At 34.8% G+C, this 71,320-nt stretch overlaps 5 protein-coding genes and 1 non-coding gene across 12 annotated transcripts in view; 4 read left to right on the forward strand and 2 right to left on the reverse strand.

Annotated features, from left to right (window-relative positions):
- Positions 1 to 9,474: 9,474 nt before the first annotated feature.
- Positions 9,475 to 11,600, forward strand: LOC121217892 (transcription initiation factor IIA subunit 2). Its single transcript, XM_041094469.1, has 4 exons — positions 9,475 to 9,633; positions 9,751 to 9,891; positions 9,966 to 10,016; positions 11,193 to 11,600. Exons 2-4 carry the CDS (start codon positions 9,763 to 9,765, stop codon positions 11,331 to 11,333), a joined length of 321 nt encoding a protein of 106 aa, XP_040950403.1. The 5' UTR covers positions 9,475 to 9,633; positions 9,751 to 9,762; the 3' UTR covers positions 11,334 to 11,600.
- A 7,661-nt stretch (positions 11,601 to 19,261) lies between these two features.
- Positions 19,262 to 23,814, forward strand: LOC121217893 (uncharacterized). The gene is made up of 2 exons (XM_041094470.1): positions 19,262 to 20,353; positions 23,655 to 23,814. The coding sequence occupies exons 1-2, from the start codon at positions 19,293 to 19,295 to the stop codon at positions 23,758 to 23,760; spliced, it is 1,167 nt and encodes a 388-aa protein (XP_040950404.1). The 5' UTR covers positions 19,262 to 19,292; the 3' UTR covers positions 23,761 to 23,814.
- A 571-nt stretch (positions 23,815 to 24,385) lies between these two features.
- Positions 24,386 to 26,934, reverse strand: LOC107959742 (cullin-4). Of its 4 annotated transcripts, XM_041094472.1 has the most exons (6): positions 26,769 to 26,926; positions 26,396 to 26,679; positions 26,125 to 26,250; positions 25,890 to 25,991; positions 25,752 to 25,805; positions 24,386 to 25,036 (listed from the first exon to the last, which is right to left on the reverse strand). In XM_041094472.1, exons 2-5 carry the CDS (start codon positions 26,543 to 26,545, stop codon positions 25,782 to 25,784), a joined length of 402 nt encoding a protein of 133 aa, XP_040950406.1. In that variant the 5' UTR covers positions 26,546 to 26,679; positions 26,769 to 26,926; the 3' UTR covers positions 24,386 to 25,036; positions 25,752 to 25,781. The 4 variants fall into 4 exon arrangements, 3 of the variants coding, with proteins under 3 accessions (XP_040950406.1, XP_040950407.1, XP_040950405.1); XM_041094473.1 differs by lacking the exon at positions 24,386 to 25,036 and having other exon boundaries at positions 25,321 to 25,805; positions 26,125 to 26,208; positions 26,769 to 26,934; XR_005914103.1 differs by lacking the exon at positions 24,386 to 25,036 and having other exon boundaries at positions 25,323 to 25,805; positions 25,890 to 26,033; positions 26,769 to 26,927.
- On the reverse strand, positions 24,927 to 25,032 carry LOC121218058 (small nucleolar RNA snoR103). Its single transcript, XR_005914324.1, has one exon. It is a non-coding gene; the product is annotated as a small nucleolar RNA snoR103 (small nucleolar RNA).
- An 8,196-nt stretch (positions 26,935 to 35,130) lies between the features above and the next one.
- LOC107900609 (E3 ubiquitin-protein ligase UPL2) lies at positions 35,131 to 50,843 on the forward strand. Its single transcript, XM_016826273.2, has 17 exons — positions 35,131 to 35,499; positions 35,672 to 35,795; positions 37,555 to 37,650; positions 37,728 to 37,934; positions 38,066 to 44,651; positions 44,788 to 45,881; positions 45,970 to 46,275; positions 46,355 to 46,559; positions 46,797 to 47,050; positions 47,137 to 47,432; positions 47,661 to 48,786; positions 48,871 to 49,017; positions 49,178 to 49,258; positions 49,349 to 49,574; positions 49,668 to 49,807; positions 50,304 to 50,410; positions 50,543 to 50,843. The coding sequence occupies exons 2-17, from the start codon at positions 35,700 to 35,702 to the stop codon at positions 50,643 to 50,645; spliced, it is 11,070 nt and encodes a 3,689-aa protein (XP_016681762.2). The 5' UTR covers positions 35,131 to 35,499; positions 35,672 to 35,699; the 3' UTR covers positions 50,646 to 50,843.
- Positions 50,844 to 56,534: 5,691 nt separating this feature from the next.
- Positions 56,535 to 71,320, forward strand: part of LOC107900617 (protein SABRE) — a 19,987-nt gene continuing 5,201 nt past the window's right edge. For 2 of the 4 annotated variants that reach the window (XM_041094474.1, XM_041094475.1), the window contains exons 1-14: positions 56,535 to 56,997; positions 57,447 to 57,558; positions 58,780 to 59,058; positions 59,652 to 59,854; positions 60,075 to 60,297; positions 60,852 to 61,019; positions 61,119 to 61,196; positions 63,034 to 63,297; positions 64,009 to 66,126; positions 66,295 to 68,140; positions 68,373 to 68,479; positions 68,742 to 69,098; positions 69,312 to 69,430; positions 70,124 to 70,370. In XM_041094474.1, coding sequence (XP_040950408.1) covers positions 56,933 to 56,997; positions 57,447 to 57,558; positions 58,780 to 59,058; positions 59,652 to 59,854; positions 60,075 to 60,297; positions 60,852 to 61,019; positions 61,119 to 61,196; positions 63,034 to 63,297; positions 64,009 to 66,126; positions 66,295 to 68,140; positions 68,373 to 68,479; positions 68,742 to 69,098; positions 69,312 to 69,430; positions 70,124 to 70,370 — 6,186 coding nt within the window. In that variant the 5' untranslated portion in view covers positions 56,535 to 56,932. Of the gene's footprint in view, positions 56,998 to 57,446; positions 57,559 to 58,157; positions 58,378 to 58,779; positions 59,059 to 59,651; positions 59,855 to 60,074; positions 60,298 to 60,851; positions 61,020 to 61,118; positions 61,197 to 63,033; positions 63,298 to 64,008; positions 66,127 to 66,294; positions 68,141 to 68,372; positions 68,480 to 68,741; positions 69,099 to 69,311; positions 69,431 to 70,123; positions 70,371 to 71,320 lie in introns of those variants that run through there. The other 2 variants (XM_041094476.1, XM_041094477.1) reach the window with 2 other exon arrangements.

Here is a 71,320-nt window from a genome sequence, read left to right on the forward strand (position 1 = left end):
GATTTTTGGAGTTATGCTTCATATTTTTCGGTTTTTCTTCTCTTAGTTAAAATATATTTTCAGTTTCCTACTTAAACTCAGTTTTTAGTTTCACATTTAAACTCTGATTAGTGTAGGTTATTTTAATATTATTTGACCTACGAATTTAGCCTATAAATTGGACATTTTCCACCCTAGAAAGATGACACATTACACATTTAGGTACTAGCTTTTACAAGCTTTCAAAGAATTTTGTGTTTACATTTTGAGAGTTCTTAATTCGGGTTTTGGGGTTTAGTTTATCTTCACCTTTTGTACTTTTCGCTTTTGCCATTTTAGTGAAATTATATTTGCTCGTGGTTTTTTATCCTCTTCGAAGGGGTTTTTCCACGTGTGTTAGAGCTTTTCAATTTCCTTGTTATTTTACTTATTCATTGCTTAACCGAGTTTATCCCCAACAGTGCTAGTCATATTTCCTAATCATCAGTAATGTCGAGACTTAACAAAATCATGAAACCATCCACATATCAAGCATTAATAATCACCATTTCATTTCCAGTCCTCAATTAACTTTCCATTTTCAATTAATTGCATATCGTCCAATGGAACTATAGTAAAACATGTTCGAATATACGAGAATGTAATGCTCACACAACCTAACATTTTAACAGAGTTGCTTACACAAGTTAACATTATATTGAGGTTACTCATCCGAGTTAAACCTACGATACGTTTAACTTGAGAATCTACAACAAATGGTCATGTAAGATCATGTAAATCCCTGATCAAATATGTGTATAACCCTAATGGCATGCCATATGTATCCTAACATTTTACTAGGTTCACTCAGGCATCACTTTCGTATGAATATTATTACTAATCCTTATACATAATTTCATTTATCAATACAGGTCATGTATTCAATCAATATTTGTATTTGCACTCTGTACTGTTTCAATATAACCAATACTAACATCAATTTACAATTCAGTCCATTTTAAGACATATGTTCCAAATTTATTAATTCTACTAAATTCTAATATATAATTAAATTCAGCCATCAAACCTACATAAAATAAAATAAAGTGGTAAGTTCTATATGAACTTAACTGTTCAAAATAAGTAAAGCGAGTTCTTCAAGGGCTAATCCATAATTTTAATTTTTTCCCCGATCAACTCCACTCCGATTTGATTCTTAATCTAAACAATCGTTTATATCATCAATCAATACTATATATCTCCCTATTATGCTATGATATGAATGAACCATTATAAAATCAATTTTTTAATAACCTTAACATTTTACATGTTATTTAATTTAGTCTCTCAACTCAAGATAGTTATAACTTTAAATTCTTAGCCTCAGATTAAAATCTGATTCCAAATATTATCACTAGGGACCTTAAACTTTATATTTCTAACATAATTTCATAAAAATTTACACTCTTTCAATTTGGTCCCTAAGATAACAAAGTTAACAATAAGCTAGATTAACATTGCAATCTAGTATTTTTCATATTCTAAGCTTAAAATCTATTAATTTCAAGCTTACTTCTTCAAGAAATCAACACTAGCAACTCTCTGTAACTTTAACAGTTTTATAAATTGGTATATGGGTTAGCTAAATTAAGCTCCTATGACCTCAAATCTTTAAAAATTACAAGAAGAAGACTTGAAATTACTTATTAATTAATTGTTGGCCTAAAGTTTCAAATGTTTAGAAGGGTTTTTCTTCTTGCTTAGACGTCCACATGAAGAAGATGACAAGGTTTATCATATTTTTCCACTTATTTATTATTTATACTTTACTTAAAATCTAATTAAACTTACTTAATTATTTTAACAAGGTTTAATTAATCTAATTTACTAATTAATTATATTTTATGAAAGTTAGCATCATCATCCATTAACTTTAATTTAATAATGGTTTATTAACCATTTGTCCCTTTGGTTAATTTTAATTTAAGTCCCTAAGTCTTTGGCCAATTAAAAACCTATAATGATTAAATTTTTACAATTTAGTCCTTAAGCCTTAATTAACTATTAATTCGAAAAAATTACTAGACCAATCTTTAATATATTTGTATAATAGCCTCACAAATGTTCATATTTAATATTTACAAACTCGATTTATAGAAATAGGATTCTAAAACCATATTTTTGAAATCATTAAAAATCGAGTTGTTACAATCATCAACATGGACAATTCCCAAAAATCTTTCCAAAATGTCTCTTTTTATTGGCATTTTGTAGCGTAATTCCCATCTTTTTCTTTATTCGATACATCACGCGAATCATCTACTAGTAAAGCAAATAACTCATCTCGAAGATATTCAATTATGATATTTGTGGTCTTTATTGCAGCAACTCATGCAATGGCTTTTTGAATATCAAGAGAAGTTAAACGATTGTTTTCTAGATCATTTTACAAAAAAACTTTTTCTACCACATCATTATGATCACTAATTAACTTATAAAGTTCAAGAAAGTTACCTTGGTTGAGTGAATCAATGGACTCATTATGTTCTTAAAATGTTACACCTTCTTTCAGAAGAAACCAAGCACAATGTGTTGTCTTTGATTCATCAAGTCATCACACTTTCTTACGGCTTTATTTTGAAAACTATTTGGCCTCTAACATGCATGTCTAATCTATCTTTTTAATTCCAATTGTTGAATCCACAACTCTCAAATGCACTATCGCCTTTCTTGTTCTAATCAAAATTAAAAAGATAGCAACATAAACAAAGTAAGACATCTTCTTTAATATTTTACTCTAGCTAATTTCCATAGTCTATATACCAAGAAATTGGAATTTTCACTCTACTCCATCAATTTTTCTTTGGGGAAAGTTGTGGTTGTGAGGTTGAAAAGGTCATTTTTACAAATATGTTATCTTATATTATATCTATCATTTGGATGTTAATCTGTAATCATATTTCTCAATCCTGGATCTGCCAAAATGTTTTCAAGGCTAAATTAAACTTGAATTTTTTTTTATCATTTTTCGATTTGGTTTGTATCTCACTTTGGCTATTCACTCTTTTTCCTTATTTTTCTTCTTCTACTTCCTTAGTAAACCTTCTTCTAATATATATTTTTTAGAACAAAAAAATCTAAGCCTTAAACACAAATATTTTCATGAAACCGACATACAACTAGTAATTTTCTTTTACAAAAATAAAATTCACTCAAACTTTAAGTTATTTTTTGGTGTCATGAGAATGCAACATGTCAATTTTCAAATATAAGATTCACATTAATCACACTAGCAATAATAATTTCTAAATAAGAATGCTACATTTCTAATCAATATTTAAGAAATTTAAGATTATATAAATACAATCATTCTTAATTTCTTGAAGGATTTGTATTAATTAACCTCTAAAAATAATTACTCAATCAAGATGTTAGTAGTCTCATACAAAATCAATATCCCAATATCATTTAATAAATAAAAATAAATAACTCTTGCATAAAGCTCCTAAACTATTACAAAAAAAGAAGCTACAATCCTAAATATCTATAAGTTATCAATAAACCTTGAAAAAAAAAGTTGTTACCAAATTAGGAAAAACCCACCTGAAATTAGTAAAAGATTGATCGCCCTTCTTGAAGAAATTCTAGAGAATAAGATAAATTTAAGAGAAAAGTGATGAGTATTAAAAGAAAAAAAAGGATTAGATATTTTGGGGTTTTAGTAGGTGAAGAGAAATTTATTTATTTTTATATAAAATAATTATTTTTAAAAGAATTTGGTATGATCAAATTTTTGGGGCTAATTTACCAATAAAAGCTTATTTTTTTTATAAATTTACCGAAATGGGCCCGGTATTTTATTATTTACCGAAATGGGCCATTTTCCAGAAAATCGTGTCCACGTCGGAGCGATGTCAGGGGACATGCCAAAAAATCGCGTCCACGTCAGCGCGCTTTGCTGACGTAGCGCGTTACAGGGGACGCGATTTGCTTGTTTTTCCCACGTTAGGTTTTTGGATTTTAGGGTTTTTAAGGTTTTGTAGAAAAAAGTAAACAAATAAGTCGTGCCCACGTTTACGCACTTTTGCTACTGTAGGTCCTGAAAAAATAATTTCTAGTTGACGTTTTTGAGCAAATAGTATAAAATCGCTTCTAGCAGGATGCTGTTTGATAAGAATTTGTGAAATCGCGGCCTCGTGGACGCGCTTTTGCTACAGTAGGTCCTGGAAGAAATAATTTCGAGTTGACGTTTCTGAGCAAATAGTATAAAATCGCTTCTAATAGGATGCTATTTGAGAAGAATTTGTGAAATCGCGCCCTCGTGGACACGCTTTTGCTACAGTAGGTCCTGGAAATTGAGAGGAAATTTGAGAGAGGATTAGTTTGTGAAAAAAAAGGGGTGGGGTATTTATATATTTTTTTTTACCATGGGGGGGCAACGGTCAAATTTTTGACCGTTGGCAAGTCGCGGCCACATAAGCGCGCTTTGCTGACGTGGCAACAAATCACCTCCTCGTAGACGCGATTTGTTGCCACTTCAGCAAAGCGTGCTGACGTGGCCGCGATTTCCTAGCACGTCCCCTGACATCACGCTGACGTGGACTCGATTTGCCGAAAAAGGCCCATTTCGGTAAATAATAAAATATCTGGCTCATTTATGTAATTTTAAAAAAAATAAAGTTTTTTTGGTAAATTGCCATTTTTTGGTGGGTCTATTTTTTGTGGGGTCAATTGTATAAAATTAAAAATATATATAACTATTTCTTTTAAGGTGACCCCACAATCATTCAAGTGATTCGGTCGTTAAGAATTGGTACAATCTAAATTAAAGTCAATAAACAGGACTAAAACCCACATAGGAAAGCCACACATGATAGGACTATAACACCCTCTACCCGTATCCGTTGTCGGAATAAGGCATGAGCCATTACCGGAGTTTACTGAAGATTTTCAATAATTCTGAATCATTTATTATTCATATTCTGAAAATAATCATAACGTCCCTCTATTGGGCCTTCGAAGCCCAAAACATTCATTAGGAACCTACTGGGATTAAATCGGAATCATAGGGAATTTTTCGCAAAATCCTAAATAAATATATATAGATTTTACAATTTTTTTTATTTCCAAATTAGGTGCAGGATTCATACGGGCGTATCACATAACAAATCTTTTCATAAGAAATTGCATAACTGAAACCTTTCCATTCTTTCATAAGCTCAATTATATTTTCATCTAAGCACTTACCATTCCAATGCACCTTATAATTAAACATATTACCATTCAACAGTAATTTGGCTCTTGCAAAAACTTCAAGCAACAACATTGGTCAGCGTACTTTAATATTGACAAACTTATTTTCTCGCCATGTCTCACTTAAATTTATTACTCGTCTTAATACACATAATTTTCCTTGTATCAACGTATCAAAGATAATCTCATATTTACATGTCATGATACATATCATTTTCTTATTGTTTCTTCTTAAATATAAATCATTCAATTCATTATGACAATATTTCATGTACCATAATTTTTATAAGTTCAATGTATATTTATTCCAGTAGCAGTTCATAATCTTGAATATGCATAATTATCAGGCAAGTTTCACATACATGTATTTTCCATGTCATATTTCAGTATATCAAATAATTATCATTTCTATGTATTTCAAGTTTAATTTCATGATTTTAAGTACTTATCATTTTCTATTTTTATCCCATTGAATTTCTCAGAATTTCGATGGATTTTCAGGTGTACACTTTAGTGTACAAATTCGAGTCCGTCAATTCATATTCATGTGCGCACATTTTCCAATTCAGAGAGCACACTCCCGCGAACCTCATTTCTTACAGTGGGATTACCAGTCCAGGCTAAATCCCCTGCAAGAGAGCACACTCCCGCGAACCTCATTTCTTACAGTGGGATTACTAGTCCAAGCTAAATCCCCTGCAATGACAATTACTCTAATGAGCTTGGATCTGAATTACCAGTCCAGGCTAAATTCAGACCCTAATTCGGATTACCCGTCCGAGCTAAATCCATTTTCCACATATTCTTCGGGAGGGCTATATCAAGATCACCCGTCTAGGATAGATCTTTTTCACACATATTCTTCGGGAGGGCTATATCAGGATAGGATCACCCGTCCGGGCTAGATCCTTTTTACCGTCAATTCTTTTTTAAAGATCCATCGAATTTTCCTTTCATTCAACCGGGATTTCTTCCCCTTTTTATCAATTATATCAATGTTTCAATGAACATTTAAATTATATTCACATCAATAACATACATTTCAAGCATTTAAGAATATAATTCAGGTTACACGAACTTACCTCGTTACTTGTTCGTGTTTACAATTTCACTAATCCGATGTTTTTTTCTTTTCCATATTCAAGTCTCGTATTTGAGTCATTCGAATCTTTATAAATAAATTTAATCATCATTTTCATTCATTTCATATTCTGATACATTCAATTAATGCTCTAGGCAAGATTACCATTTTGCCCCTAAGCTTTTAATTAATGACGATTTTAATCCTTAGGCTCAGAAAAATAAATTCTTGTAATTTTAATCCTTGTTTTAAGCCTAATTATTCCCATACATATTGATAACAGCCAATGAATTCTATAAAATATCAGAATTTTTCATAATTTTAACACTTTTCAATTTAATCCCTAAAACATGTTTTCACCCGATCTTGTTCTAATTTCATTCAATTTTGTAATTTAAATAAATAAACAATCCATTTCATGCAATTTGGTCATTTTTTACATTTTTACAAAATTACCCATAAAGTTTTACTTTTATTCAATTTGGTCATGCTAGCTGAATATTCATTCATATTTTCTTTCCTCCTCCTCCTCTCCATTCCACATCCTTAATTTATATAACATGCTTATAAGTAACATTATCTATGATTTCACTATTTACTTGTAAATTTATTCAAAGCTATCCATTTGAGTCATAGTCACTAAATTATTTTTATCTTGAGCTACAGAACTCCAAATTAGGATCCTATAATTTTCCCTGAAACTAGACTCACATATATTATTACCATAAAATTTTCAGAATTTTTGGTTTAGCAAATAAGTACAGTTTATTCTTTAAAGTCACATCTGTTCTGCTGTCTGACAGTTCCGACCCTTCTTCACTAAAACTTAATTATCTCTTTGTACAGAATTCGGATGATGTTATCGTTTGTTTATATTGAAAATAGACTCATTAATTATTTTAAACATATAAATTTAAGTCTCTAATTATTTTTATTCAATTTTTTATGATTTTCCAAAGTCAAAATAGGGGAACCCGAATTCATTCTGACCTTATCTCACAAAATTTATTATATCTCATGATTTACAATTCCATTACTTACACTGTTTCTTCTATGAGAAACTAGACTTAGTAAGATTTAATTACATATTTTTTTCATCCTTTAATTCGATTCTCATAACTTATGGTGATTTTTTAAAGTTAACCTACTGTTACTGTCCAAAACTGTTTTAGTGCAAGATGTTTATTACCATGCTTATAACACCCTTATTTTCTTTCTCTACACTATTTCTCATCACGATCTCTTATTTTCTCTTCACTAACATATCAAGAACATAGGACCATATATACGAAAAATTTACATTAACATCATTTCCATAGTTTTTCAATAATATCAAACTTAAAAATATATTAAAATCTTGATGTTCTTACCTTGTCATATTGATTTCAATCTTTAACTTGATTTTCTCTCTCCTCCAGCTTCTATTTCTTGAATCTAACTTGATACTCTAGCTCTCCATAGTCTCCTTGTTATCTTTCTCTCTTGATGGATATGGAAATTCTTTTGATTTCTAGATGAAAATAGTAATTTTTTGGTGAAAGGACCAAATTGTAAAGAAAAGAAAGTTTCTTTCTTTCTTTTCTCTTCATACGTTGGAATGCATGGGAGAAGATGATGATTCTTCATCTTTCCTTCCACATATATATACTAAATAAAATAATAATAAAATAATAAAATATTATTTAAAAATTAAATTAAAATATTAATAAACTAATATTTATTTATTTATTTAATCTAAAATATCTCCAACATCATCATTATCTTCTAGATTTCTCTCTCTTCTAATTGACCATTTTTCCCTTTAGGATCTTTTAAAATTCCATCATTGAGTCATCACTTAATTTGGTAAAATTACGATTTAATCCTCAAAATTCTTCACCTTTTTCAATTTGGTCCTAATCCATCCATTTTCCTTAGTTTCTAGATCATTTCACCCTTAAAATATTCACACCATTGGTCCTTCAACTTTTTCATATTTACACTTTAACCCCTCAAATTTTGAGTATTTACTCTTAGGCAACAAAATTTTTCTCACTTTTGAGATTTAATCCTTTCTTGAACTAATTTGTCTTAATATACTTCTCAATGTTGACATAACTCCAAAATTTTCCCTTTTTATAGCTTTATTTCCTTATTTTATTATATCAAAGATAATATCTCACTGTAAAAAATTTTGGGGTATTACAAGGACTTGAAAAGTCGCACATATAATTGCGTACGGTGAGTCTCAAACTTGAATATTCAAAATTCGAGGCCTCCAACTTTGCCAACTAAACCGATACTTCATTGGCTATAATAAATAATTAACTACAATTCGTATACATAATAAATATATAATTATAAATTTGAGATATTTTGCCCAAGGCCTAAAACAAATAAAAAAAATACTTTAAAATATTGCTCGAGTTTGTTTTTCCTAATCTAGTATTTTTGTTCAAATCTTCTCATATTTTGGGCAGGTCTTTAGGATTGGCCTAATAGTCGAGCACTATAAACAATTCTCATTACAATTTTTTTTTGCCCAAATTATTATACATCGGTTGGGCCAGACTTATACATAATATTAACACCACTTTATGCTTGTTCAAACCTACATATTTTAAGCTTGCCCATATTATTATTTTAAGCTTGCCCATATTATTTTTAATTTTTTTATAAAATATTTATATTATTTAAAATTTAAAATTTGATGTTTAATAATTTTATACATTCTTTTCAATTTTCAAATTTTCATATATACACAATTAAATATCTTTTTAATGTTTACATTATAGTAGTATAAATTATTGCAAATTTATTTTTTTATATATATGCATAATATATTTTAAACATAAAAAACAAGTCAAATTGAGTAATGTTTAAGCCATGACCTTAAATGTTTAAGCCCGAATTTGACTCATATTTTAAACTGTTATAAATTTTTTTGACGAAACTTATTCTTTAACCTAAGTTTTTTTATCCAAAACTTGCCAAAGTTTAGTCTAATATTTGAACTTAAACGGATAAGTCGTTCCAGTCTAATTAGTAATTACAACATAGTTTAGTTTTAAAATGCAACTAAAATAAAGACATGGGCCATAATTGGGTTAGATCCATCAGAGCAAGAGGCCCGGTCTCATAAAGAGAAGAAGGGGGCAAAAGAGTCATATCACATATCCCAGACCGTCGCTTCTATATATACCTTCATCTACAAAATCTAGGGTATAAAAAGCCCCAAATCGTCTCCGCCCAAAAGGAAAAATTATTTTCCCCTTTCACCATAAATTGAACGTTGAACTCCTCAAAAATCTTCAAAGCTTCAACTTTTCCAAACATCAGCGATCCCTTTCACTCCAAATTTCGTAATTTCTTCTTCCAATTTCATCTCCTAAATTGTTTTTTTCCCTTTATTCTTTCTTTTAACCTTTTCGATTTCGAAATTCGAGATTTACAAATCTTTTTTTTTTAATTTTGCGCAGATCGGGTGAATAATGGCGACGTTTGAGCTTTACCGGAGGTCAACGATCGGGATGTGTTTGACGGAGACTTTAGACGAGATGGTTTCCAGCAGTACTTTAAGCCCTGAGCTCGCTATTCAGGTTCTCGTCCAGTTCGATAAGGTACTGTTAGAACCTTGTCCCGATTTTTCTTCTTTTCTTTCTGATTTATTGATTAATTTAGCTTCTTCTTTTAGTCTATGATTGAAGCCCTGGAAAGTCAAGTGAAGAGCAAGGTTTCCATTAAGGTACATTCATTTTAATTAAGTGGAAAAGACGAAATTTCTGTGTTTATTGATTGGAGGAAGTTGATGATTATTTATGCGGTGATCTGATGTTTCTATGAGCAACTTGGGTGAAATATTTTGTTTTATATCTATTAGTTATGGTAAGTAAGTTTAATGTTAACCTGATAGTTTGATATGGTCCCTTATCTTCCCATCCTTGAAGAAAGATAAATTGCGACCATTCATGATGGTCCTTGTATTTTGTTTTACATGTATTTCAGGGGATCAAATCTAGCTTGTGTATTGATTCTAATGGTGCAAGAGTTTCATATATGATACGTGATTGTGATAGTAATCGGTTATTGTTTATCTTCAATATGTGTGCTTTGCACTTTACAAAGGGACTACTAGCAAGCAAAACGCATGAATCTTTAGGTTTTTTTTTTACGCATCCTCGCTTGTATGACGTGTATTTCATAGTGTGAAAGCCATGGTCGTCTTAGATGTCTTTGAAACTTGGACACTCCCTTGACGGAATATCTGTGCTTCATACCCTCTTATTTCCAAAATGTTCTCTAGGACCAACGTTGATGATTATACATCTTAATTATATTTTCAAGCCTCGCCAAAGCAGAAATCAGAAGTGGGTCATTTTGATTTTAGTTTATGTTAGCGAAACGTTTTCTGGGGACCTGAAATAATAGATTTATGGAAAGCTTACTTCTTCGGTAAAGTTCTGTTCTATCATACATAATAATGTATTTTGGTTTTGGCATACTTCGTTTAAAACATTGAAAACTGATGGTTGGTCAGCAATATGTTTTCTGATTTGTGGTACTTTTCTTGTTTAGCTAAATTTTTAGCTTTCTGCTACTAGGTGGGCTCTGACTTCATTTTCTTTGAAGTACCAATATTTGAAATTATATTTGGATATGGATACGACCCTTAAAGAACTTCAAATACATGGAAAATTTTCAAAAAGAATTGAGCATATCCACGTTGGATTTGTACCTGTATCTAGCATTCACACTCAAGTCCAAGTAACATAAGCTTGTTACTACTTGTTTTGGTCATTTATCATTCATAAATATGTTATTTAATGGCTTTCATAGCCTTAGTGAGGGACATTTAAATCAACAATACATTCTAGCATTTCCATGCAAAGCCTGAGCCATTATTCACATTTGAATGCTACAGGGACATCTGCACACCTATAGATTCTGTGACAATGTTTGGACCTTCATCTTACAAGATGCTTTGTTTAAGAACGAGGATACTCAGGAAAACGTAGGTCGAGTCAAAATAGTAGCATGCGACTCAAAGCTGCTCTCACAATGAAATGTCAAATCAGTGTTGTGCCAGATGATGGTGGAAGGGGATGGTTGACTGAAGATTGGACGACACACACACATATATATATCTAATATATATATATTGTAAGCCATCAACCTTTATGGATGAATTTTTCTTTGTTTTTCATTTTATTTTTCTTTCTGATAAGATAATGGAGGTGACAAATTTTAGAACAAAAAGATGGAACCTATTTATTTATGAGGAGAATGGTTTATATCTATGTTATTCAAACTCCGGTGTAATTGTTTGATATGTGTATGTGTTTGATATCGGTGTATTCAAAATTTTTTTTGAAGTTCCTTCCATGTATTTGATAGGTTTTGGGGATTCTATTTTCATATTTATGTTAGAGACACACACACATATAAGTTACGCAGTGGGTTTCAATCATGTCGTCTAATACTAAAATAAGATGGCCAATTGTCTTAACGGATTCCGAATTACAAGTAATGTCACAAAAATGACAAAAGAGGTTAATTAGGAAGACAAGTTCAAACCTAGTGTGATTGCATAATAAGAGGGATATAAGCTCTCTAACATAAACTTTAAGATAAAAAAGATAAACTATCAAAATAGTCATTTTTGTTTATCTTGGTTATATTTTAGTCATTTATGTTTGAAATGTTATGTTTTAGTTACTTGCGTTAACGTGTTGTAACATTTTAATCACTGAGTCGTTAATTTCTATTAACGGTGTAACAGTAAGCTGATGTGGCATATTAAATAATCATTTCAAACAAAAATTTTACATTAAATTATATAATTGGTCTTCATATATTTTTTTTGTTTTTAATAATTTAATTTTTTTCTTTTATGTTCTTTTAATCTTTTTCTTTTTTATTCTCTTCTGCTTTTCCTTCTGTTTTTCTCCATTCTCCATCTCTTTTAACGTAATTTTACTATATTTTCTATTTGTTAAAACGTGTCCTTATACTTCTATTTTTTTTAACAATTTAATTTTTTTATTTCTTTACCCATAAAAAAAACCTTAAATATTAGCGTAATCGTAAAGTATGAAATAATAAAAAGTTCAATTTTCTTTCTTTCCAGAAGCTTTACTTGAAAAAAGTTGTAATTAATATCCTTGTCATTAATATTTCGGTGACTTTTGCTTGAATCTTTATAACCTTTTTTTTTCAGAGATCGGGATTTTTCCATTTGCTTTGGCTTTCAGATAAATTTGAAATCCTTAACCTTATCGTATTTATATTATACTTCCGAGAAATCTTTAATATACGCACATGCACCATCATTAAAATATAACTCCACATTTTATAATGAAAGACTTGTGAATAAATATTAATAAATTTATTTTAATATAAAGAGTCTGTTTGATTGGCAGTAAAATGTTTTCTGTAAAATGATTTCTGAAAAATGTTTTACTTTTCTGTAAAATGACTTATTGGAAAATATTTTCTGGTGTTTGATTGAATCTGTGTAAAATATTTTCTGCTGTTTGACAGATTTCCTGAAAATATTTTCCGGAAAAGTTATTTTTTACATATATTAATATATATTAATAAATTTTTATATTTTAAATTATTTTTACATATATTGCAATGATTTATTTATAATAATACTCAATAATAAGCTACAATATTGATCGTTATAAATTAAAAAAAATATTATCCACAATGAGTACTAGTAAGAATATTGAATAATTATAAATTACTTCGAAACCATAATAAGTACTAGAAATAATATTATCCAAATACATAATTAGTAGTACACCACATAGTAACAACATTGTCCAAGTGCATAATATTACAGCACATAAAAGTATCAATATCTTCAACCCTAAATTAACTACCAATGAACTGTTGTTCCAATAGGGTCGGAAGCGTGTAAATTATTGTACTAAAAAATCACACAAAGTTCAATTCCCAGGAAAGAGAGGTGGATCACATGGATCTCTTAAATACCAAGTCTTTCCTTAGACAGAATATCCCTTCTATAGTAATTTAATAGCACAATTAAATACTACTATTATACCCTCAAATATTGAAAGAAAAATAGGACAAGAAAGAACACAAGAGTTTTAACTAGGTTCGGTAAATTATACCTACGTCCTCGGGCACTAACACCAGATGATAACTTTACTATCTCCAAAATATTACAAACAAATAGAATTCCTTAAGAATTCTCAAATGGGAGAAGAGAGAAAACTAAGAGAGAAAGATTGGTTGGGATGGTTGAAATGAGAAATGGTTAGGCCTATTTATAGTTGAGGTTCAGGGACTAACTTGCAAATGGCCTAAAAATTAGGGACCAAAATTGCAATTATCCCATTCAACTTTAAACAACTTGCCTATCACTTTTTTTCTTTCGGTGCCACTTGCACCTCCCATTTTTGACTTTTCAACAATCTCCACCTTGAAGATTTGATTAGGATAATCACATCTTCACACACTTCCTTCAACTCTCCAAATTCGATAAAGCTATCTTTTGTAGTGCCTCCAAATGCGCTCTCGAGCGCCATACACCTAAAGGTGCTCAAATTCTCAGGATGTTAATCAAGTTCAAACAATGATTAAACTTGATTGTTGTTACCACCTTGGTCATCATATCTGCGGGATTATCTGCTGTCGGAATCTTCTGAAGTAGAATTTTTCCTTTTTCAAAGACTTCCCGCACAAAGTGATATCTTACGTCGATATGCTTGGTTCTTGAATGATAGACTTGATTTTTCGCTAAATGAATAGCACTCTGACTGTCACAGTATAGACTAATGTGACTTCGAACAACTCCCAAGTCTTTCAATAATCCATTAAGCCAAATAGCCTCCTTAACAGCTTCTGTAACTGCCATATATTCTGCCTCTGTAGTAGACACAGCTACTGTAGACTGTAAGGTAGACTTCCAACTCACTGGGGCTTTCGCAAGAGTAAACAGATACCCCGTAGTTGAACGACGTTTATCTAAATCACCAGCAAAGTCGGAATCAACATATCCAACTACAAACTGACCAAGTGCTTCATCCTGTTCAAAAATTAAACCAACATCTACGGTTTTTCGAAGATACCGTAGAATCCATTTCACAGCTTGCCAATGTCCTTTTCCAGGATCATGCATATACCTGCTCACAACTCCAACAGCTTGTGAAATGTCAGGCCTCGTACACACCATCGCATACATCAAACTCCCAATTGCATTAGCATATGGGACTTTCGCCATATATTCTTTTTCATCTTCAGTCTTCGGAGATAATTGAGCACTAAGTTTCAAATGAGAAGCAAGTGGGGTACTTACATGTTTTGTGTTTTCATTTACACCAAAACATTGTAATACCTTTTTCAGATATTGCTTCTGATTTAAACAGAGCTTGCCTCTCGGTCTATCTCTACTTATCTCCATGCCGAGAATCTTCTTGGCCTCACCTAGATCTTTCATCTCGAACTCTTGATTCAACTGAGCCTTCAGCTTATCTATCTCATTTTGGCTCTTTGAAGCGATTAACATATCATCAACATACAAGAGTAGATAAATGAAAGATCCGTCATGCAGCTTCTGCAAATATACACAATTGTCATATTTGCTTCTTGTGTACTTCTGCCTTCTCATAAAGCTATCAAATCGCTTGTACCACTGCCTCGGGGATTGCTTCAATCCATATAGCGATTTGTTCAGCTTACAAACCCAATTTCTACCACCAGCATCTGTGTATCCTTCGGGCTGAGTCATATAGATCTCCTCTTCTAACTCACCATGCAAGAAAGCCGTCTTAACATCAAGTTGAGCTAGCTCCAAATTCAACTGTGCTACCAAGGCCAACAAAATTCTAATGGAAGAATGCTTCACAACAGGGGAAAATACATCATTGTAGTCAATTCCCTCCTTCTGAGCGTAGCCTTTAGCTACCAATCTTGCCTTGTAGCGAATATCCTTCTTGCTAGGAGATCATCTTTCTTTGCGAATACCCACTTGCATCCGATTGCCCTTTTACCTTTCGGTAATTGCGCCAATTCCCAAGTATTGTTTTTCAGGAGAGACTGCATTTCTTCATCCATGGCGCTTTTCCATTTATCACTTTCTAAGCTTTGCATTGCTTCTTGATAAGTGATAGGAATATCATCAACAACGGGAAGGGCGTAGGCCACCATATCAGTAAATCGAGTAGGTTTACGAATTTCTCTCCGTGGCCTTGCAACTGCAACTGGTTCTGGTGTACTTAGTGGTTCTTGGGTCAGAACCTCTTCAACCTCTAATTCCTCCATTGTGGCTGGAGAATTAGACTTATTAACTGGGCAAATCCCCATCTGCTCAAACTCCACCTGTTTTGGAGTACACTCCACCTGCTGTGGAGTATTGCTCGTCTGAATATCTTTATCTGCTACCTTTTTCAATGTGGCAGATTCATCAAAGGTAACATCTCTGTTACAGATCATTTTCTTTGTGTTTAAGCACCAAAGACGAAATCCCTTCACTCCAGAAGTGATTCCCATAAAGAGAGCTTTCTTTGCCCTCAGATCTAACTTTGACTCCTTCACATGGTAATATGCAGTGGATCCAAACACATGTAAGGAATCATAATCTGTAGCCGGTTTTCCAGACCATACCTCCATAGGAGTTTTTCTTTCTAATGCAGATGATGGCAAACGATTAATAAGATGGCCAGCGTATGTCATAGCCTCAGCCCAAAATTGCTTGCCCAACCCAGTATTGGACAACATACATCGAACTTTCTCAAGCAATGTTCGATTCATACGCTCTGCCAATCCATTCTGCTGTGGTGTATCCCTAACTATGAAGTGTCGAACAATACCATACTCTTGGCACACATCGAAGAACGGATCACTTTTATATTCCCCTCCATTGTCCGTCCTAAGCCGCTTGATTTTCTTGCCAGTCTGGTTTTCGATCATAGTTTTCCATTTAAGAAAAACTCTAAGCACTTCATCCTTAGTTCTCATGGTATACACCCAAACTCTTCTGGAAAAGTCATCAACAAAAGTAACAAAGTAGTGTTTTCCTCCCAATGAAGGTGTCTTAGAAGGCCCCCACACATCTGAGTGAACATATTCCAAAATACCTTTTGTATTATGGATAGCAGTACCGAATTTCACTCTCTTTTGCTTTCCCAGAACACAATGCTCATAAAATTTTAATTTGTAAGCCTTTGCACTTTTCAACAATCCTTGCTTTGCCAGAATTTACAAGGATTTTTCGCTGGCATGTCCCAACTTCATATGCCACAACTGCATTGAGTCCAATTCTTTGTTACCGGAAGCTGTAGCGACTGCTCCAATAACTGTACTACCTTGGTAGTAATACAAGTTATTTTTCCTGATGCCCTTCAATATCACAAGTGCGCCAGATGTCACTTTCAAAATCCCATCTCTCATAGTAACAACTGAACCATTGGATTCCAAGGCTCCCAATGAGATGAGATTTTTCTTCAAACTGGGCACGTACCGAACATCAGTCAGAACTCTGGTTGATCCATCTTGATTCTTTAATTGGATTGAACCTATCCCAACAGTTTTACAGGTATTGTCATTGCCCATATAAACAACTCCTCCATTTAGTTCTACTAAATCAGAGAACCACTCCCGATTAGGGGACATATGATAGGTACAACCCGAATCCAATATCCACTCATCTGAATGGAACGACGATGATAATGCAACCAGTGATAGTTCAGAGTCACTAGTATCATGCTTAGCAACACAAGCATCTACAGCAGCTTTTCCCTTATTCTTCAGCTTTGGACAATTTTTCTTCCAGTGGCCTTTCTCATGACAAAAAGCACATTCATCTTTCCCGAGTCTGGACTTTGACTTTGATCTCCCCTTTTGAGTTTTCTTCCGAGTGTATGAACGACCTCGGACTACTAAAGCTTCTGTATCTCTGATTGAGTTTTTCTGTTTGTCCTTCTTTCTCTGTTCATAACTGTATAAGGCCGCACAGACTTCGCTCAGAGATATATCACTCCTGCCATGAAGTAGAGTAGTTTCTAAGAACTCAAACTCCTCAGGAAGTGACCCCAACAGCATCAAAGCCAAATCTTCATCTTTGAATGTCTCATCCATATTCAGCAAATCAGTGACTAACTGATTAAATTTGGTGATGTGATCATTCATTGTGGTACTTGGGACGTATGTGAAGCGAAACAGTCTTTTCTTCAAGTGGAGCTTATTTTGACTGTTTTTCTTCAAAAAATTTTCTTCAAGTGCCACCCACAACTTATTTGCAGAAGTCTCCTTTGAAAAAGCATACCTCTGCTCTCGAGAAAGGCATGATCGAATTGTGCCACATGCCAACCGATTGATCGCCTTCCAATCTTTCTCCTGTACATCATCTGGTTTCTCTTCATCAATGGCAATGTCTAGACCCTGCTGAAAAAGGGCATCTAGAACCTCACTTTGCCACATACCAAAATGGCCTGTGCCATCAAAGATCTCCACGGCCAGTCTTGTATTTGCAATTGTCGGTCTTGTCCACATGGACGATGTTGAAGCTCCTACACCGACCGTTTTCTCCATAATCTTTCAATATACCTAAGGAAATCTTTTCTGATGTGGAAGATCAGTTTAAACTGCAACCATAGAGCATACTACGATTAACCTTCGGCTCTTGATACCACTTTTTGTTCCAATAGGGTCGAAAGCGTGTAAATTATTGTACTAAAAAATCACACAAAGTTCAATTCCCAGGAAAGAGAGGTGAATCACATGGATCTCTTAAATACCAAGTCTTTCCTTAGACAGAATATCCATTCTATAGTAATTTAATAGCACAATTAAATACTACTATTATACCCTCAAATATTGAAAGAAAAATAGGACAAGAAAGAACACAAGAGTTTTAACGAGGTTCGGTAAATTATACCTACGTCCTCGGGCACTAACACCAGATGATAACTTTACTATCTCCAAAATATTACAAACAAATAGAATTCCTTAAGAATTCTCAAATGGGAGAAGAGAGAAAACTAAGAGAGAAAGATTGGTTGGGATGGTTGAAATGAGAAATGGTTAGGCCTATTTATAGTTGAGGTTCAGGGACTAACTTGCAAATGGCCTAAAAAATTAGGGACCAAAATTGCAATTATCCCATTCAACTTTAAACAACTTGCCTATCACTTTTTTTTCTTTCGGTGCCACTTGCACCTCCCATTTTTGACTTTTCAACATGAACTAACAAAACGAGACTGAATTAGGAGTTGACAAAAGTCCAAACATGACAGTCTCATAAATTTTTCCAACCATAATCATTCTTATAGAAGAACTACAATAATCTGTATTAGTATTTGACGATTATTAGAATGACAGCTCCTTCCACTCCAAATGAAGCAATGTGTAAGTGTCATGGGTTGCGCGTCGGTGCTCGCAACCATGACAAACTGGTACGATCCATCGTGTTCGAGGGAGGTCATTTAGGCCAACCAAACTGGCCCAACCAAACTGGCCCAGTGATTTGAAAGATTAAAAGCCCATCTCAAGAGCCTGATAGAAATGGGAAGTGTTCTAGAAGATATAATTATGGAATCTTAGAGTTCTATTTGTATATAGCTGGTTATGTAAGCTTAGAGTTCTAATTGTATTCAGCTTTTAATTATAGCTATTGATATACTGTGAGGCTCAACTATAAATAGAGACCTCTTTGCTCATTGTATTTTCATTGAGTTATTAATAAGAATTTTGAGAGTATTCACTCAAACTTTTCTCTCAAGTGTTCTTGCTTTTGTTCATCTTTCAAGGCTCGTTCTTACTTCGTTCTTCCGCTGTTCTTCGTGAAAATCTTAAGGGAATTCTATTGAATCCTTTATTGTTGCAAGTGAAGTTGACTTGGGCGTTTTTGCTGCTGAATCTTTTTTTGTTACAAGTTAGGCTGACTTAGGCGTTTTGAGCAGAGAAACTGCCTAAGGCCACACGGATCGCGTAGGAAAACTCTAAGTCCGTGACAGTTGGTATCCGAGCCAAGGTTCGAAGCCACCGTTGAAAGATGTCAAAAGAAGTTGAGGGAGTGAAGACCCGTGGGAGGGCTAGGAAAGCCAGTCGCTCAAGGGACATATTGTCTGCTTTAGAGGATCGCGTCGTCACTCTCGAGAGTTCAATGGGGGATATCAAGGAGAGGGTGGAAGACGTTGATGATAGGCTCCATGATGGACTGCAGTCCATGCAGGAGCAGCTTAAAGAGTATGTGACGGATAATATGAAACAGTTGACTGGTAGAGATGATGCCATTGAGGCTATGGTGGTGGCCTTGAAGGGAGAGATTGCGGAGCTCAAGGGTGAACTCACAATCTACAAGGTTGCCTTGGGCAATGGTCGGTTAGCGGCTGCCGCACCCAAGCCCAATATTGATGTTCCCAAGCCAAAAGAGTTTAAGGGAACAAGGTCCGCAAGAGATGTGGACAACTTTTTGTGGGGAATCGAGCAATACTTCTGTGCCAAAGGCATCACGGAGGATGTCACTAAGGTAACTACTGCTGCGATGTATTTATCTGACGTTGCTTTGTTGTGGTGGCATCGTAGGTCCACTGATGTGAGACATAGTGGGTCTGAAATCGAAACATGGGAGGAGTTTCGATGTGAGTTCAAAGCACAATTTTACCCAGAGTATGCCGAGGATGAGGCTCGGGCAAGGTTGCGTCGGCTTGCGCAACAAGGCACTGTGAGGGAGTATGTACAGGAGTTTAGCGAGCTTATGCTCCAAATCTCAGATATGGGGGAGAAAGAGGCATTCTTTTCCTTTATGGACGGATTAAAACCGTGGGCGAAGCAAGAGTTGCAGCGCCGAGGAGTTCAAGAGCTCACCAAGGCTATGTCAGTAGCAGAATCACTTGCTGAATTTGGTGGGAGGAAAGACAATTCCAATTCTTCTAAACCCAGATTAAAGGGTAATAGTGGGGGAGATAAAGAAAGGCCCACTAGGAACGGCGATGGTAAGAAACCTTGGGACAAGAGAAAGAGTGGGCCTATAAGGTGCTTCCACTGTGAGGGTCCACATATGATCAAGGACTGTCCAAAGAAGGCCGCTCTCAAGGCTATGGAAGCAAAGGGGGAGTCCGATGTGGAGGATAACAACCTTGGATCGATACTAGGGGGTGTCGAAGATAGAATGAGCCATGGTTTGATGTTTGTAGACATCATTGTGGCCGGCAGAAAATTGAATGCGCTCGTCGACACAGGTGCTTCTGATTTATTCATGTCTGAGGAGGCTGCTTGTAAACTAGGCCTCAAGATAGATAATGAAGGGGGCCGGATCAAAACAGTGAACTCGGAAAGTATTCCAATCAAGGGGGTTGCAAAGGGAGTAGATCTTCAGCTCGGAAATTGGTCAGGGAAGGTATCCATTAAGGTAATACCACTTGATGACTATGATTTTGTGGTGGGACTAAGCTTCCTTGATCAGGTTAAAGCTCTTATTGCCCCTTCGAGCAATTACATGGTGATTTCAGATGCGAAACATCAATGCATGGTGAAAGTGACAAGGAAGAGAAGCTTTGAGGGAAAAACACTATCAGCAATTCAGTTTGCTAAAGGTGTACGGAGAAATGAAGTCTCATATTTAGCCACCTTGAAGATCGAAGAGACTGTTGAGTTTGTTAGTAAGACCCCAAAAGAAGTGGGACAATTGCTATAATCATTTCAAGATGTAATGCCTGCTCAGTTGCCAAAAAGTTTGCCACCCAAGAGGGAGGTGGACCACAAAATTGAGTTAGTATCCAATGTGGTGCCGCCAGCAAGGGCCCCCTATCGTATGTCTCCGCCAGAATTAGAAGAGTTGCGGAAACAATTGAAGGAACTTTTGGATGCGGGATTCATTAGACCATCCAAATCCCCATATGGTGCGCCAGTGTTGTTCCAAAAGAAACACGATGGCTCCTTAAGAATGTGCATCGATTATCGAGCTCTAAACAAGATCACCATGAAGAATAGGTATCCTATTCCTCTTATCGCAGATTTGTTCGACCAGCTTGGTAGTGCAAGATGATTTACCAAGTTAGATTTGAGATCGGGGTATCATCAAGTTCGGATAGCCGAGGGGGACGAACCAAAGACAGCTTGTGTGACACGGTACGGTTCGTATGAGTTCCTTGTGATGCCTTTTGGACTCACGAATGCTCCAGCTACATTCTGCACCCTAATGAATAAGGTACTTCAACCCTTTCTTGATCGTTTTGTGGTTGTTTACCTTGACGATATTGTGGTCTATAGCAAGTCGCTTGAAGAGCACGTAAGACACTTGAGGGAGGTGTTCCAGACTTTGAGGGAAAATGAGCTGTTCGTCAAGGAGGAGAAATGCTCATTTGCCCAACAAGAGGTGTCATTCTTAGGCCACATTGTGGGAGGCGGTAAGATCTGAATGGATAAAAATAAGATTCGAGCCATTTCAGAGTGGGAGCCTCCAACCAAGGTAACAGAGTTGAGATCCTTCCTTGGATTGGCAAATTACTATCGCCGCTTTGTCGAAGGCTACTCCAAAATTACCACTCCCTTGACGGACATGTTGAAGAAGGGGAAGGTATGGGATTGGAATCCAGAATGCGAGAAGGCCTTCAACCAATTGAAGCAAGAAATGACGAGGGAGCCCGTACTTGTCTTGCCGGATTTTACGAAGCTTTACGAGGTACGTACAGATGCATCAGATTATGCTATTGGGGGAGTACTGATGCAAGATAGACACCCAATTGCTTTCGAGAGTCGAAAGCTTAACGAGACGGAACGTAGATATACGGTCCAAGAGAAAGAGATGACCGCGGTAGTACACTGCTTGCGCACATGGAGACATTATTTATTGGGTTCCAGGTTCGTGGTCCTTACCGACAATGTTGCCAATAGTTACTTTCTAACCCAGAAAAAGTTGTCTCCCAAGCAGGCTCGTTGGCAGGTTTTACTAGCAGAGTTTGATTTCACAATGGAATATAAACCAGGAAGTGCCAACAATGTTGCTGATGCACTTAGTCGAAAGATGGAATTCGCAGCAATCAGTCAACCTGATGGCTCTTTGTTGGAACGCATTCGAGAGGGATTGTCCCATGATCCTACGGCCAAAAATTTGATTGAGCTTGCCAAGGAGGGAAAAACAAGAAGATTTTGGCTTGATGGGGAGCTAGTATACACTCATGGACACCGCCTCTATGTGCCCCATTATGGGAAACTCCGTAAGGAAGTCATGAAGGAATGTCATGACTCGAAATGGGCAGGCCATCCAGGAATGCATCGCACTTTGGCCCTTTTGGAGGATCGCTATTATTGGCCTCACATGGGTGCTGATGTGGAAACCTATGTGAAAACTTGTCTAGTGTGCCAATAAGACAAGGTTGAGTTAAAGACTCCAGCCGGCTTGCTTCAACCCCTGCCAGTCCCAGAAAGGCCATGGGAGAGTTTATCCATGGATTTTATTACTGGTTTGCCTAAGTCTGACGGGTTTGCTAGTATTCTTGTTGTGGTAGACAGGTTTTCAAAGTATGCGACTTTTATTCCAGCGACCAAAGAGTGCCCTGCTGAGGAAGCAGCTCGGTTATTCCTTAGACACGTGGTGAAATATTGGGGAGTGCCACTATCTATTATCAGCGATCGAGATGGTCGATTTACTGGTCGGTTCTGGACAGAGTTGTTCAAGTCAATGGGCTCAGATTTGAACTTCTCCACGAGCATGCATCCACAAACCGATGGGCAAACTGAACAAGTAAATGCACTGTTGGAGACGTATCTTCGGCACTATGTGAGTGCCACACAAAGGAATTGGCCAAAGTTACTGGATGTGGCCCAATTTTCATATAACTTGCAGCAAAGTGGGACCACGAATCAAAGTCCATTTGAAATAGTGACGGGTTAACAGCCACTCACACCCAACGCTGTTGTGACACATTACACAGGACCAAATCCGGCAGCCTATAGATTCGCAAAAGATTGGCAAGAGAAGAATGACTTGGCTAGAGCTTGTTTACACAAGGCAAGTAAGCGTAGCAAGAAGTGGGCCGATCAGAACCGAAGGGATGTACAATTTCAAGTGGGTGACTCAGTCCTTGCTAAACTACACTTGATTTTACGATATACTGGTTTGCACAAGGGTCTTGTGCGAAGGTATGAAGGGCCATTTAAAGTTGTGAAGAGAGTGGGCAAGGTGGCCTACCAGCTGGAGTTGCCACCAAAACTTAAAGTACACCCAGTCTTCCATGTAAGCATGCTTAAGCCGTTTCATGAAGATCAAGAAGATCCGAATCGAGGCAAGTCCGAACGAGCACCGATGGGGGTAAAAGTCTCGTATGATCGTGAAGTAGAAAATATTGAGGCAGATCGGGTAATTAGACGAAAGTACCATCGACCACAGCATGAGTACTTAGTTCGATGGAAGGGACTTCCTGATAGCGAAGCAAGTTGGGAACCTGCTGAGGCATTGTGGCAGTTCCAAGGGAAGATTGACCAGTTCCATAAGGAGGATGCGACGAGGGCGTCGCTAGAACAAGTGGGGGAGAATGTCATGGGTTGCGCGTCGGTGCTCGCAACCATGACAAACTGGTACGATCCATCGTGTTCGAGGGAGGTCATTTAGGCCAACCAAACTGGCCCAACCAAACTGGCCCGGTGATTTGAAAGATTAAAAGCCCATCTCAAGAGCCTGATAGAAATGGGAAGTGTTCTAGAAGATATAATTATGGAATCTTAGAGTTCTATTTGTATATAGCTGGTTATGTAAGCTTAGAGTTCTAATTGTATTCAGCTTTTAATTATAGCTATTGATATACTGTGAGGCTCAACTATAAATAGAGACCTCTTTGCTCATTGTATTTTCATTGAGTTATTAATAAGAATTTTGAGAGTATTCACTCAAACTTTTCTCTCAAGTGTTCTTGCTTTTGTTCATCTTTCAAGGCTCGTTCTTACTTCGTTCTTCCGCTGTTCTTCGTGAAAATCTTAAGGGAATTCTATTGAATCCTTTATTGTTGCAAGTGAAGTTGACTTGGGCGTTTTTGCTGCTGAATCTTTTTTTGTTACAAGTTAGGCTGACTTAGGCGTTTTGAGCAGAGAAACTGCCTAAGGCCGCACGGATCGCGTGGGAAAACTCTAAGTCCGTGACATAAGAATCAAGAAACCTTCCATAAAAGATATATCAGATAACAAAGCAATGTTCTAAAAACGGGCACATCAAATTAAAAAGCAAGATTAACCAAATCTATTGGGAATTTGAAATTACTATTTATAACCTTGACAAGATAATATGTTCACAAACATGATTCATCAGGATCATCATTTAAAAAAGACATGAACAACCTCCATACATTGCAACAGTTGTTCATGTTTATACAAAACATGCTCATGAACTTCAAACAAACAGAAATAGAAAACTTATATTAGTAAGAACACATAAAAAAAGGAATCAAATTATGGACCCAAAGGCAATATACAACTCTTTGAAAAATAAAACAGTAATGCTAGAAACATAGTCTATTTATTGTAGAAAGCCAAAAAGAACTCAATTTGCTCCAAAGGAAAATATCAGCATTGCATGCAATTCTATGTCATAAAAACTTTAAACCAAGATCGAAACAGATACATTCTTCACTAAATTTACAATCTTTCATTTGTAAATTTGTTTAATGAACTTATTGAAACCTTTAATGTAATGTAATGTAACGCAGGTTCTTTATGGGCATAAATGTACTAATGGCTCACCCACCTAAAGCCTGCATATTGATATTTGTCCATGTTTACAGCAGCTACACAGACTTGAGTGCTCTGCCAAGAATTAAAACAACTAAAGAACCCATTAAAATTAGTTCATAACATAATATTTTCCAGAGAGCTAGTAGACAATAATAACATAATTATGTCTTTAGTTCATAACATAATATCTACTCAACAAGTGGAATGTTGTTTGCATGTGAACATATTTTAGATTTCTGGGTAGTCCACTAAAGTGCACAAAATTTAAGAGTAAATGTTGTTTGCATGTGAACATATTTTAGACCTAAGAATCTAGTCACAAAAATAAATTCCAGTATCACACAAACTTCATATATTATGTAAATTGTTTGATCTTACATCAACCAGTACACAAGTAGGTACTCCAAGAAATAGAAGATAATTTAACTTGCTGAGTACTTTTCTCTTCTACTCTGACATGATTCAATTATTTTCTTATATATTTATATGATCTACCCTCAGGCACAACAAACTTATTACATGGTCATTAGTTCAACACATTCTGCTTACAGGAATTACACATAATTAATCCAACTCATGTCATGAGGGGTAACACTACTGGAGACAATACCACCACTAACAGGTAACATATTCTTAGACTCTTAGTGGATATAAAAGTTATGGACTGCCCATGTTTACAAAACCCTAAAGGATGCAGTTCACCAGATTGATGATTAGAAATTCCAATGGTAACCTATGGAATGCATTTCTTTTACAAACTTATACAAAAAAGGATATAGAGGTAAACCTTAAACATTCCTTCAAGTTTGTTTGTAAACTAGCTGCCACACTCTGTCTTCAGCTGCAACATCGCAAGAACATAACAAATTAACAATTTAATACAATCTTCTGAAGACACACCATTTAATGCGAAGAACATACTGACCTTAGAAATCATGGATTTCTCTGCATCAATAGAAGCACTCTTCCCTAATAGCAGCCTTTTAGCAAGATCTTTCTTATAGAATGCTTCAAAAACATCCTTGCCCTTAATTATCAACAAAAATGCCATTCACAACTCTAGCATTAACTAGTGAGGCAAGAAAGAAAGAAATGCACAAAAGGAAAATTGTTACTTGGGGGAAAAAAGTAAATTTAATCATTTTTGTGGGAAACTCTACCTGGATGAACCTGAATAAAACCAAAACTTTATCAAGTGTACCCTCTAATTCCTCTTCAGAAGTACCCTTATTACCATCACGAAGCTTTTCATCCAGAAACTTAGCAATAAGCTCAGCAGGTCGATTCTATTAAACACAATAAAGTTCGACCATCAGTCAAGTTCAAAATATGATGATCTAAATTAGGAATTTACTTTACTGGTTTAAAGGTAAATGAACATGCAGTTTAAAAATAAAATAATCTCCAAATACAAAGGACAAACATGCTAACCTGACGAAGATTAATTAGATGCTCAAAAGAATCCTTAATGGTGTTGCAAAATGCCTCATTCTTGGAAAAGCTTTCTTCTAATATGGAGTCAAGTGAAGCCTTGAATTCTAACAAGGAAGACACCATGTCCTTGTCTTTCTCTTCATCCATGACAATGCTCTGCCCAGTTCTCCGAATATATGAGCTTATGGCCTGCCTGAGTGATTTGCATTGACCCTTGAAAACAGTGAGTACATCCTCTGAAGGTCCTCGATACGGTGTCCATCCATCAGCATCATAAATCCCTGCACAAATTAGGGAAACCATAGCTACTAAGAAGATGCAAATTCAAGGTGTTCAAAGCACAAAGAACAACCAAAAATTCAATTCACACCTTATCAAGAATGGCAGGTATATGGCGTTCCAGCAGTTGCCTTTCTGCTGTTGCTATAAGCGGCTTTCTCGTAAAAGCATCCAGGTAGAGTAATCATCTTTCATTTTCTTCATTTAACCTCATATGAAGGAATACGCACAAAAAGCCATTTCCACCTTCTGAGGTTCCTGATTCAGGGCAGAATTCCCAGACTTGATGAACACCGGTGTCTGGTGTTAAGAATCGGTGTTGGCTGATGGCAAGCAGAAGATCAGGTGTCAAGGATAGGGGAAGGGGAAAGGAAAGGGAAAGGAAATTTTTCCTGAAAATGTCTTACCAAATCAGAAACGGTAAGACATTTTCCAAAACTAAAGGCTACTATTTCCCGTGTTTGTAATTGATTTTACATAGGGAAAATATTTTCCAACAAACAAACACCGGAAAATGTGGAAAACCAATTCCGGAAAATATTTTCCCCCTATCAAACATACCCTAAGTCTTTCATCATTGTTGTTTTACTTGTTACGAGGTATTATGTTTTTTATAATGTATCAAATATTATTTATTATTTTTATATTAATATTAATATATAATATATTATAATTTGTATAATTTTCATTACGTATTCTATTTCGATATATGTATAAATTAGTGTTATGTTATTATTTAATTATTTTTATATTGTGTTAAAATTTACTTTTAATAATTAGTGATACCCAAAAGAATAAAATAATACCATCAATTGTTGAGTGTAACGGTGAGCAATATTGTACTCTCAATGAAAGTTGTAAATTCGAATATAGAAATGATATTGTTAATCTTAAATTTCAAACATATATCATAAGTGATATAATTGAAGGATAAAAAATTTAAATAAACACCGAAACTAGAAAACTAAACAAATAAATAATGAGAAAAAAATTGGAAGAAACTTCTCCTTAAAAAGAATATTCGGCTAATCACTTTCTTTTTAACATGGAACATATTTTAGCACCAAGAAAGGCCTAGTGAAAAGCATGAAATACTCGCAATTAATTATTAACGTATAATAAATACGCCTAAGGTCTTCGAAGCCTTAAGTCTTTTGAAAAATCATTTAGCTTCTATATATATACACGTATATATTTGCATTCAAATAAACTCTCTTATCATAAAATTTTAATTAATTAAAACCTTTAATCGTTGAAGTTAATAATCATTAATCAACCATCATAGAATAACGGCGATTATTTTTTTGGGTTGTTTTTGCTACGTGGCATGTTAGGATTCTGTCATATAGTTAAAAGTAGTATTTTATAATTAAAATTATTAAAAATAGAAAATTTTAAAAAAATAAATATTAAAATGCAAAAATTATAGAAATATTATAATGACAAAATTTTATATAAATTATAAAATACATTAAAAATTGAAAATTTATTAAAAATATATAAATTACAAAAAAAATGTATAATTTATGAAAAATTATAAAAAAATAAAAGAATTATGAAAAATATTTTATAATATAAAAAATAATTAAAACATTTAAAAAATAAAATTAACAAAATATTTATATAAAGCACAAGGATTATAAAAAAATTAAATATATATGAAAAAAAGTTATAAAAACTAGTTTATTAATGCACACTACCATATTAACACAAAAACCTCTATTAAAAATTATAAAATATTTATATGATCCTCAAAACTATCTATTGTGCTTATCCACCACGGATTTTTCCAAAGCTTGCATTCCCTTTGTCTATCTTTTAAGGACAGGAGAGTGTTTTAAGATATAAACTAAGATGGAGAATGGGTGGAGAAGACAAGTGATAACCTATGTTATATGTAAAGTTGTATGTTTTTTTGTTTTTTGTTTTTTGTTTTTTGTAATTTTATATTTTTAAATGATTTGTAATTATATTTTTGTAATTTCCTATATTTTATATTTTTTTACATTTTTTCTATATATTTTTTAATATTTTTAATAAATTTCTATATTTTTAAATTCTTTTCATACTTCGTAATTTTTTTTATTTTTTCATAATTTACATTATTTTTAAAACTTTATTATTTTTATAATTTTTACAATTTTTAATAATTCTAATAATTTTTTATTTTAATATTTTTTTCAACTTTTAAATAAATTTTATAATTTATATATTGTCATTTATAATTTTCTATATTTTGTGCACTTTTATATATTTTTTTAATTTTTATATTTTTTATGATTTCTATAATAATTTTAAATGATTTGTTGATCGTTTACTTTAATGATCAAATGGTTTAACTGATTGAACTTTTAACATTAAATGGCTCAATTGAAGGCAATATATATACTTAATTGATTTTCTTTTTAATGTTCGAGAGCTTTAATGGCCTTTTAGCCTAAAAATTTTAATTTGATTGATAAAATATGACAATAGTATAGGTGGATAATGGTTGAGATTTCTTATTGGCACTTCCATTGCCAGGGTCCAAATCTCGTTGATATAAGGTGGGTTTGGATGGGCGGTGCGTTTACATGCAGTTAGTGTAAAAACAACGGTGGCGGTGAGATTAGATACTGTAGTGATACTATAACGTAAGATAAAAGTAAGCTAAACGCATCACACCACACTGCATCTCATCGTCCATCCAAACTCACCTGTAATCTCCTCTTTCCCGATCATAACTTGATTAATACTAAAAAGAATTGATAAAAATATGAGATATGAGCCAAAATAGAAAAGCCTTTTTCCCTCTCTTCGCCTTTTTCCCTATTTTCTATCTCTAGCGTCCTTTTTGGTGCATGAGTGGCCCATCTATCCATCTGGTCGACACCATTCACCTCCCTCTATTGCTTAAGTTGCCTTCCCTCTTGCTCGATGTTGCCATCTCTTCCTCTATCACGAGTGGATCTCACATCTTTTGGTGGGCTTTGTTTGCTCATCGTCATTCTTCTTGAAGTCGGTTCACTTGCCGACCAAGTTGGGAGAGAACAACATTCCTATCAACATTTTTCCTCTCTAGTCTAAAGGGGTTTTTATTTTGCTTCCACGGGCCTTGTCATGAACTTGAGTGTGAGGGATATATTTGTAGTTGTTAGACACGATGCAAGCTTTTATCGAGTGTTTGTTTGTTCCTCAATCAAGGAATTCCACCGCTTGTGTGCGATTAAAAGTGTTCATGGCCAGGACTATGTGTAGGGATGTCAATTGGGCGGGGCGGGAGGGTACCCCCTCTACATCCATCCCCACTAAGAATTTTCATCCCCATCCCTGTCCCACGCGACCCTCAATACTAAAATCATCTCAGCCCTGCTACCCACGTGGGTCCCCAGACCCACCTAATCCCCGCTATACCCGCCTGCGACCCACCTAATCCTCGCTATACCCGCCCTGCGACCCATTTCATATAATATATTTATAAGTATCAGTTAAATAAATATAAACCAAATTTTTTTATGAAAAAAGTATGAAATACCTGTCATCCGGACTCCCACCACACATGTGACATTATTTCAACTGTCACCATTTAAAAAAAAAAGAGTTGTCGTGACCCTTTAATTGGTAAATAAAATATAACTTCAACACGAGTTTAAAAAATTCAAAAAAAAAGTCTTTACATAATATCCAAATACAAACAATGTCTCAAATATTTCATAAATGTCTTCAAATGCAACACAAGTGCAAAAATTAAATACTATTAAATTAATAAAATACTATTAAGATAAATATTAAATTAAATTTGTATAAATGTTTATTTTTTAAATATGCTTATTATATTATGCGGGGCGGGTGGGGATGAAGCAGATACAAGGTCATACCTACAACGGGTCTAATTTTTATCCCCATCCCCGTCCCATCACCCGCAAAACCTATACCCATCCTCACCCAATTGGGTGTGAAGTGGGGCGGGACCCTGAGAAACCTGCATCTCTGGCATCCCTAACTATGTGTAGTCTTAATAAGCTTCATGTTTGCCTAAGTTCGATCTGTCTCAAAATATGAACTATAAATTTTACCAGAACTCGTCAATAGTTATAAATGGTTAATCCAAAAGGTTTTAAATATTTTAAATTTTAATGTTATTTTTAAAATAATATTTAAGTATTTACTTTTCTTTATTAAAATTTTAAATATAGACAAATTAACATATTATCTAATATTTACGTTACAGAATTATATGTTATTATAAATGTAATTTGATGGGATGCAAAATACAAATATTTAAATAATATATTAGAAAAGGTTAAAGTACCTAGGAGGTCTCAGTGTTATAGGGACTGGATCAAACTAGTCTCTCTATTATTAAATAAATCATTTTGGCCTCTATTTTATTAAAAGGAATAAAATAAATTCAAATTGTAATAGAGTTGACATTTATTGTATAAAAATGTCTTGATTTTTTTTTCAATTGCAATTCAATTTTAAACAAACATTTTATTTGCAAAATAATAAAAAAATTAAAATTTTTTAAAATATTAACTCGGTTAAATAGTAAATGATATTTTTTAAAGCATAAAATGTTAACTCTATTCCAGTTTGACCTTATTTGGTTCATTTTAATAGTATAATAACTAAATTGATCCATTTAATAGTAGAAGGACTAATTGGATCAAGTCCATATAATAGAGGGACCTCATACATACATTCTTATTGTATAAAAATATCAAGCTTGAGCCTTGCAATGTTGGAGGTTGAGCTCAGCCAATATTTTAAACGAACTATTTTTTTTTGCCCAAGCCCATTTTTAGACTCAATCTTTTTGTCCGATCCCTTTAAAATTTTGATAGGCCTTTAGGCTTGGGCAAATAACCCTACCATTGTATAATTTAGCTGTGACCAACCTTTTCCTAATTCATTTTCTTTATGATGTTTATTTATATTATCTATTTGGTTTGTGCTTAGTTTTTTTATTAGGAAAAATTCGATCAATTGAAAGGGTGTGAGATATGAGTCTAAAATTTATGTGTAATCGCATGTTCGTTTGGATCATATATTCGGTGCCTTTGCCTTATATCTTGATTCTTCCCTTGCTCGTGTTTTTGGCTATATGATTTCGAACTTTGACTTTAATCTAACTCCATCTTGTTTCATTAGGATGGAACTAGCTTTTCATCATGATTATGCTTGCGGCAATCCTTAATCCCTCCCCTTCCTGTGAGATCCACCCGATTTGCTATTAGTGTTGCTGCTTTTAGCTTTGTTTTTAAGGGTTTGGGTTTTAGTTTGTTCAACCAATGATTTTTTTGTAGGGGGTGAACTTATGTACTCTTCGATTCAGAGTGAGACGTGTACTATTATCATTGATAAATTGTAATATCTACTTTGTAGGAAATTTTTTTAATAACATATTATGTGAACAAAAGTGAAGTTCTTGTTAAAAGATTAAGATAAAAATTTTAGGTTATTATACTAGATAAATGTTAAAACATTGTCATTGTATTTAAATAAACCTTTATACTTTTGTTATATCCAAATAAGCCCTTACACTTTAATTGATATTCAAATAAGCCCTTAATCTTTTACTTATATCCAATTAAGTTATTATGTAATATAATTTAAAAGTATTTAACATTTAATATTTTGCAAAACTTAGGTTTGTTTTTCTTTCTCACATTTTTGTTTGGTAAGTACCTTCATTTGATGCAAAACTCTAATTTTTAAATTAAAATTTAAATAATTACAAAATAATTGAAAATCATTTCAAATATGAAAAAAACTATCAAATATATTGAAGAAGAAAAATTAATAAAAGAGACATGCAAGCATAATTAACTGCAAACCAAATAAATGGTTAAGTGGTACTAAGATATAATTTTTTTGGCTTAACGATTAACGATAAAAGAAATCCTTAGCAATAAATAAAAAAGAAATCAATTGAGACTTAAAAAAAAGTGCATTCATTGACTCTTTAATGAAAAAAAAATCAATTAGGCCCTTTCATTAACAAAAGCTGTTAGTTGACCGGTTTAATAGTTAAAAGTGTTGACATAGTAACACCCAAAGATGTCATGTGGCATGATGCTGATGTGGCATGCCACATTAGTAAAAAGAAGTCAACTTTTTAATTTTTTTAAAAATTGAATATAAAAAATTAAAGTTAAAAATTTGAATTAATACTTTTTATGTTCAAATTTTTTATTAAAAATATTAATAAAAATTATTAAAATTTTTATATATCATGTAAAATTACTTGAATATATATAAAAATTACTTGTATAAAACTATTGATTTTTTCAACTTTTTAAAATTTTTAAATAATTATTAATATTTTTTTATAATTTTTAAACTTCTTTGGTTTTAAACTCATCCAAAATAAATTTGGACAAATAGTTGTTCAAATTCAAAGAACCTGGACAATCATAATATAAGTCGAGGTTCATTCTAGATGTAATTTTATTAATTGTTTTTATATTTTTTTAAAGAATTATTTTCTAAATATTTATTTTATTGAAAATTTTTGACATGTCATCTCCAAGTGTTGCCATGTCAGCGCCTTAAACCGATCAACTAACAGTCTGTTAATGAAATGACCTAGTTGATTATTTTTTTGGTCATTAAGAACTCAATAACGTGTTTTTTTTAAAGGCTCAATTGATTTTTTTCTTTTTATCAATGACAACCGATTACATTGTATACACATTTCGAATTATATATTATTTGTAAATTAAATTATATATTGCACTTAAATTATATATCTAACAATGATTTAATATTTGTATGGATAATTATTATAAACAGTCACTAGATTAAGGTTAAAATTGTGTTTTGATCACTCAATAATCAAAAAGTTCTATTATGGTCCCATGTTATTGAGTCATTCATCTGTTAATTTCTATTACCCTTAATAAAATGATGAGATGATATTAAAGACAAAACCTACCAAATAATACTAAAGTTAATTATTTTTAAGTGATTCTCTAAATCCTACTTGAATGAAAATGCATAGATAACGCAATTATTTTTAGTGCTAAATTTTAGTTTTAATTTGTATATAATTGTAATATTAATTAAGTGATAATTATTTTAAAATTATAAATATCATTTAATAGAGAACAAAGGTTTAGTCAAGTAACAATAATTGTAACACAGATAATGAAAAAATATTAATAAAATGAAAGATAATTAAAATTAGTTGATATTTTATATAAAAACACTATTTTGTTATTTATCATATTTATTTAAAAAAACATATAAGTAAAAATTGAATGCACAAATAAATTAATTTTGTTATTATCATATAATAATTAATTATATATGTAATATCTATTTATAAGGGGTTTTATTATTTTTAATTTACTCAATTATATTAGAAAATTAACAATTAAACTTACTTTTATCTTTAAAAATATTACTTTTAATTTTATCATATAATAAGTAATAATATATTAATAAATTATTATTCTAATATAATTTAATAATATAATGAATAATAAAAAATATTTTCACTTCTTCAAAAGTTTGTTTAAGCTTATGCTTTTATATATATAATATTATACTCCATTATAGATTATCAATACACAATTTGGAATAGATTAAGGTACTTAAAAGTATCTATAAAAGAATTACTTAAAAAAATTACTTAAGAGTGAAGCAAAGAAAAAAAGAAATTCACACTAATAAGTATAACTAACAAGAAAATTATACATTAATTTTGATTTAATATATAATTTTATATATGAATTTCGATTTTGTGTAATTTTATATACGAAAATTTGATTTTATCCAATTCTTACAAATTATTAACACAACTATTGATATAGCATCATATTATGTTTATATATTGCATGCACAAATAATTATATTTATCAAATATAAAAATAATTTGATAGGTTAATTTATTTAAATGTGTACAATTGAATCAAAATTTATGTATACATTTGAACCATAATTAAAGTTTCATGTATTATGGATCAATACCCATCGACGAGTAGAACATACCTTAGATCTAAGTTGATCCGATGGCCAGTGTTGGAGATCGAAGAAGAAAACTGTTTGAATTTTGGTTTGCAAATTTGTGATGTTCAAAGCTATTTCATGAAAATAATTGAACTACATAAGAGAAAAGAGCAGTAAGAGCTTTTGATTGGTGCAGACATTTTAAGCAGATAATGACATAAAATAGTGATTTTAATATCTTAGTGACTTAAATGAAAAATTTTAAATAGTTCAATGACCATTTTATAATTTTTTAAAGTTGAATGACTAAAAGATAAACTTACTAATAATTTATTAATACAGTTGAAAAGAATTTATTAATATTTGTTGTAAAATAAAAGACATAAAGGAAAAACAAAGAGGGAGTAGAAAGAAAAGAAAGACAAAAAATAGTATGCAAAATAAAAAAGAGTAAAATAGAAGGGTCAGAAAGCAAAAATTTTGTTACAAAAATGCCCCCTCTGTCACATTGTAGCATCAAAGCACTGTGTGTGTCAGCTGCTCGCTTTACTATCTCACTAAAACTTTTACATATTTACATTCCAATCCTTTTACTATTTCTTTCCTTTCAATTTACCCCTCAGAGACCCTAAATTTTTCCTTTTTTCTCTGATCCCTTGGCCTTCATTTTCTTCTTATACAAACACCATGTAAAGTCACCCACAAAATCAAAACACCCAAAGCCTCCGCCCCTCTTATATTTCTTCGCTCTTTTTTAGCTCTTGGGGTTTTCTCTCTCGCTCTTTTTTATCGTTATCTTCGAAAATCTCTAACAAATTTTATTGAATTTCATGCTTTATAATATAGATGTATAAGCATCCATCGCTCTTCTTCATCTCCTTTTTCAGGTCTCCTCTCTCGCTCTCTCTTTTGGACTGTTAATTTTTCTATATTTTACGTAACCTAATATCTGATCTGCTTTGAATATTTTGGATTCTGGAACAATATTTGATTTTCGTAGTTTAGGGGTATGATTTTGTGCTTTATTATTTATTTATTTTTCGGGGTGTTCCTTTGTAGTTATTGAAAGTAGAGAAGTAGAGGTGAGATGGCGAATATAAGATCGACTTTGCCTTCTAGGCTTCGCCAGCTTTTGTCCGGTGAAACCACCATCAGTCCTTCTATCAAACTCGACTCTGAGCCGGTAAGTTATTATTATTGTTATTTTGTTTTGAATTTTTACTTGTTTAAAATTTCCGGAGAAAATGCTTTCTGATTAGGGTTTATCAGAATCTAGCACTGTTTGGCGAACCTATTAGGGTTTTAAATTATTACTCCTTTGTCGTAGTGATTTAGCATTTTAGTGTTGTGCTAGTTTCTTCATGTTTCCTCTGTTAAGTTTTGGTCCTTTGGTTGTTATAGACTGTTTGGCTGATTATGCGATTCTACTGATTGCTTCTCCTCTATTGCACGGACCCGAGAATATTAGACACTCACATGATTACAGGAGAAAAAAACTAAAACACGAATACTTCAAAATCTTTGTAATATGAATTATTATCAAAATGTGTAAAAGCATAAAGTTGAGCTAACAGGATGATGCACATCTACTCTTGAGGCCCTTATTTGAAATAAGCCTTCAGTATTTACAAATATTTTTCTAACAATTAGTGCAATGGTTTGGAGATGGTTATAATATTGCACAATGTTGAGCTGACAGGATGATGCACATTTACTATTGAAGATCTTTCACTTTAAGTAAGATGTGGTGATTTTAACTTAAAAAAGTTATTTAAAAAAAAAGAAATTAATATTGAATTAGAAAACTTTAGCATGTACTTTGCTCGGACAGTCTTCATATGATGTGATGATTTTTTTCACTATGCATATTTTTTCTTTTTGGGAAAAACTATGTTAGTAAATTGTGAATTTTGTATTATTTTTTCCTAGGTATGAAGTCTTATTCATGGTTTTAAGCTTACTTTCTTGTTCTTAGTATTGTTTTTGTCAATATATGTATGGATTTATTTGTTTGAGGTTAGAGAGAACAGTTTGTTTTATTCCATTGAATGCTTTCTAAGCCAATTTTAAGAGTTCTTAGACAATTTAAATTGATGAATGCCAGTTATTTGGCAACCTTTAATTTTTATAATATTTTATTATTGTGTGGTTTAGTGCTGGTGTTTGTGATTGAATGTAATTTGTTGTTCTGATATCTTTTTATTCTGGTATTGAACTATAAGTGTATATAGGTGCTATCAAAATGGATTTGATAGATATGTATATGCATGCATTCTTTATTCGAAGATGTTAATTGATATTATCAGATTTTACAATCAATTTCAGTTAGGTTTTTGCTTGGTATGCTTTAGACCTTTGATGAAGTGCTTCTTATCTTCTTGATAGTATACATTTTCTGTTGCCACATGAGTGTTAGAAGAATTATATATTTTCTTTTATCATTTTGCGTGTGAAACATTCGAATGCATTTCATAAGAAGGCAATTAAGCAACAGATATTTTATTGTTAACAGTGTGTTAAGAATAATCACGAACCACCAGTTAGTCAAGATATAAAAAGCTTTTTATGCAATGAGTAAATGGTATTTTTTGAGTTTCCTTGACATTAAGTATTTCCATCTGTTTACTTCACATAAAGCTTCAACTTTCTCTTTAGTTTTATGCTTGAAAGTAAGGGTATTACCCCTCCCCTTTCCATGCATTATTTATTTTATTACTCATTCATACCCCTACAGTCCTTTAGGGAATATTGACCCTACACTATATATGCATATGATTTGGGGAACATATGTATTCATGGCGCTTTATATAATGGTTGCTATTAAACTTGGTTAAATAGAATATATACTGGCTTCTATGAGCTTGTCTGAATTGCTTAGAAAGCTGCCTTATTTTCTTTCTTTATTTTTGGGAAATAAATTTTATATGTACTGTCGCTTGCAGCCTCCTCAAATTAAAGCATTCATTGATAAAGTGATCCAGAGTCCATTACAGGATATAGCAATACCTCTTTCAGGCTTTCGATGGGAGTACAGTAAGGTGATTTTGTATATTGGTTTCTCTTGTTTATACATCTCTTTTTTGAGTTCCTCACTCACTTGTTGCTTTTAACTCAGGGGAATTTTCATCATTGGAGGCCACTGTTTCTTCATTTTGATACATATTTCAAGACTTACTTGTCTTGTAGGAATGATCTTCTACTGTCAGATAAAATTCTAGAAGATGATAGTCCAGTTCCGAAGCAAGCAGTTCTTCAAATACTACGAGTAATGCAAACAATCTTGGAGAATTGCCACAACAAAAGTTCATTTGATGGCTTGGAGGTATGTTGACATGGTGTCAGAAATCATTCTTTTAACTACAGTGACTTGCAAACTTGTAAATTTATGGGGATCCTCTATCTATGTCTTCCAATGTTATTTTATCTAATACAACTCTGTCATTCTCCTTTCAGAATTTCAAGCTTCTACTTTCATCCACTGATCCTGAAATTCTTATAGCTACACTGGAGACTCTTTTTGCACTTGTTAAAATAAATCCTTCCAAGGTCCATGGTAGTGGTAAGTTGATTGGATGTGGCTCTGTAAACAGCTATCTGCTGTCTCTTGCTCAGGGATGGGGGAGCAAGGAGGAGGGATTGGGCCTGTATTCATGTGTTTTGGCAAATGAGAGAACACAGGAGGATGGGCTTAGCTTGTTTCCGTCCGACATAGAAAATGAAAATGTTGGTGATAAGTCTCAACACCAGATTGGTTCTAGTCTTTATTTTGAATTGCATGGGCTCAATACTCAAAGCACTGAAGAAAGCGTTGGCAATTCAAGTTCTACTTTGAGAGTCATACACATTCCAGATCTGCATTTGCGGAAGGAGGATGATCTGTTAATAATGAAGCAATGCATTGAGCGGTATAATGTACCACCTGAGCTCCGGTTTTCATTGCTAACAAGAATTAGATATGCACATGCCTTTCGGTCGCCCAGGATATGCAGGCTGTACAGCAGGATTTGCCTTCTTGCATTTATTGTCCTTGTTAAGTCTAATGATGCTAATGATGAGCTGACAGCTTTTTTTGCAAATGAACCGGAGTATACAAGTGAGTTAATCAGGATAGTGCGGTCAGAAGAAACTATTCCAGGAAATATTAGAACTCTTGCAATGCTTGCATTGGGTGCTCAGTTAGCTGCATATTCAGCATCTCATGACCGAGCACGAATTTTGAGTGGATCTAGTATTAGTTTCACTGCTGGGAACCGGATGATCCTGCTGAATGTGCTCCAGAAGGCAGTTTTGTCACTCAAAGGTTCTAGTGATCCATCATCTCTCTCTTTTATTGAGGCCCTTCTTCAGTTCTATCTGCTTCATATCACATCATCATCTGCATCAGGGAGTAATATTCGAGGGTCAGGAATGGTTCCAACCTTTTTACCTCTCTTGGAGGATTCTGACCCGAGTCATATGCATCTTGTCTATTTAGCTGTAAAAGCTCTACAAAAGCTAATGGATTACAGTAGTTCAGCTGTAACATTGCTTAGAGAACTCGGTGGGGTGGAGCTTTTAGCTCAGAGGCTACAAATAGAAGTGCATAGAGTTACTGGTATCTCTGGTGGAAATGATAATTCAATGGTCTATGGTGAATACTCTGGATACAATGATGACCTGTTGCATTCCCAAAAGAGGCTTATAAAGGTACTTTTGAAGGCTCTTGGTTCTGCTACATATGCTCCTGCAAACTCCACTAGACCGCAGAATCCAAATGAAAGTTCACTGCCTGGTACATTGTCACTCATATATGGGAATGCAGATAAATTTGGAGGTGATATATACTACTCTGCTGTGACTGTAATGAGTGAAATTATCCATAAAGACCCAACTTGTCTTCCTGCACTGCTTGATTTGGGTCTTCCAGATGCTTTTTTATCTTCAGTGTTATCTGGGGTACTTCCATCTTCAAAGGCTATAACATGTGTTCCAAATGGCCTTGGTGCCATATGTCTTAATGCCAATGGCTTGGAAGCAGTCAAAGAAACTTCAGCATTGCGATTCCTTGTTGACATCTTTACTAGCAAGAAGTATGTGTTGGTGATGAATGAGGCAATTGTTCCTTTTGCAAATGCAGTTGAAGAGCTTTTGCGCCATGTATCTTCATTGAGGAGCAGTGGTGTTGATATACTTATTGAAATTGTAAATAAAATTGATTCCTTTGGGGACAGTAGTGGTTTCTCTAAGTCATCATCTGTGGAAAAAGTTACTGAGAGTACTGCAATGGAAACTGATTCCGTAGACAAAGGAAATGAAGAGCAGTGTTGTCTGGTTAGTGCAGTGGATTCTGTAAATGAAGGAATCAGTGATGAGCAGTTTCTTCAATTGTGCATTTTGCATCTGATGGTTTTGCTTCATAGAACTACAGAGAATTCCGAAACATGTCGTCTGCTTGTGGAGAAATCAGGAATTGAGGCTCTACTGAAGCTTCTTTTGAGACCCAGTATTGTAAAATCATCTGAGGGGATGTCTATTGCTTTACATAGCACCATGGTTTTTAAGGGGTTCACTCAGCATCACTCTGCTCCTCTTGCTCGTGCCTTTTGTTCTTCTCTTGGTGAACATTTGAAGAAAGCTATGAGTGGATTTGCTGCAGCTTCGGGGTCCTTTTTACTGGATCCTAAGTTGATGCCTGATGATGGAGTCTTTTCTCCCCTTTTCCTTGTTGAGTTCCTTCTATTTCTTGCTGCATCCAAAGATAATCGTTGGGTTAGTGCTTTGCTTGCTGAACTTGGAAATGGCAGCAAAGATGTTCTGGAAGACATTGGTTCTGTCCATCGAGAAATCTTATGGCAGATTGCTCTCCTTGAAGATGCCAAACTAGAAGCAGATGATGATGGTGCTAGTGCTAGTTCTGCTGAGCCTGATTCACAGCAACGGGAATCAAGTGCAAGTGATGCTGAAGAGCAAAGATTGAACTCCTTCAGACGGTTCCTTGATCCATTATTAAGGCGGAGGACGCCAGGATGGAGTATTGAATCCCAGTTCTTTGACCTTGTAAACCTTTACCGTGACCTTGGCCGAGCTGGTGGCTTTCATCAGAGATTGGGTATTGATGGTTCAAACATGCGGTTTGGAGCCAGTCATTCTACTTCACCAAATGCTTCTGGAACGGCCAACAAAAAGGAATATGACAAGCAGAGGTCATACCACACATCTTGCTGTGATATGATGAGGTCACTTTCCTTCCACATTACCCATTTATTTCAAGAGTTGGGAAAAGTGATGTTACTTCCTTCTCATCGTCGGGATGATACAGTTAATGCATCCCCTGCAGCAAAATCTGTTGCTTCTAGTTTTTCCTCTATTGCATTGGGTCACATGAACTTTGGAGGTCATGTAAATTCTTCTGGTTCAGAAGCATCCATATCTACAAAGTGTCGCTACTTCGGTAAGGTTATTGATTTCATTGATAGTGTTCTCCAGGACAGGCCTGATTCTTGTAATGCTATTATGTTAAACTGCTTATATGGATGTGGAGTTGTACAATCAGTTTTGACAACTTTTGAAGCTACCAGTCAATTACTATTTGCTGTTAATAGGGCTCCAGCATCTCCTATGGATATGGATGATGGTAATGTAAAGCAGGATGAAAAGGAAGATGGAGATCATGCATGGATTTATGGTGCATTAGCTAGCTGTGGCAAACTTATGGCCCACCTGGTGGCATCTTCTTTTATTTTGTCCCCATTCACCAAACACCTGCTTGTGCAACCACTTGTAAATGGAGATGTTCCATTCCCAAGGGATGCTGAAACTTTTGTAAAGGTGCTTCAATCTATGGTGCTCAAGGCAGTGCTTCCAGTATGGACTCATCCACAGTTTACTGATTGCAGTTACGATTTCATCACCACATTTATATCTATCATTAGGCACATTTACTCTGGTGTTGAAGTGAAAGATGTTATCAGCAGCAATAGTGCTCGTATTACTAGGCCCCCTCCAAATGAAACAGCTATAGCAACAATTGTTGAGATGGGATTTTCCAGGTCTAGGGCAGAAGAAGCTCTGAGACAAGTTGGATCTAATAGTGTGGAGTTAGCAATGGAGTGGTTATTCTCCCATCCAGAGGAAACCCAGGAGGATGATGAACTTGCTCGTGCACTTGCCATGTCTCTTGGGAACTCTGAAACTGACACAAATGTAGATGTTACAAATGAAAATAGCCAGGAACTTGAAGAAGAGATGGTCCAACTTCCTCCTGTTGAGGAATTGTTGTCAACATGTACAAAGCTGCTTCAGATGAAGGAACCTCTAGCTTTCCCAGTTAGAGATCTCCTTGTATTAATATGCTCCCAAAATGATGGTCAATGTAGGTCCAGTGTCATTTCCTTCCTTCTTGACCAAGTGAGAGATTCTAGTTCTGCTTCTGATGGCCGAAACAATTCTCTGCTCTCTGCCCTTTTCCATGTTCTTGCTTTAATCCTTTATGAGGATGTGGAGACACGGGAAATCGCCTCAAAGACTGGACTGGTAAAACTTGTGACCGATTTACTTTTTGAATGGGACACTGGTTCAGCGGACAAGGAGAAGCGTCAAGCTCCAAAGTGGGTAACAACTGCTTTCCTTGCTCTTGATAGGCTACTTCAGGTGGATCAAAAATTGAATACTGAAATTGTTGAGCAATTGAAAGGGGACAATGTTAGTTGTCAGCAGACATCTGTTAGTATTGATGAAGATAAGAAAAGTAAGTTGCATTGCTCATTTGGATCTGCAAGACATATTGATATTCATGAGCAGAAGAGACTGATAGAGATTGCTTGTAGTTGTATAAGAAACCAGTTTCCATCTGAAACAATGCATGCTGTTCTACAGCTATGTTCTACTCTAACTAGAACCCATTCTATTGCTGTTCATTTTCTTGATGGTGGGGGTGTAAGTTCACTTCTTTTGTTACCCACAAGTAGTCTTTTTCCTGGGTTTGATAATGTTGCTGCTACCATTATCCATCATGTCCTTGAAGATCCTCAAACCTTGCAGCAGGCAATGGAAGCTGAAATAAAGCATAGTCTTTCGGCTATGGCTAACCGGCATTCTAATGGAAGGGTCAGTCCGCGTAATTTCCTTGTCAACCTAAGTTCTGTCATTTCACGTGATCCGGTTATATTTATGCAGTCTGTTAAGTCTGTCTGCCAAGTTGAAATGGTTGGTGACAGACCTTATATTGTTTTGATTAAAGACCGTGACAAAGATAAATTCAAGGAGAAAGAAAAAGATAAGGAGAAAGCATCGGACAAAGATAAAACACCTCAAAGTGATGGAAAGGGTAATCTCTGCAATGTGAACTCAGCAGGTCCAGGGAATGGGCCTGGAAGATTTAATGATTTGAATTCCAAGTCTGTTAAAATGCATAGAAAATATCCTCAAAGCTTTGTAATTGTGATCGAGCTTCTTTTGGATTCAGTTAGTGCATTTGTGCCTCCATTGACAGATGATGTCAAAACAGAGGTGCCTGTTGATGCACCAACATCAACTGATATGGAAATTGATGTTACTGCTAGCAAGGGTAAAGGAAAAGCCATTGCAACTGTGTCTGAGGAGAATGAAGCTTCTGGTCAAGATGCTTCTGCATCACTTGCAAAGATGGTCTTCATCTTGAAACTTTTGTCAGAGATTCTGTTAATGTATGCTTCATCTGTGAATGTGCTCCTCCGAAGAGATGCTGAAATTAGTAGCTGCAGGCTCCCTCATCAAAGGATGTCAACTGGTTTATCCACTTGTGGAATATTTCACCATTTTCTTCACAGTTTTATTCCATATTCCCGGAATTCAAAGAAGGAAAGGAAAATTGATGGTGACTGGAGGCATAAACTTGCAACCAGGGCTAGTCAATTTCTGGTTGCATCTTGTGTGCGTTCAGCAGAGGCCAGGAAGAGAGTATTTACAGAGATTAATTGTATTTTCAATGACTTTGTTGATTCCTGCGAAGGTTTCAAACCTCCAAGCAGTGATATGCAGACTTTTATTGATTTGCTGAATGATATACTAGTTGCTCGTACACCAACTGGTTCATGCATCTCAGCAGAAGCTTCTGCCACTTTTATAGATGTTGGTTTGGTTGCATCACTAACACGCATGCTTGAAGTGCTGGATTTGGATAATCCTGAGTCACCTAAATTTGTAACAGGGCTAATAAAAGCTTTGGAACTTGTAACCAAGGAGCATGTTCATTCTGCTGATTCTTCTGCTATCAAAGGTGAGAATTCTGTCAAACCTGCTGACCAGAATCAGTCTGGGGGAGCAGATAATATTGTTGATGCATCACAGTCCATGGAAATGGTATCTCAGTCCAACCGTGATGCAGTTGCAGCTGACCACATTGAATCTTTCAACACTGTCCAAAATTATGGTGGGTCTGAAGCTGTTACAGATGATATGGAACATGACCAGGATATTGATGGAGGTTTTGCTCATGCTACTGAGGATGATTACATGCAAGAAACTTCTGAGGATGGAAGGGGTCTTGGAAATGGTGTAGACAATCTGGGGATTCATTTTGAAATTCAGCCCCATGAGCAAGAAAACCTTGGTGATGATGAAGATGAGGAGATGTCGGGAGATGAGGGGGATGAAGTGGATGAAGATGACGATGACGAAGATGAGGACCATAATGATTTGGAGGAAGATGATGTACATCACCTGTCTCATCCTGACACAGATCAAGATGATCATGAGATAGATGATGATGAGTTTGATGATGAAGTATTGGAGGAAGATGATGAGGATGATGGTGATGATGAGGGTGGAGTTATTCTAAGGTTAGAGGAGGGTATCAATGGAATGGATGTGTTTGACCAGATTGAAGTCTTAGGCAGAGACCACAGCTTTGCCAGTGAAGCTCTTCATGTAATGCCAGTTGAAGTTTTTGGTTCTAGACGTCATGAACGTACCACATCCATTTACAGTCCCCTGGGGCGCAGTGGAGAGAATTCAGGGCCTTCAACTCATCCTCTTTTAGTGGGACCTTCATCACTGCACTCAGCATCTACAAGGCTGTCAGGTTGTTCTTTTCTGTATTTTTAATAATATGTATACTTTTTGTAATTTACAGCTTAATGCTTACTAAGATTGTAGTTCTATATGCATCTCTATTTTTAACAACCCTCCACCCCTCTCTCTATTTTGGTCCTCTTCAGAAAATGCCCGTGATATGATTATTTCAAATAGAAACTCAAACAGCACATCATCACGGTTGGATACTATTTTCCGGTCTTTGAGGAATGGGCGTCATAGCCATCGTTTGAACTTGTGGGTTGATGAGAGCCAGCAAAGCAGTGGGTCTAGTACAGCTACGGTACCACAAGGCCTTGAAGAGCTACTTGTTTCCCAACTCAGGCGACCTGTCCCTGAGAAATCTTCTGATCACAACACATCAACCGTGGAACCTCAGACCCATGGTGAAGGTAGCCAGTTACAGGGATCAGGGCCTGGTGCAACACCCGAGATTCCAGTAGTAAACAGTGGAAATAATGAAAATGCTAATGTGCTTCCATCTTCTGCAGCAACTGATAGCTCTCTCAATGCTGATGGGAGACCTGCAGTTACTGATTCTCTGCAAGGAACAGATGCATCAAACATACATCAACAATCTGTTGAAATGCAATTTGAGCAGAATGATGCAGCTGTTCGTGTTATTGAAGCAGTGAGCCAAGAAAGTAGTGGTAGTGGGGCCACTTTAGGGGAAAGCCTTCGAAGCCTAGATGTTGAAATTGGAAGTGCAGATGGCCTTGATGATGGTGGAGAAAGGCAAGGTTCTTCAGACAGAATATCTGATCCACAGGCTGCACGTGCAAGAAGAACAAATGTGGCTTTTGGGAATTCAACAGCTGTTGGTGGGAGAGATGTACCTCTTCATAGTGTTACTGAGGTTTCAGAGAATTCTAGTCGAGAAGCAGAGCAAGATAGCACCACTGCTGAGCAGCAGATGAATAGTGATGGTGGTTCTGGATCAATTGATCCTGCATTTTTAGATGCTCTCCCAGAGGAGTTGCGTACTGAAGTTCTTTCCGCTCAGCAGGGTCCAGTGGCTCAGCCTTCAAATGCTGAAGAACAGAATTCTGGGGATATCGATCCAGAATTTCTTGCTGCTCTTCCCCCAGACATCCGAGCTGAAGTCCTTGCACAACAGCAAGCTCAAAGGCTTCATCAATCTCAAGAACTTGAAGGTCAACCAGTTGAAATGGACACGGTCTCAATAATTGCCACATTTCCTTCTGATTTACGAGAAGAGGTATGGTTTTTGTTATAATGTGGTTTAATTTTTAAGTGCAAGTTAAAGATGTCTAAACATTTTTCATCATGTTATTTTTTATCCTCAGGTTCTATTAACATCATCTGATGCTATTCTTGCTAATCTCACCCCTGCCCTTGTTGCGGAGGCAAACATGTTACGTGAGAGATTTGCACATCGCTATCATAACCGTAACTTGTTTGGGATGTACCCTAGGAATCGCAGAGGTGAATCTTCTAGGAGAGGTGAAGGTATTGGATCCAGCTTGGACAGGATGGGGGGAAGTATAGTGTCACGCAGATCTGTTTCTGCTAAGCTAATTGAAGCGGAAGGTACCCCTTTAATTGGCCGTGAAGCTCTTCAAGCAATGGTTCGATTACTTCGCATGGTTCAGGTGCTCTCTTCGGTTAATTTTCTCTTTTGATATTTATCCTCTATTTTGATTTACGCGCTGAACATTGTTTATCGTGCAGCCACTGTATAAAGGTTCATTGCAGAAGCTTCTTTTGAATTTATGTGCTCATAACGAAACCAGAACAGCGTTAGTTAAAATCTTGATGGACATGCTGACGCTTGATACAAGAAAGCCTGTCAGTTACCCAAATGCAATTGAACCACCATACAGGCTTTATGGTTGCCAGAATAATGTTATGTATTCTCGTCCTCAATATTTTGATGGTGAGATACTATGCACATAAACACAAGTTCTTGACCCTTGGTGATTCAATGCGGCATGCCATCAGAACATTTTCATTTTTCTCCATCTTTTGGATACTTTATTTTTTTGTTTGTGGCTCTTTTACATATTATTCATGAGTTTAATATCTGGAGAAGTTTTGTGGTTTTTTCATGATTTAACTTCTTAGTATTTGGGTTCTGAGTGGTTTCTATTATCTTATCCTTTTCCCGTTGCAGGAGTTCCTCCTCTGGTGTCTAGGCGAGTTCTTGAAACTCTCACTTACTTGACTCGAAATCATCCGTATGTTGCTAAGATCTTACTCCAGTTTAGATTGCCGTCTCCTACCCTACAAGAGCTAAGAAATAGTGATCAGACACGTGGAAAGGCTTTGATGAATGAGGAGCAGCAGGAAGGATACATTTCCATAGTATTGCTTTTGAGCCTTCTCAATCAACCCCTGTACTTGAGAAGTATAGCGCATCTAGAGCAGGTGATAAGTTATGACCCTATTCTCGAGAAATTAAGCAATTTTATATTGTTATGTTCATTATTTTCTCATTTATGATTTTGCTTCAGTTGCTTAACTTGCTGGATGTCATCATTGACCATGCGGAAAGAAAGCCTCTTTCATCTGAGAAATCGAAGGCATCTTCCACTGAACAAAAACCTGCTTTGCAAATTTCAATGTCTGATGCTGACATCAATGCTGAGAATCATGATGCTCTTGAGGTTTCTGAGTCACCCTTAAAGACCGTGGACTCTTCCACAGCATCAACGTCTGATGGAAGTAATGAATGTGATGCTCAGAGTGTACTTGCCAATCTGCCACGAACGGAGCTCCGACTTTTATGTTCCTTGCTTGCACGGGAAGGGTAAGTGATATGTCCTTTCTTGTTCAGAAGTCTCTTCTCTGTATCTCTTATGTATCATTTGAAGAAAAGTTGTGTAACTTGTGGCTTGAACCAACGGCCCCCCCCCTAAAGAATGGATTTTGCAGCTTGCTCCTCCTATCAAATGATTTTTATCTTTATTTTTCTATCTTGAATATGATTCAGTGCTTCTTTCCATTTGCTTGGGCTCATGTTATGTTTCCTGTCCAGTTTGTCAGATAATGCATATAGTCTGGTGGCAGAGGTAATGAAAAAGTTGGTTGCTATTGCTCCAAGCCATTGTCGTCTTTTTATTTCTGAGCTGGCAGATGCTGTACAAAATTTGATTAGATCTGCCATGGATGAGTTAAAATTGTTCGGTGAAGCTGTGAAATCTCTACTAAGCACAACTTCTTCTGATGGAGCTGCCATTTTAAGGGTTTTACAGGCACTAAGTTCTCTTGTGACCTCAATAACTGAGAAAGAGAAGGATCTGCAGCTGCTTCCTGAAACAGAGCGATCTTCTGCTCTTTCTCAGGTGTGGGGCATCAATACAGCCTTGGAACCTTTGTGGATAGAGTTGAGCATTTGCATAAGCAAAATAGAGAGCTATTCAGATTCTGCACCAGATTTATTAGCTCCATCCAGCACATCCACATCAAGACAATCTGGTTTAACACCACCCCTACCTGCAGGCACTCAGAACATCTTACCATATATAGAATCTTTCTTTGTGATGTGCGAGAAGTTACATCCTGCACAACCGGGTTCTGTTAATGATTTTGGCATGGCTGCGCTTTCTGATGTTGAGGATGCCGGCACCCCATCTGCCGGCCAGCAGAAAAATGCTTCTTCTGTCTCAAAATTTGATGAAAAACATGTTGCCTTTGTAAAGTTCTCAGAGAAGCATAGGAAGTTGTTAAATGCTTTTATCCGCCAGAATCCTGGCCTCCTTGAGAAGTCATTTTCACTCATGCTGAAGGTTCCCCGCTTTGTCGATTTTGATAATAAACGTGCTCACTTCAGGTCCAAAATAAAGCATCAACAACATGATCATCATCACAGTCCTCTAAGAATATCGGTTAGAAGAGCTTACATACTTGAGGATTCTTATAACCAACTACGTTTGCGATCAACTCAAGATTTGAAGGGGAGGTTGACTGTTCACTTCCAAGGAGAGGAAGGTATTGATGCTGGCGGGCTTACAAGGGAATGGTATCAGCTGTTGTCCAGAGTTATATTTGACAAAGGAGCATTGCTTTTCACTACAGTGGGGAATGAGTCAACATTCCAGCCTAATCCCAACTCAGTCTACCAAACTGAACATCTTTCATACTTCAAATTTGTTGGACGAGTTGTTAGTATCTTCTCTAGTTTCCTATTGGATTGACACTTTTTTTTTCCTTTCACTTTTTACTCCTTTCTAACTGAAATTTTCCAGGTTGGCAAAGCACTTTTTGATGGGCAACTCTTGGATGTCCACTTCACTAGATCTTTCTACAAGCATATCTTGGGGGCCAAAGTTACTTATCATGACATTGAAGCAATTGATCCTGATTACTTCAAAAACCTGAAGTGGATGCTTGAGGTCTGCCATATGTTAAATTTCCATATTTTTTTTCCCTTTTATCTTACATGGACATCGAGCAATTGAGTTTGTTAGTTTGCTGGCATTTACCTTTCATTGTTCATCAGAAGGAATCTTGTGTTCTATTTTTCTTATTTTTTTCCCTTGTCTGTACTTTCAGAATGATATCAGTGATGTTCTCGACCTTACATTTAGCATTGATGCTGATGAGGAGAAGCTAATATTGTATGAAAGGACGCAGGTACTAATTTTTCATTGGTATTTTCATGAAGCCCTTTGTGCAAAAACATTTTCTCAGTGATGAATCCTGCTTTTACCAAATACGATACAGGTGACTGACTATGAACTGATTCCTGGTGGTCGGAACATTAAAGTTACTGAGGAGAACAAACACCAGTACGTTGATTTAATTGCTGAGCATCGTTTGACAACTGCTATTCGTCCTCAGATAAATGCATTTTTGGAAGGATTCAATGAATTAATTCCTAGGGAATTAATATCTATTTTTAATGACAAGGAGCTGGAGTTACTGATAAGTGGTCTACCAGAAATAGATAGTAAGTGTTGTAAACCAATTAAGTTAATGTTAGAGTTCTTTATTTTGCTACCATCTTCCATAGTTGACCTGAATTTTGATATATCTCTCCTAGTGGATGATATGAGGGCAAATACCGAGTACTCTGGTTTTAGTGCTGCATCACCTGTTATACAGTGGTTTTGGGAGGTTGTCCAAGGGTTCAGTAAGGAGGATAAAGCTCGGCTTCTACAGTTTGTGACTGGTACCTCAAAGGTAATTCAACACCTGAAATTGTAGTTAAACCTCAAGGTTGACTATTTAATGCTTGAATTGAGATTTAAATATTGAAATCATGACCTGTTTATTTCTTTCAAGTATGTAGAGATATAGCAGAGATCTATTTTAGTTAATAAAATAACCATGGTTGTCAAAATTGGATCGGATTGGCCGGTTGAAACAAGAATCGGTGGTAAAACCAGTACCCTAAAACTGGAGGAGGATTGAACCAGTACGAAACCGGTTGAACTGGATAATCATTGCATTTAAGCTAGTTTAAATATTTAATTTTGTTATAATTTATAAAATGAATGTTTATGTTATTTGTGTTAATTAATTTTCCTTTTATTTTTATTGAAAATTTTTATTTTGTAATGGTCAGGTTGAACTGGGAACTGGTGGTCTGACCAGTAAAATTACCGGTTCTTATAACATTGAAAAGAACACTATTGTTTCATAATGGGTTTCTAATTCAGTCTTCGTAATTTCGCAGGTGCCTTTAGAAGGTTTTAGTGCACTTCAAGGAATTTCAGGTTCACAGAAGTTCCAGATACAGAAAGCATATGGCAGCCCTGATCACTTGCCTTCTGCTCATACCTGGTAATTCGTCCAGTCATCTCTATCATATTCCCCCCCCCCACTCCATGATTTCTTTGTTTTTTGGGTATTCTTCCCTTTACTTAGACCTTTAAGGTCCTTGTTATTAACAAGCATTTATTTGTGATAATGCAGTTTCAATCAATTGGATTTACCCGAGTATCCATCGAAGGAACATCTAGAAGAGAGGTTGCTGCTTGCAATTCACGAAGCCAATGAAGGGTTCGGATTTGGTTAAGGTTCAAAGTGGTAATCAGAGTTATGGTGTAGATAAAGATATATAAATGCACATCTGAACCGGGATTGGTATCTTGTTATGGGGGGTATAAGAGGACTTGGAACCGACTTCTGAAGTGATACATCATGTTTATATACTTACTGTACAGTCGCAAATTGACTATTCAGAATGACTCTGGCAGTTTTAAATTTGCCATCATATCTTCCTTGATTTATCCGTCTTTCAGGTTTTGCCTTCCCTCTGGCAGTTTTAAATTGACTATTGTGATATCTGCCGCGCCAGACTAGTAGATTTTGTTAGCTCTGGTATAAATGTGAAAAACCAACTCAATTGATCTAAACTTGAATTTGACCCGATCTGTATTTGAATTAAAAAACCGAACTTGAAAATAAATTTTATCTTGGAAGTTGTGCCCTAAGTGATTTGAAGTCGAAACAATTCAGTGTGCATTGGGTTCAAGTAATTTTACATTTTACATTAATAAGATGACTCAAGGTTTTTGATAATTTTATCCTAATTTTTAAATATTTTGATTCATTTTATATAATATTAAATTAACGATAATTAGCATATTAAATAGAGTAAGGATAATCGTAGATTGGCGATTCGATTGATTGATGTAGAACAAGATTACGGGCTGGCAGTTGTTACTGATTTTCAGACTTTGATAAGTTGAGAGAATGAACTAATGTTATCTTCGTTTTTACCCGTACTGCTTCAAACTTGAAAATGGTTACTTTTTTTCATGTAAAAGATAATTTTATGAGAGTTTCCGTTCATTTTTAAAATCTTAAAATGGCCTTTAGTTAATCACCTTAAATGACCATGTTCTAATTCAAATGGGCAACCCATTATGATGGATACGAATTTTTATTTATTTATTTATTTATCAAGATTCATACTTTATCCACTTATCGCGGCTTCATTTTAATTCGCTATCAATACAATTATGTTTTAAACTTGTACTTCTATTAAGAATTTTGGTTTTAAAAATTAAAATTAATGTAATCTCCATGAGACACTAAGTCATAGAAGTGATTATATGGACATGCCTGTAATCTTATATATCTTTGTGTATGCTTTCATGAAATGAAGTACTAGGTATTAATTACTAATTCAAATTATTAGTTAATCTCACTCAATTAGACATATTTCGCAATTCAACTAACGTATCGTGTTTTATCAATCTTATAGATCTAGCATGCTCATTAAATATATCCCTAGAAATTGGTTTCATAAACGGATTTGTAATCAATTTTTTGTGTAATTATGTTCTGCGTAAAATTTTACTTGAAAGGAAATGGTCCTTGCGTTACGTGCCTAGAGAGACTAATCAGATAGCAGATGCTTTAGCAAAAATAACTCTATCAAGTGATGAAGTATTGCATATGTTTGAGGAACCCCCGATGAAGATTAAGAGATTTTGAAAGAAACTTTTTCTTCGGATAAATCAATTATGAATATTTCTATGTAATCTTTTGTTTTATTTAAAAAAAAAACTTGATATTTGGTTCTAGAATAACATTTGAAATATTTAGTGAATGCAATCACAAATTCACTATCACTCTTCATGCATATTTTTAATCTCATGATTCGAGAATCTTTCAAGCCAAATAGCCTTTTAGCACTACAATTGAAATTGCCACAAACTCAACTTTCGTTTTGGACAATGCAATATAAGTTTGGTTTTTGTTAGCCTAGGATATTGCACCATTATTTAAGAAGAAGCATCCAAATTCTGGTTTTCTTCCATTCAAATTTGCTCCCCAATCGTCGTTCATATACCTATCAGATTCTTGTCTCATCCTTATTAGCATAATGAATAACCCATGGTGCTTTTGAGATATCTTAGTATTCTTTTAACTGTTTTTTAATGGATTTTAATCTTGAATCGATTCATATCTACTCACTAATCTTACAACACGACAGATATCAAACTTTGCATACATTCTTACATACATGAGCCCTACTACTACATTGGTTTAAGAAACTTTCTCCATTTCAGAATTTCATTAGTTTTGGGACATATTCTTGTGCTTAAGCCTTTGCCTCTTGCAACAGAAGTATTAATTGACTTGCAGTCTTGCATTCTAAATCATTTAAGGATTTTCTTAACTTATAGAGCTATTAGGCTCTTAGAACAATATTAAGTGAGTGTTACTCGCAAAATGTAAGATGTTCTGCCTTTCATTTCAAAATTTAAAGATAGACTTTTTTTTTACCATTACAATATACTCTTTACCATTTCCAGCCAACAATATGTCATCCACATAAATTGATAAAATTACAAATTTGTCATTGTCTCTTTTAATATACATACCGTGATCTTCATCAATTATAATAAAATTATACGAAATGATTGCTTTATGGAATCTAATATATCATTGTCTAAAATTTTGTTTAATACCTACACACTTTTATTATATCTATTTGATGTAATTCCAAATCTCACAATAGGAAAAAAACCTCTGTAAAGTCAATTCCCTTTTGTTGAGTATACGTTACAAATCATTCCGATTATCCTTTTAGATTTTTCGTTAATTTTGAGAACCTATTTGTTTCCAATCACTTTACATCCCTTGGGTAGATCAAATGATACCCAAACGTTTATTTTTATCTCAATAACTCTATTTTTTCCTCCATTGTCTTCATACACTTATCTTTTACATTAGAAGAGAGAGCTTCTGACATATTTTTAGGTTCTTCATCTTGTAGATTAATCATGAAAGTTTTTCCCTTTATGTCAAAATGACATCAAGGGACATTTTAACGATTATTATACCTAAATTGTGGTTCTTGCGAAAGAAATTCAACATCTCTTGTTGAATTTCCACTTTGATGAGATACCATCTTTACATTTTCAAGAATGTGTAACAATGGATTTGAACTAATAAAATCATTAGGATCTTTTATCTCATAGAGAGAAATATCTGTTTTAATCTCACCACTACTAGAAAAATTGATTTCTAGAAATGTGGTGTCTTGAAACTCAGATTCGATGACACGACCACTTTTTTATTCACCTATAAAGACACCTCTTGAATGTTTAGAATATTTTACAATATACTCCTTTTACCTCTTAGACCTAACTTGTCATATTGATGAGTAGGCTAATGTACCTAAGCAACACAATCCCAAGGCCTTAGATTACTATGATTAGATTTCCTACCTGTCCATAATTCATAGGGAGTGGATCCAATAGATTTACAGAGTACTCTATTTAATACATAATTAACTGTCAATAGTGCATCGACTTAAAAGGTGCTAGGAAAATTTCTTCAGCCATCATGGACCTGATCATTTTCTGAAATGTTCTATTTTGTCAGATCACTACACCATTTTATTATAGAATTTTTGGAATGATTAACTACCTATCTCGTCTGTTTTTTTTCATCACATAAGTTGCTAAATTAATAAGACAAATATTCATGTCCTCAGTCAATTTTTAATGCTTTTAACATTTTTATCTTATTGACTTTCCACTAAAATAACATATTTTCAAAAGCAGTCTAATGTTTCGGATTTGTTAGAAATCATATAGGCAAAATTGATGTAAAGTTATCTATAAAAGTGATAGAAATATACTCCACTTCGTGCCCTAACATTCATTAGGCAACAAATATATATATTGTTTCCAACTAGATAATTTGCACATATAATTAGGTTAACTTTTTCGATAGTGCCTAACAATCCCCCTTTAACTAACCTATGCATTCTATGTTGTCCTATAACAATTTAGCATGCCAACGTTTAGAAAATGTAATTATTGAATAACTATAATTATTAATGTTACAGGCCCCGACCCCCCTAAAATGTAAAATTACTATTTAGGCCTTTAAAATTTTTAAAAAATTTAAATTAATAAACTTTGGCCTCCCCTAAAATTATAAAAATTTGATTTAATCCTTTAAAAATTATAAAGACATAGACTATAAAAAATTAAAATTTCATCCGCCATCTTAAAAAATTATTCTGGCTTCGCCCTGTTGCTACATGATGAGTAGTCAATAGCCAATATAATGAAACCATTCAACAAATATCCAAATCCTTAATAAATTTGTTCCAAAAACAAATATTTAAGAATAAATATAAAATTCCATCTTACCTTAGCAGTAAATATCACCTACGACGAGGCAAAAAGAATCATGTAATAAATTTATAAAAAGAAAAATATAAAAAGCAAATACGGCTTTAGTTGAAATGTTTAAGTTGTGACAGTGAAAATTATAATGGTTTGTGTTTAAATATCATGATTCTCATTATAAGTATGCAATTTATTAAAATATAAAAAGATATAAATACACTAAAAATAATATTTGTTCTTTTGTAAAAACGAATTAGTTTTTAGTAATTTCACAACTGAGTTGAGACCCGATTAAGGGTGACACCAACTCAGTCAAATGTTCTATATAGTATATATTATTTAAATAATAAAAAAATAATTTTAATGCAAATAATAAATAACAAAAAATACTTTTTATTTAATGGCATAGCTTTTAATATAAAATTAAGAGGTTAAATTGATAAAAAAAATGGTTTAAAAGTTCAACCTTTAATATTTATAGTATATTTTTAAAAATAAAAATCTATATAAATAAGTTTTTTATAGGTTCAACAGAAAAAAAAAAAACCCTTTTAATATAATTCTGCATCAATTTCATAATTTGATGCTTTCTCACAAACAAAATCCAATCCCCACGGAAGAGTGAATGTCTGATTTGGCTCCAATCCGTTGCTTATTTATTATTTAATGTATATTTAATTATTATTCATAAATTAGTTTTCACATTCAATGCTTTATTTTTAAATCATGATAATTATTATATTAAATATTAATAAAAAAACATAATAGAATTATCTCATAAATGTCATCACTATACTCGAAAGTTCAGGGCATAGGATTTAAAAAAAAAAAATTTTTTCATTAGTATTGAGAGAAAATTTAATTTAGGCATAAATAATCGAATTTGAAATTAAATTAATTTTTTATACTAAATAAAATGAATTTAATTGTTACTTGTTTAATTAGTATTATTGGTAGTGCAACATTTTGGATGATATGTGGATTTGAATGTCTTAAAGGCATAATATCGAGGGTTACAAGTAATTTTAATAATTGTTAAAGTACTTGAAAGGTCTTTGTATTATAAGGATTTGATCAAATTAATTTATCTATTATTAAATGGATCAATTTAGTAAGTCCAAATTGTAATAATGTTAACATTTACTATACAAATGTTTTGACAATTATTGTTTTCAATCGACTTTAATACAAAATAAAAGATTTCATTTTAAGAACTATAAAAACTTTAAAAATATTACCTCTGTTTAACTGTAAATATTAACTCTAATCCAATTTAGCCTTATTTATTTAACAGGGACTAACTTAATTTATTTAACAGTAGAGAAACTAATTTGATCAGGCCCTTATAATAGAGGGAACTTTCAAATACTTTCACCTTTTAATAATTGTATAAAAAATAAGATTAATTTAGTAAAATTCAAATTCAATTCTTAAAACTTAAAATAAGATTTAGCTTAAATCTACTTAGTTCAAAATTCATTTAAAACACCAAGTTCTCACTTTCGAGTCCCACATTGAGTAACTTATATTGGAGCTCTACCATATTTATATTTAGTTGCGGTCTAAAGTGAACTTGATCCGGGATGAGTTGTGTTTAAACTGTGTTTTTTTTAATATTATAAATTGGGGAGGAAATGACAACAACATGATTTGAACTTTTGGGTGCCAACAAAATAAAAAAATGATAGCAACGGGATTCTGCTTTGTAATGGTAACTTCTGTCTGAAGTCATCAGATGTATAAATTTTGTAATTGCGCATTAGGTATTTTTATACTTAAAAATTTTTTTAAAAGAAAAACACCAAGCTTCCCCGTACCCTCAGACCATGGGATCCGAACCCCTGGCAACACTACCAGAAAAAACGGACAGAAAAAGAATAACAGTCAGTCAGTCCATTTGATCACTGAGTACCTCACGGATCGGATCATCTATCATGTCTCGACTCTCCCTTCCGATCGTTGCGCTTCGAAGACTCGGTCTCATTTCCTCAGATAAACTCTTCCATCGCTTTATATTTTTTCGGACACTCATTTTCTTTAGCTTTTCCTTGCCTCCTTTTACTCATTTTTTTTTCAACTTAATGTTATTATGTTCAGAGGCTCTTATTTTTTCCCCTTCGTTGCTCTTCTTTTTTCGAATTGGATAATTTGATCGGATTTTCTACCATTACTTTTACAATTTAAGTTTTCTCGCTGGGAAAAGATGGGAGCCTTGAGGATTCTCTTTGGCCTTTTGCTGATTACCGTTACATCGTGGATAGTGTTCTTGTAAGTACATCCATTTTTTTTCACTTTTCTTGTGTTTAATTTTATATGTGAAAATGTCTATATGATTATTTTTATTTTATTTTATTGCCTGAAATGCTATTTGAACCAGCTTTTCGCTTATGCATTTCGATTTTGTTATCGTCCTTTAGTGTTTGTTGGCGTTGTTTATAATTGTGGTCATAAAAGCTGTTTCGTATGCTGTAAATTTAGTTACTTACAAATTTGTAAAAGGCGCTGTCGATTTATTTCTTCACTTGAGCAAAATAATTCCAATGAGATAATTATGAAATTGCTTATGTATGTATGTATGTATGTATGTATGTATGTATGTATGTATGCATGCATGTAAATTTCTTAATGATGGTTGTATTCTGTTTGAACTTTGAAGTGATGCACCATCTGTGATTGCTAAAATTTATGTTACTTATACATATTATTTGACTTTACAGTTATGCTTTGAAGTTGCTGTTTTGGATTCTAAGCAAGACTGTGGGAATATCTATTGAATTCCAAATTGGAGGATGGAATTGTTTGAAGGATATTGCGGTGAAGTTAAAAAAGGTCTTTCTTGAATTTCATTTGGTTGTTTTGAGCTTCAATATTCTGTTAAAATAGGACTCATAAATGTAAGTTACTTTTAAAGCCTCTGTTTGTCACTAACACCAGAGTCCCTGAATTGTTGAACAATTTCACTTTTTTTCTTTCATTATTCAATTTACTCATTAAGCTATCTTGTCTGAAAGGATGGAAAAGTGAGTTTGAAAGTCAATTCATTGGCATAGTGGGAGAAATGAGAAATAAATTTATATTTTTCTCAAATGTTCTTCAGTCAAGAAAAGTGGTTGCAAAGAGTGAGATAAATGTTATTTCATTTGCTTGGTAGTATGGAGAATCAGAGGGGAAAGTGTAATTAGTTATTGCACGTACATCTCTTTTTTTTTTCATAATTTGATGTTTTACCAAAACTAAGAGGAGGGAAGGGAGGCTAAGTAGATAGAATATAATCTTTTTGGCTGGAATTCGGTTAAAGTTGGAAAGATGGGTAGTTATGAAACATGAAGAAAGCTGGTGTCTCACATATTCTTCCCGACAGAGTACTCCTTTCTTTCCAGTTTCCTCTTGCACCTTTCTATCATGTCACTTCTTTTTGGAGTATTTTGGTTGAAGTGATAATATGGAGTATTTTCACTTAAGGAGTGTCATGGACCTTTGTATTGATCTTTCCTTTCGTGTGGTGTCCTCCGGGTGGAGTTTTTCTCATATATGATGGGCCATCCCACTTGGCATATTACTGCAATGATGAGCTGCTTTGTTTGCTGTCAGCTTATTTGCATTATTTTGTCCTAGATATGGCTTTGCAAGGTTCAACTTCTACCTATGGTAAAATCTTATTGTGTTCTTACATGGAGCACTTGATCACCATGAATCTTTAATTTATATATATATATATAGGTCAAACAAATTCAACTTAAATACGTACTTTACTCTTTCGTGAGCCTTCTGCACCTCCATTCAGAGTTATAAGTGAACATATAAATAATTAAATGATGAATGACAGTAAATAATTAGCTTTTTGCACGGAATAGGAGCTTGTTTTTTAAGCCAATCCTCTGTATTAGAAAAGTTAAAAGTAGCCTTTAAAAAGCATGAAGACTATCTGGATGTTGCTTCAGTACTTCCTAATTTAGTATCATTTCCTGCTTTTCGTTCCAGCTACTATTTTGCAACCTATGTCCCTGTTCATAGTGTTCATCATGTTTTCTTTGCTTGGATAATTTTCAGGGTGCTCTTGAATCCTTAGTGGTCAGTGAAATTAAGCTCACTTTATGTCAGCCCTCGGTTAAACTTGGGAATGGCATTATTTCTAAGAATCTGAAGCTGCAGTTGGTAATAAGTGACCCAGAAATTGTACTGAGGCCTAAAAGTAAAAGCTCTTCAAGTAAAAGCTCAAAGAAAGCTAAATCCAGTAAACCTCGCTCTTCAGGCAAGGGCAAAAAGTTGATGGCTGTAGGTAACATTGCAAGATTTTTGTCAGTTTCTATTACAGATTTGGTTTTGAAGGTAATTAGTCTTTGACCCTTCTCTTTTTCCATAAAGTAATGATTCAGCTTTTATATAATTCATCTGCAGCACATAGCTTTTTAATGCTTTTATGATGTGGTTGTGTCTGTTTGTTTACTGGAATATATGTTAGATAGGGAGCTAGGGAGAGTGTGATGGGAAACAATGTTTAATGTTATAAGTTCTGCAAATTGGTTTTTGATTTCTAACTTTGTTCTGATTGAAATCTATCAATTAAGAGATTCAATAATAACTTTTTGTTGGTCCTTGTAAAGCGATATCACATGTGTGCACTGTTTGGAACCTCAGTTGATGTTGGAGCATGATTTTAGTAGTCAGTAGACATATTTATTAGCTCATTTTCATAAAAAAAAAACTTTTAAGAGTTTGATCTTCTTCAGACACCTATGTCATGCATGCTTTATCATCTAGTTAAGGCTCAACAATCTCTAAATTGCCCGGTTTCACATATATCCAATGCCAACGTATACTTAAATGAGTTTATTTTTTTCCCTTTATTGTTTTTTTAAGTTGTCCTTCTCTATTTGGAAGTTTGTGTACTTTTAAGTTAATTTTATCTTAAAATCATGCAGACACCTAAAGCAGCTATTGAAGTTAAGGGAATCAAACTAGATATATGTAAAGATGGTGGCTCTAAACCCAACTTGTTTGTTATATTACAAATATTACCAATTTCTGTCCAAGCTATTCAGCCGCTCTCTGGTGTTATGGAAAAGCCTTCTGCTCCTTCTTGCTGTGAAGAGTTTTCTTTCTCTTGTGAATTTGGCAATGATGGGTATTTCTTTCCTCTCTGAATTTTTTATAGAGGCCAAATAATTCCAGCTCATTAATCTTTGGCAAAAGTTCCGGTTAGTGATAGTAAAATTTTAGTTATAGCATAAAGCTCTGTTGGGTTTCATTTCTGTCTCGTACACATATTCTCTACTTAAACATGTATTCCTTGCTGTCGCTTTTGCTTTATGTGCTATAATATTCTATATTTAATTTTCTTTCAGGGAAGCTGGTTTAGTTGTCCGAAATGTGGACATTAACTTTGGAGAGATTATTGTAAACCTCAATGAGGAGCTGCTGGCCAAGAATAAGAAGCCGCCAGATGTTTCTTCTCAAACTGATAAAGTTAAAGAGTCAACTGCTGATTCCTTACCCGCTAAAAAACCTGATAAGAAACAAGCTGCTATTTTAGCATTGTCAAAGCATACTTCTATTTTTCCGGAAAAGGTTTGTGCTTTTACTCATCAATAGAGACAGGCTCGTTATATGTTTTCCTGTCTTCTAATGTTGGAAGCCATTTTCTAATTAAAGTTGTTATTGAAGACGGTTCTCCATTATCAGAGTGCAAAAACTTTGATATTGGCGCTTGGTCATAATTGTTTTACTCCATCTATCATGAAATTTGTTATTTTAATGTTCTATTGGTTGAACAATTAAAGATGTAGTTCCAACCAGCTTGGAGTAACTGCTTTGGTTTACTGTTGGTGAGCTTAAGAATAGGCTGCCAGTTTGCGGAGGTAATGAGGAAGCTAAGAATGCAAGAAATTAAATTAGAGTTCTGATGAAAAGTGGCATTATTGAGATTCTATACCCTATGGAAGATGGTAATTGTTGGTCTGTTGGAGCCATATTTTCTTTTGTTGAATAGTGAGAATTGAGAATTAAAATGTGTAGCCCAGAGACAAAGCTCAATTTACTGAAGAAGATAATGCTCAAGTTATTTGACTGCACTGGTGGTAAGTTCGTTTTATTCATTCATTTTTATTTGTTGTCTGAGACAGATTTGCTTCAACTTACCAAAACTAGATGTGAAGTTTGTGCATCGGGAACATGATGTTGTTGTTGAAAATAACATCAAGAGCATTCAGTTGAAAAGCATCAAATCAAGATCAACTGAAGAAGTGGAGAGTACACGCATTGATGTTCAGTTGGAATTCAGTGAGATACATGTATAGCCATTACTATTGATGTTGCAACTCTGTTTTAATTGTAACTATACTCTTGCATCTCTGCCTATTATTGACATTGGTTTTTCCTCTCGATTTCAGCTTCTTAGAGAATCTGGCTCTTCTGTATTGGAGATAATGAAATTTGGTGTTGCCTCTTTTGTCAACATCCCGGTACAGGTAAGTCCTGTGAAATCATGGCAGGTTGGTGTCTTTGTCAAGTTGCTACACTGTCTTTGTTTTACAACAAGGTAAAAATATGTTTGACAACAAATGCTGTTATCAAGTTTCCATTTGTTTTATTTATTTACGTTATGTCTTTTACCAAGTGGTCTCAGATGAGTATGAATTCAGAAACTATCATTTTCAGTTGTCAAATCTGAAAATCTAGGATCTGACATGGCATCGGCATTTTATGTTGTTCATATGTCAGGCATTGTAGCTTGATAGAAAATGAATATTATTCTGTTATGCTCTTTTGGGGGATTTAATTTGGATTACCGGTTGAGTAATTTCTATTTGGATGTCTGGGCCTTGTATATTCCAAAATTTGCTTGCATAACCTGAACCAAATAGAAATTAAAAAAAAAAATCTTCGCATAAACCACACCAATTTAACCTGACTGTCGTCTTTTACAATTGTTAGCATCTGTCTCTTACCTACACCTGTCCATGGGCCGGGCCGGGTCCGGAAATTTTTTTGACCCGCCTCCTAGGTCCGTGCCCGGCCCGAAATATGGGCTTTAAATTTTGCCCAGGCCCAGCCCGAGAAAATATCATAAGCTCGAGCCCGGCCCGGCCCGGTCCATTTTTAATAAACATTAAAAAATTATTTTAAAAATAAAAATATTTTAAAAGTATTTTAAAATTAAAGATTAAAGATTAAAGATTAAAAATTAAAAAATAAAAATAAAAAATATATTTATTATATTCGGGCCGGGCCGGGCAAGTAGTGTCCGAAGCCCGGCCCGTTTTTTAAACGGGTCTCGTTTTTTACCCAAGCCCATATTTCGGGTCTATATTTTTACCCGAATCCTCCCATATTTTGGGCGGACAGTCGGGCCGGGCCGCCATGGACAGGTCTACTCTTACCCACTGGGAAAAGATAAATAAATATTATTTTACCAAGACTCTTCTCCCTAAAGTACCTGTATCAGACATCTGTGTCCTACTCATATATGGACAAGGTATGGGGTTATGATTCTCTATATGTATGGAAAAATTTAGAAATAGTTCAGTGTACTTACGTCAAATGCATTACTGCTCACATTCACCCAAAGTCTGGATAAAATAGCTAAATACGACCCAACTTGACCTGCCTTTAAATGACAATGACTTATAAATCAAATATTGCCCAGGCTGGCAACTTCTTTTAGAAGAAAAAACATTATTAGTTCCCCAGATAGGATCTGGTTTTGATCATTTTGGCCCCGATACAGTCAAGGGAGTCAAATTTCCCACATTGGTGAATGGTTCCCCAACCCAACTGATTAAACTAGCTGGTTTGTGGTTCTTGGAGATCATCTTATCAATTGTAAAAGCAAACTACGTAATATAGTTACATTTAGCAATTCGGACTTCTCTAGTTTCCTTATTCTGTTCATTCCACTGTTAACTTGGATGTCTAAAACGGGGTTGACTGCTTATATTTTGGTCCCTGTTAAATGATGGAGATAGTAGGTTTTCAATCTGATTGAAAAGGAAGTAACTTTATCATGTTTAGTTTTACTTAGCCTATTCTCTATCTTTAGTTTATATATGTGTATATATATAAATCTGATTACTTCCCTGGTTCACAGACAGACTATTCTCATCACCTCGTTTTTGTTTGGGAGTAAAGGAAGCCCTTCTTCCCCTCTCATTTCTATCTAGTTCTCCTACTACCTGTTTATTTCTCTTTTGCTCTGTAGCATTGTATGTTTTAACATGTGGACTTGTTAAACATGGTGCGGGTGCCACATTTTTATTTTTGGGGTTGGTTAAGTGGCTTATTCTTTATAATGCTGTTGCTTTTCAGCCAATCTCACCTGTTAGAGCTGAAGTTGATGTTAAGTTTGGAGGGATTCGGAGCACTGTTATAATGACTAGTTTAAAGAGATTTTTGAAGTTGAAACCCCCTAGTACAGGATCCAAAAAGAAAGCAATGGTTCTTCAAGCGGAAACTTCTACTATTCCGAAGCCACAATCAACTGAGCCCAAAGCGATAATGTGGAAATGTACTGTCTCAGTCCCAGATATTACAATTGTGCTTTATAGTATCAGTGATGTGCCGCTGTATCAAGTAAGCAACATATATCTTTTCTATGTTGGGTATCTGGGAAATGACAGAGCCTTCATCTTACAACTCATGTAGTGCCATATGGCACAGGATTTTATATCTGAGATGCATAATCTGCTAGTTATCTTTATTATTATTATTATTTGCCAGAACATTGTTGGTATTGTAGGATGCATCTGCAGAATAGAGTTCTTTAGTTTCAGTTGATCTTCTTCTTTTTTCTTTTCGCCAGATAATCATGCCAAATATTTAACTTATTTTACTAGAACTTCTGATGCATAATCAAGTGTTTTTTTTTCTTCTAGGTAGTATTGTCAAGTCAATAGTTTTTCTATTAGGCGATGGGAACCATGGCCGCAGTCTATATAATAAAAACGCTGGTTTCACTTTTAAAATCAACAGATTGCTAAAAGTAGAATCCTACTTTAACTGTTTTACAAAACTCCAAATACAAAAAAGTTGCTCGTAGACTTTATCCAACATGCTTGGATGCTTATGATGGTTTTGCTGACGTAAGAGTTATAGATTAGGTTGTAGGATATCTTAGTTCCATCTCTGGTCACACTTATAATTTATTTGCTTTTCTGAGAAACATGATATGTTCGGTCTGTTCCCTTTTTGGTGTTATTCACTTTGTCTGCATCAATTGATTTTTGTTTGCCTTTTGGAAAACATTATGACTGGCACCAATTTTTATTTTGATTTCCAATGCAGTGCTGCTTACAGTCAGCATATGTGCTTGCTAACGACATTTCAAGCACAGGAATCGCAGTACACGCAGAACTTGGCGAGCTGAATTTGCAAGTGGCAGATGAAAATCATGAATGCTTGAAAGAAAACGTTTTCAGTGTTGAATCAAATTCAGGTTCCTTACTGAATATAGCAAAGGTTAGTGTAGATTGGGGTAAAAAGGACATGGAATCATCTGAAGATGGTGGCCCTAGATGTAAATTAGTTCTTTCTGCTGACGTGACTGGAATAGGCCTTTATTTTACATCCAAGCGAGTAGAATCACTTATAGTAACAGCCATTACCTTTCAAGCACTCTTCAAAAAACCATCTTCCGGTAAGAAAACAACACAGAGCAGGGCAGCGCGTTCATCAAAGCCATCAGGGAAGGGTACTCGACTTATAAAATTTAATCTTAAACAGTGTTCAGTTAGTTTTTGTGGCGACACTTACTTGGAAAATACAGTTGTGGCAGATCCCAAGCGAGTAAATTATGGGTCTCAGGGTGGTCGAATTGTTATTAGTGTTTCAGCTGATGGTACACCACGTACTGCAACTGTACTGTCGACAGTTTCAGATGAATGCAAGAAATTAAAGTACTCTCTTTTGCTTGACATCTTTCACTTTAGTTTGTGTGTCAACAAGGATAAACAATCCACACAGGTCGAGCTTGAAAGAATCAGATCTATCTATCAGGACCATCTCGAAGAAGATAAACCAGACAAAAAAGTTGAATTATTTGATATGAAGAATGCAAAATTTGTACAACGCTCTGTTGGCCATAAGGAGATAGCTATTTGCTCTTTGTTCAGTGCTACTGACATCTCCATCACTTGGGAGCCCGACATGTGTCTGTCTTTTGCTGAACTTGGTTTGCAACTGAAAGCACTGGTTCAGAATGAGAAGGCTAAACACAAGGGACCTGGAAATGAACACGCAGATAATATCTCCATCGAAAAAGATGCTGAGCAGAGGAAAGAAGTCATTGGGGTGGAATCGGGTCATGTTGATAAACCAAAGAAAAAAGAATCTGTTTTTGCTCTTGATATAGAGATGCTAAGTATATTTGCCGAAGCTGGAGATGGAGTTGATGCATTTGTGCAGGTTCAGTCAATTTTCTCTGAGAATGCCCGCATAGGGGTACTTCTTGAAGGACTGATGCTTAGTTTCAATGGAGCCCAGTTATTGAGAAGTGGCAGAATGCAAATTTCCCGTATTCCGAATGTTTCCAGCTCATCTGATACAAATGTACCAGTTGTCACTGTGTGGGATTTCGTGATTCAAGCACTTGATGTTTATATTTGCTTGCCTTTCAGGCTGGAGTTGCGTGCCATTGATGATGTTGTTGAAGAGATGATACGAGCTTTGAAGATTGTAATTGCCGCTAAAACTCAGCTAATTCTTCCTCCGAAGAAAGATAACCCGAACCCGAAACCTAAAAAGCCTAGTTCATCAAAATTTGGATGTGCAAAGTTCTTTATACGCAAGCTGACTGGTGAAATTGAGGAAGAACCAATCCAAGGATGGCTTGATGAGCACTATCAGCTAATGAAGAAAGAGGTCATTGAGTTAGGTGCTAGGTTGAAACTTTTTGATGATTATATTTCGGCCAATCAGTGTCCTAAAACTACTGAAACTAATGATTCTTCTTCTGAAAGAAGGGTCCACTATAATGGAACTGAGATTGATATGCAAGATCCTTCAGCAATCCAAAAAATGAAAGACGAGATATATAGACAGTCTTTTCAATCCTATTACTTAGCATGTCAGAAGCTAAAACCAGCGGAAGGCTCTGGTAGCTATAGGGAAGGTTTACAGTCTGGTTTTAAGCCAAGCACCGCAAGAGTTTCTCTTTTTACTATTTCAGGTACAGACCTGGATGTGACCGTGACAATGATTGATGGTGGAAATGATGGGATGATAGAGATTATAAAGCAGCTTGATCCTGTCTGTCGTGAAACTGAAATTCCGTTTTCCCGTCTATATGGGTGTAATCTTCTCCTAAACGCCGGCAGTCTAGGTGTTCAGATAAGAGACTATACGTTTCCTCTTTTCTCTGCTGTTTCTGGTAGATGTGAAGGCCGTCTTGTGATGGCACAACAGGTAAACTCCTAGGTTAGCTCCCTTCCCCTTTTTTCTCTTGTCCCATTCTAAATGGAAAGATAACAATATTTGAAATTCTTCTTTATATGCCATTCCTTTTCTGAAAAAGAGGGAGGGTGGAAGGTTGCTGATCTTACACTGATTGAAATAATTTTATTTGAATTTTAGGCAACAGCTTTTCAGCCCCAAATATCGCATGATGTCTTCATTGGGAGGTGGAGAAAGGTCCGCATGCTTCGTTCAGCGACTGGGACAACTCCACCAATGAAAACATACACAGATTTGGGTTTACGTTTTGAAAGTGCGGAAGTGTCCTTTGGGGTGGGATATGAAACAGTTTTAGCTGATGTCAGCTATGCATTCACTGTGGCACTTCGTAGGGCTAATTTAAGCAAAAAGGGTCCTGGTCTTCCAGTGCAGCCAAAAAAGGAGAAGAGCTTACCGTGGTGGGATGACATGAGAAATTACGTCCATGGAAACAATACTTTAATCATTTCTGAAACTAAATGGTACATTCAAGCATCTAGTGATCCTTATGAAAAGCTTGACAAACTTCAAATTGTTTCTGGTCCTCTGGAGATCCAGCAATCTGATGGCCGTATTTATAGTTGTGTAAGGGATTTTAAAGTTTTCTTGAGCAGTTTGGAGAGTTTGATAGATAGTCGCAGCTTAAAAATTCCTACCATCGTATATGGCCCATTCCTAGAAGTGCCAGTCTTTAGCCTTGAGGTTTTAATGGATTGGGATTGCGAGTCTGGTTATCCCATGAATCACTATCTGTTTGCACTTCCTGTAGAAGGGAAGGTTCGGGAGAAAATGCTTGATCCTTTCAGATCTACTGCTCTTTCTCTCCGATTTGACATTGCTTTTAAAGCCCTGGTTCCCCCATCGGACAAACAAACCCCTTCAGCGTCAGATTCCACTGTTGTGGATGGAACTGTCAATGAGGCTGAGAATGTTTCAATTGCATCACCAACATTTAGTTTCAATGCACATGACCTAGCTTGGTTGGCTAAGTTCGGGAATTTAATGATTTTACCTCCTCACAAAATCCGTTTGTTTGCTCGGTTTCCTCGTTTTGGAGTTCCACGAATTCCTAGATCAGGAAACTTGCCATTAGATAGGGTGATGACAGAAACAATGTTCCGTTTAGATTCTACGCCTACTTGCATAAAGTATAAGACCTTTTCTGATGATGATCCAGCAAAAGGACTGACATTTAGTACAACAAAGTTTAAAGTTGAAGTCTGTTCCAGCAGGGGTAAGCAAAAATTTACTTTTGATTGCCAGCGTGATCCTCTTGATCTTGTTTACCTGGGGGTTGACCTTCATTTGCTGAAGGGTTTCTTAGACAAAGAAGATTGCACTAGTGTCACAAAAGTAGTTCAAACTTCTCAGTCTGCATCCATGGAGCAAGTTCCTACTGAAAAAAGTAATTCTACGAGTGGTTGCACAGAGAAGCATCCTGATGAAGGATTTTTTTTGTCAGCTGACTATTTTACAATAAGAAAGCAGTCCCCAAAGGCTGATCCTGAAAGCTTATTGGCGTGGCAAGAGGCTGGGAAGAAACATCATGGAGTGACATATGTCAGATCTAAATCTGAAAAAGCGAGAGAGAGTGACGAGCATGAACAGTCAGATCCTAGTGATGACGATGGATACTGTGTGCTTATAGCTGACAATTGTCAGCGTATTTTTCTTTACAGCCTTAAAATTCTGATGAACGTAGAGAATCGAGATGCTGTGAGGTCTTTTGGTGCTGCATTAGGCAAAGCACTTGTACCTCGAAAGCCTTGTGCTTCTCGGCAGTATAGACAGAGGAAGTTACTCGAGGAGAAACAGAGACTTGCTGAACAGAAACTTGCTGAACCTGAAATGCCTCAAGAGGATGCTCTGAAGTCACCTTCAACAAACAATGCTGTGCCTTCCCCTTCTCAAAATACGGAGACATCGGGATCAGATTCATCTCTACCGCAAGCAGCTGGAATGGAAAATTCATCTACTGCTGCAGTTGGTATGTCTCATGCTTACATAGAAATTTTGGTTTTGACACATTAAGATTGAGATGCATATATTCCCTGTAATGCTAGTGCGGTTATTTATTTCTGAATTCATTGGTCAATTGCCATGGATGTCATATGCATCAAAGGCCTTTTGTTTTTTATGGTTATCCTCATTTGGCTAAATTACATAAACTTGATTATTTTACTTCCAAAGGTTACGGCAACTTGTATGTTTTATTGTAGAACAAGCAAAAACTGAAAAGGTTGATGGTTCTGAAGAGGAGGGGACTCGTCATTTTATGGTGAATATTATCGAGCCTCAATTCAATCTTCACTCTGAAGACGCTAATGTGAGTTATGACATTTTTGCATCTTATAAGCTTATTCATTCTTTATGATGCATATCATAAAGAATAACTTTTTATTGTAAGTTTCCAGAGCATTTCATATTCTTATGAAATCTTTGCACTAGCTATATGTTAGGGAGGTCTTACAGTACATTCTGATCTGTATGATACAGGTGTATAATGTTTCTCTTCTTAATGATTTGTTGATAGTTATCATCTTGTGCTAACCATGTTTTTGATAATATTACTTCTTCATGCCTATCAGGGGAGATTTCTTCTCGCTGCTGCTACCGGTCGTGTTTTAGCCCGATCTTTTCATTCAGTTCTTCGTGTCGGCTCTGAGGTGATTGAGAAAGCACTTGGTACTGGAAATGTTCGGATTCCTGAAGGTGGGCATGACATGACTTTGAAACGGATGGAGTTTTCTGTGATGCTGGAGCATGTGCAGGCTCATGTTGCACCAACTGATGTGGATCTTGGTGCTGGAGTACAATGGCTTCCAAAAATCCGTAGAAGTTCTCCAAAGGTCAAGCGTACTGGTGCTCTACTTGAAAGAGTGTTTACGCCTTGTGATATGTACTTCAGATTCACAAGGCATAAAAGTGGAACCCCAGAATTGAAGGTAATGTGATGCTTACAAGGTAGCTATTTTTGCAAAGATGTCTGTGTAAGTATATTGGCACATAATTGATTATAAGTAAAGAAGGGATATATTGTAATAATAATAGTATTAAAACTAAATCTTTTGAGAAGAAAAGACGGTGTTTGTTTTTTTGAGTACTAGATTTCTCCTATATTGAACTTGCATGTGTTTGTTATTTTAACTGTGTTGCAGGTGAAGCCGTTAAAGGATCTCAGCTTTAACTCTCAGAGCATAACAGCTTCTATGACATCTCGTCAATTTCAGGTTATGCTGGATGTATTAACCAACCTTCTCTTTGCTCGGGCTCCCAAGTAAGTACATGCCCCAGTTGTTTGCCTTTTGTTTCTTTTAACTTTTTTACAATGCCTCTCTTATGAAATTGTAGTATGTGCTGTTAGTCATTGCAAGAGTTTCTGCATTTTCATGTACTATGTCGTGGTTGGAATTTGATTCATCTGTTGGCAAAATGCTGGACTAAAAAGAAATCTTTGTTCTCCATTTTTATTCCTTTGAAACAAGATCTGCAAATGTATATTATTTTAATAGTGTTTCTAAGTAGACTTCATTTTTCTTCCACCTTTAAAAGTGGGGCCTACCTCCTTTCCTGCTTGTGTTTAAAAGATAGATTAAATATTTGTTTTGGGTTATTTTAATCAATGGTAGACCAGCTATGTTAGACTACAAGGATGATCAGGAGCTGGGTTTTCTTAACCTTACCAGGCCTCCTTTTAAATTAGCTTAAAAACAATAAACATATTTTGTGTTTAATATTGCTAATAATATATCAATCAAAGTCTCTTTACACTTGTTAGCTAGTATTCTTAAAGAGAATCTTTTTGAAATGTAACCTATTCTTCAACATTCCTCATATTTGTTATTTGAATGCAATCATCTCTTTTGTTAATAACTTAAAGCAGTTGCATAATCTCAGCAACGGAAGAATTTTTTGGTATTTAATATAGTTCTATTCTTTCAAATTAATTAAAGTAACATGTTTAATTCAGGCCTCAAAAAAGTTGGTTCTCTTGTCCTGGAGAAGATGATGAAGATGAAGAGGAGGCGGCAGATGCAGTGGTTCCCGATGGTGTTGAAGAGGTAGAACTTGACAAAATCACTCTTGAGCAGAAAGAATGGGAGCTTAGGTTGCTACTCAGTGACATTAAGAAGATATCTATTCATTGTGATACTTCAGGAGACAATCCAGAAAAAGAAGGTGATTGGTGGATGGTAAATGGTGGGAAATCAATTCTGGTAAGAAAGTGGACCTTGTTAACAGTCTCTAAATGTCAAGTTTCCATGTTTGCAGAGTTATGCTCTCTCTCAATGTTCTTAAATTTAGAAGGTTAATATTGATGTGGAGCCTATATTATGAGCCAACTCATATTAGAAAAGTGGAGAGCTGAACTTTCCTGTGTTTCACTTTATCAACTCCAATTTAATGTGATGTGAAAGAGCTTGAAACACTGATAGGTCAAATAATTTAGCATGCCTGCTTGATTCCCAACTTCAGCTTTTCTGGGAAATCTCTCATGATCTTTGTTCCTGGAAATATATTTCCTATGACTCCCTTAAATTTCTTTCCGCAGAGAATGCCCTTATTGGTGAAGGTAATTAATAGTGATGTGAAGTTTAACTAAGATGCATCCTATCTTACTGGTTAGGACTGAATTTTCGTCTTGGCATCCTGCCTGAACCAATTTCTAAGGTTTTGTCCTCAGCTGGTATACCCATCAAATTATGAGTATCTGTTATGTTGGATAATTTCCTTGAAATGAGGGTCAATCCCTTATCCTTTGTTGGACTATTATTTTCCAGCATAACTTTTTGAATGTGGAAAGATACTCCACCGTCCACCTACAAGTATAGAATCGTGAAATCTAGAAAAGGTGATATTGACTTCAAATCTGGCATTTATTTAAAAAGCACTTTGGAGTTTAAAAGGATGTTTGTTGAGTTGCAGAGGCTAACTATGGGGATAAGACTGGACCTTGATAAGGCATTTTGAAGTTGCTACAATTGCTGTTGGCTTTCTTTTTAGTTTTTTTTTTTTTACTGTATCTCCTGTTATATGCACCTTTTATTGCAACATTATTAATGGGATCAATAGTCTGGGCAGGGATTTTGTGTTCTTCGTATTGGTCTACTAAGATTCCACATACCTATTTGTTTATTGGTCTTCTAAGATTCAATGTGGATTGATC

The sequence above is a fragment of the Gossypium hirsutum genome, chromosome D05, assembly GCF_007990345.1.
Source record: "Gossypium hirsutum isolate 1008001.06 chromosome D05, Gossypium_hirsutum_v2.1, whole genome shotgun sequence".
Taxonomy (NCBI): Eukaryota; Viridiplantae; Streptophyta; class Magnoliopsida; order Malvales; family Malvaceae; genus Gossypium; species Gossypium hirsutum.

Coding starts and splice junctions, on each gene's coding strand:
- LOC121217892 (XM_041094469.1), top strand. CDS start 9,763: ATGGCGACGTTTGAGCTTTACCGGAGGTCAACGATCGGGATGTGTTTG. Junction 9,892..9,965: donor TTCTCGTCCAGTTCGATAAG/GTACTGTTAGAA, acceptor TTCTTCTTTTAG/TCTATGATTGAAGCCCTGGA. Junction 10,017..11,192: donor AGAGCAAGGTTTCCATTAAG/GTACATTCATTT, acceptor TGAATGCTACAG/GGACATCTGCACACCTATAG.
- LOC121217893 (XM_041094470.1), top strand. CDS start 19,293: ATGTCAAAAGAAGTTGAGGGAGTGAAGACCCGTGGGAGGGCTAGGAAA. Junction 20,354..23,654: donor AAGGCTATGGAAGCAAAGGG/GGAGTCCGATGT, acceptor GTTCGATGGAAG/GGACTTCCTGATAGCGAAGC.
- LOC107959742 (XM_041094472.1), bottom strand. CDS start 26,545: ATGGATGAAGAGAAAGACAAGGACATGGTGTCTTCCTTGTTAGAATTC. Junction 26,251..26,395: donor ATCTAATTAATCTTCGTCAG/GTTAGCATGTTT, acceptor TGTGTTTAATAG/AATCGACCTGCTGAGCTTAT. Junction 25,992..26,124: donor TTTTATTCAGGTTCATCCAG/GTAGAGTTTCCC, acceptor TTGATAATTAAG/GGCAAGGATGTTTTTGAAGC.
- LOC107900609 (XM_016826273.2), top strand. CDS start 35,700: ATGGCGAATATAAGATCGACTTTGCCTTCTAGGCTTCGCCAGCTTTTG. Junction 45,882..45,969: donor CTTCTGATTTACGAGAAGAG/GTATGGTTTTTG, acceptor TTTTATCCTCAG/GTTCTATTAACATCATCTGA. Junction 49,808..50,303: donor TTGTGACTGGTACCTCAAAG/GTAATTCAACAC, acceptor GTAATTTCGCAG/GTGCCTTTAGAAGGTTTTAG.